This window comes from Oncorhynchus clarkii, chromosome 27 (genome assembly GCF_045791955.1).
Source record: "Oncorhynchus clarkii lewisi isolate Uvic-CL-2024 chromosome 27, UVic_Ocla_1.0, whole genome shotgun sequence".
Classification (NCBI taxonomy): Eukaryota; Metazoa; Chordata; class Actinopteri; order Salmoniformes; family Salmonidae; genus Oncorhynchus; species Oncorhynchus clarkii.
In genome coordinates this window covers 15539698-15611786 of record NC_092173.1, presented here as the reverse complement: position 1 = coordinate 15611786, position 72089 = coordinate 15539698, and the positions used below count along the sequence as shown (strand labels likewise).

Genomic DNA, 72089 nt, shown 5'->3' with positions numbered 1-72089 from the left:
GTATTTCTTTCATCACATTTCCAGTGGGTCAGAAGTTGACATACACTCAATTAGAATTTGGTTGCATTGCCTTCATTTTTTAAACTTGGATCAAACGTTTCAGATAGCTTTCCACAAGCATCCCACAATAAATTGGGTGAATTTTAGCCCATTCCTCCTTACAGAGCTGGTGTAACTGAGTCAGGATTGTAGGCCTCCTTGCTTGCACAAGCTTTTTCAGTTCTGCCCACAAATGATATATAGGATTGAGGTCAGGGCTTTGTGATGGCCACTCCAATACCTTCTCTTTGTTGTCCTTAAGCCATTTTGCCACAACTTTGGAAGTATGCTTGGGGTCATTGTCCATTTGGAAGACCCATTTTCGACCAAGCTTTAACTTCCTGACTGATGTCTTGAGATGTCCAAACATAACGATGGTCATTATGGCCAAACAGTTCTATTTTTGTTTCATATAGCCACTTGCCCTGTTAACTGTAAGAAACCCTACTCTGGTGAGCCAGACTGGGAGTCCCCTAATTTCCATCACCTGCCCACCTTTTTTTTTGTGATTCTGCTGTGGGGAGACCAGTCTAAGTCTCTCTGGGTGCTCATTGACTCTGGGGCTGATGAAAGTTTTATGGATGCTTCCATGGTTTCCGAATGAGGTATTCCCTCTCAACTACTCTGGCCCCATGGATGCTAGGGCACTGGACGGCCACCCTGTTAGAAGAGTCACCCATAGCACAGTGCCCCTTCAAATACGGGCATCAGGAAACCACAGTGAGACCATACAGTTCCTCCTTATCGATTCCCCCCATGTTCCTGTGGTTTTGGGATTTTCTTGGCTCCAGAACCACAATCCTATTATTGACTGGACCACAAGCTCCATCCTGGGTTGGAGCCCGTTTTGTCATTCTCGTTGCCTTAAAGCGGCACAGCCGTCGTTGAGACGTCCCCCTCAGGACGTAAAAAAAGCCTTGGATGTCTCTGTCGTTCCCACTGAGTACCATGACATCCTGGAGGTGTTCAGTAAGGCATGTGCAACTTCTCTTCTCCTGCACCATCCTTATGATTGTGCCATTGATCTCCTCCCAGGCACCACACCATCTCATGGTCGGCTATATTCTCTATCTGGCCCGGAGACCAAGGCCATGGAGGAGTACATAGAGGAATCTCTGGCTACTGGAGGCATCCGTCCATCTGCATCTCCTGCTGCCGCAGGGTTTTTCTTTGTTGAGAAGAAGAACAAGACCCTGCGTCCGTGCATTGACTACAGGGATCTGAATGATATTACGATCAAGAACTTCTCCAGTGGGCTATCATCTTTTACAGCTGGACCTTCGCAATGCCTACCGTCTGGTTGGAATACGCGAAGGAGATGAGTGGAAGTGTCACTAACGTCATCTTGGAAATGACCGGACCAAGGTGCAGCGTAGTAAGCGTACATTTTTTATGTTGCCAACAAAACAAGAAACAACAAAAATTAATGTGAAGCTTACTAGGGCTATACAGGCCACTAACAAAGACAAGATCCCACAAACACCAAAGGGAAATGGCTACCTAAATATGATCCCCAAAAAGAGACAACAATAAACAGCTGCCTCTGATTGGGAACCATATCAGACCACCATAGACATACAAAAAACCTAGACCTACAAAAACCATAGACATACAAAAAACCCTAGACAATACAAAAACTAGCGTACCCACCCTAGTCACGCCCTGACCTAACCCAAATATAAAGAAAACAGACCCCGGACTGGGGACCGTCGTTGGAGGTTCCGGACTGTTGAAGTTTCCGGACTGTGGACTGTGACCCGTCGTTGGAGGTTCTGGACTGTGGCCCGTCGTTGGAGGTTCCGGACTGGGAATTGTCGCCGGAAGCTCTGGACTGTGGAGGCGCACTGGAGACCTGATGCGTGGTGACGGCACTGGTGGTACCGGGCTGAAGACACACATCTCAGGGCGAGTGCGGAGAGGAGGCACAGGACTTACTGGACTATGGAGACACACTGGAGGTCTGATGCGTGTTGCCAGCACTGGTGGTACTGGGCTGGTGACACACACCTCAGGGCGAGTGCGGGAAGCAGGCACAGGACGTACTGGACTGTGGAGGCGCACTGGAGACACAGTACACAGAGCCGGCGCAGGATATCCTGGTCCAAGGAGGTGTACTGGAGACCAGGAGCGCTGAGCCGGCACCATCCATCCTGGCTGGATGCCCATTCTAGCCCGGCAAATGCGAGGAGCTGGAATAGAGCGCACCGGGCTATGAATGCGAACTGGAGACACCGAGCGCATCACTGCGTAACACAGTGTCTGACCAGTCACACGCTCAACACGGTAAGCATGGGGAGTTGGCTCATGTCTAACCCCTGACTCTGCCAATCTACCCGTGTGCTCCCACCCCCAATTTTTTTTTACGCTGCCTCTCGGGCTTCCGTGCTAGCCGTGTCCCCTCGCATTGTCGCCGTTCCTCCTGCACTATCTCCACCTGCTTCCATGGAAGGGTTTTGTCCCCTGCCATTACCTCCTCCCAGGTCCAGGATGTCCTCCACTCAATTTTCTCCCGGGCCCAGGATGTCCGCTCCTCTTGAACACGCTGCTTGTTCTTTTTGTGGTGGGATCTTCTGTCACGTTTGTCGTATGAAGGAGACCAAGGCGCAGCGTTGTATACGTACATTCTTATTTATTTAAAGAATGAACACTGAACAAACTAACAAAATAACAAAACAAAACGTGAAGCTATACAAACGCTTGCTGACAGGCAACTACACATAGACAAGATCCCACAAACACCAAAGGGAAATGGCTACCTAAATATGATCCCCAATCAGAGCCAACGATAAACAGCTGCCTCTGATTGGGAACCATATCAGGCCACCATAGACATACAAATCCCCTAGACCTACAAAAACCCTAGACATACAAAAAACCCTAGACAATACAAAAACTAGCGTACCCGCCCTAGTCACGCCCTGACCTAACCAAAATATAAACAAAACAGAGATATCTAAGGTCAGGGTGTGACATGTAGACATCATTCAACACAGCCAGTTGACATTATGAGTACCAGGTCATACCATTTGGACTCGCCAACTGTCTTCCAGGCTCTGGTAAACGATGTGCTCCGGGACATGCTATACCGTGGTAGGCCTGATCACCGACAACGATGAGACAGGCTATAGGGAGCAGGTCAGAGAGCTGGCCTTATGGGGCCAGGACAACAACCTCTCCCTCAACGTGGTCAAGACAAAGGAGATGATTGTGAACTACAGGAAAAGGAGGACCGAGCACACCCCCATTCTCATTGACAGGGCTGTAGTGGAGCAGGTTGAGAGCTTCAAGTTCCTTGGTGTCCACATCACCAACAAACAAACATGGTCCAAGCATACCAAGACAGTCGTGAAGAGGGCACGACAAAACCTATTCCCCCTTCGGAGACTGAAAAGATTTGGCATGGGTCCTCAGATCCTCAAAAGGTTCTACAGCTGCACCATTGAAAGAATTGGGAGTCCCATAGTGTGGCGTTGAATTGGCACAGCGTTGTCTGGGTTTGGCCGTTGTAGGCTGTCATTGAAAATAATATTTTTTTCTTAAGGACAACAACGTTAAGGTATTGGAGTGGACATCACAAAGCCCTGACCTCAATCCTAAATTTGTGGGCAGAACTGAAAAAGCGTGTGCGAGCAAGGAGGCCTACAAACCTGACTCAGCTACACCATCTCCGTCAGGAGGAATGGGCCAAAATTCACCCAACTTATTGTGGGAAGCTTGTGGAAGGCTACCCCAAAACGTTTGACCCAAGTTAAACAATTTAAAGGTAATGCTACCAAATACTAATCGATTGTATATAAACTGCTGACCTACTTGGAATGTGATGAAGGAAATAAAAGATGCAATAAATCATTTTCTCTACTTTTATTCTGACATTTCACATTCTTAAAATCAAGTGGTGATCCTAACTGACCTAAAACAGGGAATTTTAAGTCGGATTAAATGTCAGTAATTGTAAAAAACTGAGTATAAATTTAGTTGGCTAAGGTGTATGTAAACTTCCGACTTCAACTATATGTGGGGACCCTCTAGTCTGGTAATTTACACTGTAGAAGAAGTATGTGACATCACCAATGTGCTGGGCTGACAAAGCTATCAGATCTATCATTAACTCTTTAGCAGGAGTTTGTGTGCTATGTATTGTGCACCATGTACAAGAAAGAAATGGTTTGGTCAAACCAATCCAAAGCCTCTGACAAAGGACGGTTTCCCGGACCATATAACCTAACCAGGGAAAACAGAGTAACTCTGGACCCAAAGTCATAACTATACTTTAAAATTTAGGCCCAGAGCTATTCCTGCTGAGGTAAAAGTGAGGACCCTTATTGTCACTCTTGGATATCCTAGGCCTTCAGTACACTTTCAATGATAGAATGTGTGTTACAAATGGCACTCTATTCCCTATACTGTATAATGCACCACTTTTGACCAGAGGGCTCTGGCCAACATAGGGAATAGGGTACCATTTGGTATGCAATCAAGACCAGCCGTGCCTCTCCTTCAGCCCCTCAGGTCTCTACAGGTTAATAGCTGCATTAATTGGGTCCCAGGGAACGAGGTGATTTAGTGGACTAATGACCTGGTACCTACTGACTCAATAAACATGTTTTTATGCTCTTGTTATTGGCTTATTTTTTCCACATTGTAAGGTATGCATGGAGTAAAAAATATACTGGTGTTTCGCACAATTTTCATTTGACAGAACTACAAAACTTTTGACAGCTTTTTACAGGATGGATGGAGTACATGACCAATGTGTGTTATACATACAACACATCATCATTAACCTTACTGTATTATTTTAGTTGGAGAGTCAAAACATATCTCACAGTGACCCTGGAAAAACAAGATTGGTGTGTGGGTGTCCCATCTAGCTATTTTAAGATGAATACACTGGCACAGCGTTGTCTGGGTTTGGCCGTTGTAGGCTGTCATTGAAAATAAGTCGCTCTGGATACAAGTGTCTGCTAAATGACTAAAATGTAAATGTATATCTGGTCCTCTGATTTCACAATAAAACTAAATAAAGAATATGCAGTATATTTGTTATTATCAAGGAATTATCTGGGATTTGTTAGGATATTTGACCTTTCCGTATTTGACAACAGGTTTCTCTTGTGTCCCAGGTAGTTGCCTTTCTGGTATGACTCTACATTTCTGAGGAATACCAAAACTAGTCATCTGTCAGATAGCTGGCACACAGATATCATGTTACATACAGTAGATCAACTGGTCCTCAGAACATTTCAGACAGAATATACACTGCTCAAAAAATAAAGGGAACACTAAAATAACACATCCTAGATCTGAATGAATGAAATATTCTTATTAAATACCTTTTTCTTTACATAGTTGAATGTGCTGACAACAAAATCACACAAAAATGATCAATGGAAACCAAATTTATCAACCCATGGAGGTCTGGATTTGTCACACTCAAAATTAAAGTGGAAAACCACACTACACTACATGATGTCCCAGATGTGCTCAATTGGATTCAGGTCTGGGGAACGGGCGGGCCAGTCCATAGCATCAATGCCTTCCTCTTGCAGGAACTGCTGACACACTCCAGCCACATGAGGTCTAGCATTATCTTGCATTAGGAGGAACCCAGGGCCAACCGCACCAGCATATGGTCTCACAAGGGGTCTGAGGATCTCATCTCGGTACCTAATGGCAGTCAGGCTACCTCTGGCGAGCTCATGGAGGGCTGTGTGGCCCCCCAAAGAAATGCCACCCCACACCATGACTGACCCACCGCCAAACCGGTCATGCTGGAGGATGTTGCAGACAGCAGAACGTTCTCCACGGCGTCTCCAGACTCTGTCACGTCTGTCACATGTGCTCAGTGTGAACCTGCTTTCATCTGTGAGGAGCACAGGGCGCCAGTGGCAAATTTGCCAATCTTGGTGTTCTCTGGCAAATGCCAAACGTCCTGCACGGTGTTGGGCTGTAAGCACAACCCCCACCTGTGGACGTCGGGCCCTCATACCACCCTCATGGAGTCTGTTTCTGACCGTTTGAGCAGACACATACACATTTGTGGCCTGCTGGAGGTCATTTTGCAGGGCTCTGGCAGTGTTCCTCCTGCTCCTCCTTGCACAAAGGCGGAGGTAGCGGTCCTGCTGCTGGGTTGTTGCCCTCCTACGGCCTCCTCCACGTCTCCTGATGTACTGGCCTGTCTCCTGGTAGCACCTCCATACTCTGGACACTACGCTGACAGACACAGCAAACTCCGTCTCATGCTACCACTAGAGTGAAATCACCGCCAGCATTCAAAAGTGACTAAAACATCAGCCAGGAAGCATAGGAACTGAGAAGTGGTCTGTGGGCACCACCTGCAGAACCACTCCTTTATTGGGGGTGTCTTGCTAATTGCCTATAATTTCCACCTGTTGTCTATTCCATTTGCACAACAGCATGTGAAATGTATTGTCAATCAGTGTTGCTTCCTAAGTGGACAGTTTGATTTCACAGAAGTGTGATTGACTTGGAGTCACATTGTGTTGTTTAAGTGTTCCCTTTATTTTTTTGAGAAGTGTAGTTTGTTTTCATGCTACATTATTTCCCTAGATGTCTCTCTCAAAATGTGAAACAATCGCTAAGCATGTACTGTATATACCATACAGGGCCTATTTTTCATTAGGGATAGACAGAATGGTGCCAGGTGGGCTATAAAGTGGGCTTACCTTTTACACATTTACATCCAGTGTATTGATCCAGACAGTTTGGCATTTCTAGATTTGTTACTTACTTAGATTGTAATGCCCTGATCTGTTTCACCTATCCTTGTGCTTGTTTTCACCACGCTCCAGGTGTTGCTTACTATACCCGGTGTATTTATGCCTGCGTTTGCTGTCTCTCTGTGCCAGTTTGTCTTGTTTTGCCAAGTCGACCAGTGTTTTTTCCTTGGTCTTTTTTCCCAGTCTGTTTTTTCCTACCCCTCCTAGTTTTTACCCTTGCCTGTCCTGACACCGAACCTGCCTGCCTAACCTCCACCTGTTCTGTCCCCGAGCCTGCCTATCGCATGGTACTGTTTGGACTCTGACCTGATTACTGAACTCCTGCCTGTCCTGACCTCGAGCCTGCCTATCGCCTGGTACTGTTTGGACTCTGACCTGGTTTATGAACTCACAACTGTCCCCGACCTGCCTTTTGCCTACTCCTTTTGTTATAATAAATATCGGGGGCTCAACCGTCTGCCTCTTGTGTCTGCCCTTAAAGTACAAACTGGCCATGACAGACCCAGCAGACTTGGACCAGCTTCGTCACGTTGTCTCCCTGCAGGGAGCCACCATTGGGAGGTATGAGGAGCAACTTTGGGACATCTTGGAAGGGCTTTGTTCCCTTACGGAACGCCATGACCACGGGTTCAAGGCTATATCGGAGCAAATCTGTGAATTATCTCATAGGCAGCATGCCACATTTGAGACCTCCCAACCACCCAGTAACCTTTCCAATACTAGTGGATTTGTTCAACCTACCCCGGATCCCCCAAAACTCAGCTTACCTCCTCTGGAGCGTTATGTATGCAATCCTGGTACCTGCCGGGGATTCCTTTCCCAGAGTTCCCTCATTTTCGAACTCCAACCCTCTTCGTTCCCGTCGGACCGATCGAAGATAGCGGAGAGCCGAAAACACCCGAGGTTTCCCGGGAATCATCGGCGATGGGTGAGTTGGATACTCCTGAGCCCATGTAACTGGAAAGAGCTAGGTTATCGGTTGGGGAACGCTCACGTAGGCTGGATTTTAACTGTTGTCTGTACTGTGGAGGGGTGGGACAATATATAGCCACTTGCCCTCTTTAGAAACCCTACTCTCGTGAGCCAAACTGGGAGTCCCCTAATTTCCATCGCATGCCCACCTTTTTTTGTGATTCTGCTGTGGGGAGACCAGTCTAAGTCTCTCCAGGTTCTCATTGACTCTGGGCCTGATGAAACTTTTATGGGCGCTACCATGATTTCTGAATTATGTATTCCTACTCAACTCCTCTCTGGCCCCATGGATGCTAGGGCACTGGACGGCCACCCTGTTAGAAGAGTCACCCATAGCACAGTGCCCGTTCATATACGGGTATCAGGAAACCACAGTGAGAACATACAGTTCCTCCTCATCGATTTCCCCCTATGTTCCTGTGGTTTTGGGATTTCCTTGGCTTCAGAAACACAATCCTGTTATTGACTGGACCACAAGCTCCATCCTGGGTTGGAGCCCGTTTTGTCATTCTCATTGCCTTAATTCTTGATGCTCCCATCCCGTTAGCGGGATCATTTTCGTCAACCACTGCTGAATTGCAGAGTGCCAAATTCAAATTAATTACTAAAAATATATAATTTTCATGAAATCACAAGTGCAATATAGAAAAACACATCTTAGCTTGTTGTTAATCCACCTGGCATTTCAGATTTCAATAAAACTTTTCGGCGAAAGCATACCAAGCGTTTATGTAAGGACATCTCCTCAGTAGACAAAATATTACAAACAGCTAGCAGCCAAGTAGTTTGGTCACGAAAGTCAGAAAAGCAATAAATTAAACCGCTTACCTTTGATGATCTTCGGATGTTTGCACTCACGAGACTCCCAGTTACACCATAAATGTTCCTTTTGTTCCATAAATATTATTTTTATATCCAAAATACCTCCATTTGGTTGGCGCGTTATGTTCAGAAATCCACAGGCTTGAGCGGTCACGACATTGCATACCAAAATTCCAAATAGTATCCGTAATGTTCGTAGAAACATTTCAAACGTTTTTTATAATCAATCCTCAGGTTGTTTTTACAATATATAATCGATAATATCAACCGGTAATGTAGCTTCGTCAAGAGAAGAGAGAGATAAAATGGCTGCTCCAAGCTGTTTGGCATACAAAACGCTGCTGGCACCCAGTCATACAATGACGCAATGTGATCTTTCTCGCTCATTTTTCAAAATAAATCCTGAAACTATGTCTAAAGACTGTTTACACCATGGGGAAGCCATAGGAAAATGAATCTGGTTGATATCCCTTTAAATGGAGCGAAGGCAGGCTATGGAACATGGAGCTTTCAAAAATAGAGGCAACTTCCTGGTTGGATTTTCCTCAGGTTTTCGCCTGCAATATCAGTTATGTTATACCCACAGACAATATTGTGACAGTTTTGGAAACTTTAGAGTGTTTTCTATCCTAATCTGACAATTATATGCATATTCTAGATTCTGGGCCTGAGAAATAGGCAGTTTCATTTGGGTACGTTTTTCATCCAAACATCAAAATACTGCCCCCTACACTCAAGAGGTTTTAAAGCAACACAGCCGACTTTGAGATGTCCCCCTCAGGACGTAAGCAAAGCCTCGGATGTCTCTGCCGTTCCCAATGAGTACAATGACCTGGAGGTCTTCAGTAAGGCACGTGCTACTTCTCTTCTCCCGCACCATCCTTATGATTGTGCCATTGATCTCATAGAGTGCCATTGAGTACATAGAGGAGTCTCTGGCTACTGGAGGCATCCGTCCATCTGCATCTCCTGCCGGTGCAGGGTTTTTCTTTGTTGAGAAGAAGGACAAAACCCTGCGTCTGTGCATTGATTACCAGGGTCTGAATGATATAATGATCAAAAATGACCTCCTACCACTCATCTCCTCTGCTTTCAGCCTCTCCAGTGGGCCACCATTTTTTCCAAGCTAAACCTTTGGAATGCCTACCACCTGGTTTGGATACGCGAAGGAGATGAGTGGAAGACAGCCAGTGGACATTATGAGTACCAGGTCATGCCATTTGGACTCGCCAACTGTCTTCCAGGCTCTGCTAAACGATGTGCTCCGGGGCATGCTAAACCGTTTTGCGTTCGTCTACCTTAACGACATCCTGTTTTTTCCCGGTCTGCCCAAGAACACGTTCTTCATGTCAGTCAAGGCCTTCAGCGCCTCCTGGACAATTCACAATTGTTTGTGAAAGCAAAGAAGTGTGAGTTCCACCTCTCTAACCAGTGGAGGCACTGGCTGGAAGAAGCAGAGCAGACATTCTTGGTTTGGACCGACCATAAAAATTGGAATATCCCCGTACAGCCAAGCGCCTTAACTCCACGCAGGCCCAGAAGGCTTTATTGTTTACAAGATTCAACTTCACCATTTCCTACTGCCCAGGGTCCAAAAATGTGAAGCCTGTCACCCTCTCCTGCCTATACAATTTCTGGAGGCCCGGCTAAATGGCTATTTTTCCCTAACTCAGTCCGGTCCCGTGTCCTGGAATGGGCTTATTCCTCCAGGCTGACCTGTCATTCAGGTTCCCGTCATACCCTAGCCTTCCTCCAACAATGTTCCTGGTGGCCCACAATGGTTCCTGACATCTCTGCCTTCGTCGCCACGTGCACTGTGTGTGCTCAGAACAAGACTCCACGGCAAGCTCTTTCTGGCCTCCTTCAGCCACTACCTGTCCCTCCTCGCCTCTGGTCCCATATCTCTCTGGACTTTGTCACTGGCCTCCCTCCATCTGATGGCAACACATCGGTTCTCCAAGGCCGCCCATTTCATCCCTCCCCCCAAACTGCCCTCTGTCAAGGAGACGGCCCAGTTTATGGTGCAGCACATCTTCCGGATCCATGTACTCCCGGTGTACAGGGTCTCCGACCGAGGTAACTGGTCTGGGTGGAGTATGCCCGGAACACACTTCCCTGTTCAGCCATGGGACTCTCCCCTTTTGAGTGTTCAAGGGGGTATCATCCTCTTCTCTTCCCAGAAGAAGAGCAGGAGGTTAACGTACCCTCTGCCTAGACGATTGTCCGCCGCTGTCGACGTACCTGGAGAATAGCTCGGGCGTCAACCATCTGCCTCCTGTGTCTGCATTTGTGTCTTGACTTGTGCCCTTACAGCACGATAAAGCAGTCTTTGGCAAAACTGTAAATGTAAGGAATTCAAAGTAATGAACTTCTGTTATTTCTTATATATTATAATAATAATTTATTATTATTTGTAAAGTGCTTTTCACTATAAAATAATAATCTCAAAGTGCATAAAAAAAGATAAACAAATCATGAACGCAACAATGAAAGTCTAGAAATAAGGTTAGGCTCATAGAGATGAGTCTTAAGGCCTGCTTTAAAGGTAGTCAATGGAGATCAGCAAGTGAATAAAAGGTAAATAACAATATTATGCAAATAAGCAAAGGGTTTACAAGTCTTATTTTTAACATCCTCACCCCCATTCATTATTGCACCTACTGTATAAGCAACAAAACACACAAGTCAACATCACAAAAATCTAACAATCAGGACAAAAAAGGTCACACTAATGTCTAGCTTATGTTTTAGGATACAGACCACTGGTAGTATGTTTTTATAAGCCTGTCTGATTTTAGCCATCCTAAATCCATACACAATAGGATTTAAAAGTGGCTGGCACATCAGATCAGATTCAAAAACTCAAGTCGCCCAAGTCATAGACTGTTTTCTCTGCTACCGCACAGCAAGCGGTACCGGAGTGCCAAGTTTAGGTGCAAAAGGCTCCTTAACACCTGCACCCCCAATCCATAAGACCCCCACCCCCTTTGATTTTACACTGCTGCTACACTGCTGATTTTACACTGCTGCTACTGCTGTCACTTTACCCCTACCTACATGTACAAATGACACCGAGTAACCTGTACCCCCGCACATTGACTCGGTACCGGTACCCCCGTATATAGCCTCGTTATTGTTATTTTATAGTGTTACTTTTTATTTTCACTTCAGATTATTTAGTAAATATTTTATTAACTTTATTTCTTGAACCGCATCGTTAGTTAAGGGCTTGTAAGTAAGCAATACACGGTAGTGTCTACACCATGTGACAAATACAATTTGATTTGACTTGATATGCGATTGTACACCGATGAAATAGTGTGTACCTTTGGAACATTGTTCATAGGCCTATCAAGTCTACTGTGGAGCAGAGGTAAGAAACAGACGAAAGAGAAGTTGAGGAGAACAGGTGCTGAAAGCTTTCTGTCTGGTCTCAATGGAAGATTTCCCAACTGTTTTTTTTCTCTTGTCAGGACCAGAAAGAAAGAAACTGCTCTCAGATGTTTTTTTTATGCATGCTACATTACGTCAGGTTGACACAAATTTGAGAACACCTCACTCTGACCGTTTTAGACACCATAGCAGAGTTGGTTAGACTAGTTTTCAAGTTATACACAAGACACACTCACATCAGAGAACGTCTCCAATACACACGTATCTTTGGCTGTTAACTAACATGTTATTTGACATTCACAATAAACTTATTTTCCTAAAGCCGCACTGCCCCCTCAAGACAAACTTACACTTTCAAACTTGGTGAACTTGATAGCCATGCATGGCAGGTGAGCATTTTACATGAAGCATGAAGTCTTTATTGGAGGATCTATCCATTCAAAGCTAAATCCCCCAGGGGTAACTGAATACAGGTGAATAACTACAAAATAACTAACTTTAACAAGAAGCTCAATTCAGACAACTGACAAATGTGATACTCTTGTTACAAAACAAATCATGTTGCAAAAAAAACAACCTACCCTGGCACTGAAATAAAATAGCTGAAACTAGTTTAGGTGCCTGTCAACGAATGTTGGACTTCCCTTGCCCGCAATACTGCAAAATTGTCACGCCCTGACCATAGAGAGCCTTTGTTTTTCTATGGTATAGTAGGCCAGGGCGTGACTGGGGGGTTTACTAGTTATTATTTTCTATGTGGGGTTCTAGTTTAGTTTTTCTATGTTGGTGTTTGGTGTGATTCCCAATTAGAGGCAGCTGGCTATCGTTGTCTCTAATTGGGGATCATATTTAAGTAGCATTTTGTCCACCTGTCTTTTATGGGATATCAAAATCAAATCAAATCAAATTTATTTATATAGCCCTTCGTACATCAGCTGATATCTCAAAGTGCTGTACAGAAACCCAGCCAAAAACCCCAAACAGCAAGCAATGCAGGTGTAGAAGCACGGTGGCTAGGAAAAACTCCCTAGAAAGGCCAAAACCTAGGAAGAAACCTAGAGAGGAACCAGGCTATGTGGGGTGGCCAGTCCTCTTCTGGCTGTGCCGGGTGGAGATTATAACAGAACATGGCCAAGATGTTCAAATGTTCATAAATGACCAGCATGGTTGAATAATAATAAGGCAGAACAGTTGAAACTGGAGCAGCAGCACGGTCAGGTGGACTGGGGACAGCAAGGAGTCATCATGTCAGGTATTCCTGGGGCATGGTCCTAGGGCTCAGGTCCTCCGAGAGAGAGAGAAAGAAAGAGAGAATTAGAGAGAGCATATGTGGGATGGCCAGTCCTCTTCTGGCTGTGCCGGGTGGAGATTATAACAGAACATGGCCAAGATGTTCAAATGTTCATAAATGACCAGCATGGTTGAATAATAATAAGGCAGAACAGTTGAAACTGGAGCAGCAGCACGGCCAGGTGGACTGGGGACAGCAAGGAGTCATCATGTCAGGTAGTCCTGGGGCATGGTCCTAGGGCTCAGGTCCTCCAAGAGAGAGAAAGAAAGAGAGAAGGAGAGAATTAGAGAACGCACACTTAGATTCACACAGGACACCGAATAGGTCAGGAGAAGTACTCCAGATATAACAAACTGACCCTAGCCCCCCGACACATAAACTAATGCAGCATAAATACTGGAGGCTGAGACAGGAGGGGTCAGGAGACACTGTGGCCCCATCCGAGGACACCCCCGGACAGGGCCAAACAGGAAGGATATAACCCCACCCACTTTGCCAAAGCACAGCCCCCACACCACTAGAGGGATATCTTCAACCACCAACTTACCATCCTGAGACAAGGCTGAGTATAGCCCACAAAGACCTCCGCCACGGCACAACCCAAAGGGGGGGGGGGGGGGGGGCAACCCAGACAGGATGACCACATCAGTGAATCAACCCACTCAGGTGACGCACCCCCTCCAGGGACGGCATGAGAGAGCCCCAGTAAGCCAGTGACTCAGCCCCTGTAATAGGGTTAGAGGCAGAGAATCCCAGTGGAAAGAGGGGAACTGGCCAGGCAGAGACAGCAAGGGCGGTTCGTTGCTCCAGAGCCTTTCCGTTCACCCTCCCACTCCTGGGCCAGACTACATTCAATCATATGACCCACTGAAGAGATGAGTCTTCAGTAAAGACTTAAAGGTTGAGACCGAGTTTGCGTCTCTGACATGGGTAGGCAGACCGTTCCATAAAAATGGAGCTCTATAGGAGAAAGCCCTGCCTCCAGCTGTTTGCTTAGAAATTCTAGGGACAATTAGGAGGCCTGCGTCTTGTGACCGTAGCGTACGTGTAGGTATGTACGGCAGGACCAAATCAGAGAGATAGGTAGGAGCAAGCCCATGTAATGCTTTGTAGGTTAGCCGTAAAACCTTGAAATGAGCCCTTGCTTTGACAGGAAGCCAGTGTAGAGAGGCTAGCACTGGAGTAATATGATCAAATATTTTGGTTCTAGTCAGGATTCTAGCAGCCGTATTTAGCACTAACTGAAGTTTATTTAGTGCTTTAACCGGGTAGCCGGAAAGTAGAGCATTGCAGTAGTCTAACCTAGAAGTGACAAAAGCATGGATTAATTTTTCTGCATCATTTTTGGACAGAAAGTTTCTGATTTTTGCAATGTTACGTAGATGGAAAAAAGCTGTCCTTGAAATGGTCTTGATATGTTCTTCAAAAGAGAGATCAGGGTCCAGAGTAATGGCGAGGTCCTTCACAGTTTTATTTGAGACGACTGTACAACCATTAAGATTAATTGTTAGATTCAACAGAAGATCTCTTTGTTTCTTGGGACCTAGAACAAGCATCTGTTTTGTCCGAGTTTAAAAGTAGAAAGTTTGCAGCCATCCACTTCCTTATGTCTGAAACACATGCTTCTAGCAAGGGCAATTTTGGGGCTTCACCATGTTTCATTGAAATGTACAGCTGTGTGTCATCCGCATAGCAGTGAAAGTTAACATTATGTTTTCGAATAACATCCCCAAGAGGTAAAATATATAGTGAAAACAATAGTGGTCCTAAAACGGAACCTTGAGGAACACCGAAATTTACAGTTGATTTGTCAGAGGACAAACCATTCACAGAGACAAACTGATATCTTTCCGACAGATAAGATCTAAACCAGGCCAGAACTTGTCCGTGTAGACCAATTTGGGTTTCCAATCCCTCCAAAAGAATGTGGTGATCGATGGTATCAAAAGCAGCACTAAGGTCTAGGAGCACGAGGACAGATGCAGAGCCTCGGTCCGATGCCATTAAAATGTCATTTACCACCTTCACAAGTGCCGTCTCAGTGCTACGATGGGGTCTAAAACCAGACTGAAGCATTTCGTATACATTGTTTGTCTTCAGGAAGGCAGTGAGTTGCTGCGCAACAGCCTTTTCTAAGATTTTTGAGAGGAATGGAAGATTCGATATAGGCCGATAGTTTTTTATATTTTCTGGGTCAAGGTTTGGCTTTTTCAAGAGAGGCTTTATTACTGCCACTTTTAGTGAGTTTGGTACACATCCGGTGGATTGAGAGCCGTTTATTATGTTCAACATAGGAGGGCCAAGCACAGGAAGCAGCTCTTTCAGTAGTTTAGTTGGAATAGGGTCCAGTATGCAGCTTGAAGGTTTAGAGGCCATGATTATTTTCATCATTGTGTCAAGAGATACAGTATAGTACTAAAACACTTGAGCGTCTCTCTTGATCCTAGGTCCTGGCAGAGTTGTGCAGACTCAGGACAACTGAGTTTTGAAGGAATACGCAGATTTAAAGAGGAGTCCGTAATTTGCTTTCTAATAATCATAATCTTTTCCTCAAAGAAGTTCATGAATGTATCACTGCTAAAGTGAAAGTCATCCTCAATTGGGGAATGCTGCTTTTTAGTTAGCTTTGCAACAGTATCAAAAAGGAATTTCGGATTGTTCTTATTTTCCTCAATTAATTCAGAAAAATAGGATGATCGAGCAGCAGTAAGGGCTGTTCGGTACTGCACAGTACTGTCTTTCCAAGCTAGTCGGAAGACTTCCAGTTTGGTGCGGCGCCATCTCCGTTCCAATTTTCTGGAAGCTTGCTTCAGAGCTCGGGTATTTTCTGTGTACCAGGGAGCTAGTTTCTTATGAGAAATGTTTTTAGTTTTTAGGGGTGCAACTGCATCTAGGGTATTGCGCAAGGTTAAATTGAGTTCCTCAGTTAGGTGGTTAACTGATTTTTGTCCTCTGGCGTCCTTGGGTAGACAGAGGGAATCTGGAAGGACATCAAGAAATCTTTGTGTTGTCTGTGAATTAATAGCACGACTTTTGATGTTCCTTGGTTGGGGTCTGAGCAGATTATTTGTTGCAATTGCAAACGTAATAAAATGGTGGTCCGATAGTCCAGGATTATGAGGAAAAACATTAAGATCCACAACATTTATTCCATGGGACAAAACTAGGTCCAGCGTATGACTGTGAGAGTGAGTGGGTCCAGAGACATGTTGGACAAAACCCACTGAGTCGATGATGGCTCCGAAAGCCTTTTGGAGTGGGTCTGTGGACTTTTCCATGTGAATATTAAAGTCACCAAAGATTAGAATATTATCTGCTATGACTACAAGGTCCGATAGGAATTCAGGGAACTCAGTGAGGAGCGCTGTATAATGCCCAGGATCCCTGTAAACAGTAGCTATAAAAAGTGATTGAGTAGGCTGCATAGATTTCATGACTAGAAGCTCATAAGACGAAAACGTCATTTTTTTTTTGTAAATTGAAATTTGCTATCGTAAATGTTAGCAACACTTCCGCCTTTGCGGGATGCACGGGGGATATGGTCACTAGTGTAGCCAGGAGGTGAGGCCTCATTTAACACAGTAAATTCATCAGGCTTAAGCCATGTTTCAGTCAGGCCAATCACATCAAGATTATGATCAGTGATTAGTTCATTGACTCTAAGTGCCTTTGAAGTAAGGGATCTAACATTAAGTAGCCCTATTTTGAGATGTGAGGTATCATGATCTCTTTCAATAATGACAGGAATGGAGGAGGTCTTTATCCTAGTGAGATTTCTAAGGCGAACACCGCCATGTTTAGTTTTGCCCAACCTAGGTCGAGGCACAGACACGGTCTCAATGGTGATAGCTGAGCTGACTACACTGACTGTGCTAGTGGCAGACTCCACTATGCTGGCAGGCTGGCTAACAGCCTGCTGCCTGGCCTGCACCCTATTTCATTGTGGAGCTAGAGGAGTTAGAGCCCTGTCTATGTTAGTAGATAAGATGAGAGCACCCCTCCAGCTAGGATGGAGTCCGTCACTCCTCAGCAGGTCAGGCTTGGTCCTGTTGTATGTTACACCTCTTAGTTACGGTTCGTTGTTTGTTTAGTTCTTGCTTTTGTGCGTTTCACTAAATAAAGATGTGGAACCCAGATCACCAAGTATGCTAAAAAAGTAGTGACAGAATATCCCATCAAACCAGGACCAAGCAGCGTGCCCAAAGTGGAAAGGATTTCTGGACATGGGAAGAAGTGATGGAGAGATGCGAAACCCTTCCTTGGCGACAGACGGAAGGAGATTATGGAGGACAGCGACGACGAAAGGGTTCGCGGCTACAGAAAGCCCAAGGACAGCCCCATGATTTTTTTGGGGGGTAGGCACATGGAGCTGGTGGCTGAGCAGAGGGATGAGCCAGAGACTGTCAGGGAGGCAATGGCGAAGTTGGGAGAGAGTGAGATGAGTGGAGATGTTGTGCAAGTGTGTTCTGTTCAACATCTGACCATCTGACCAGAGGATCCAGTTAGAAGTCTGGTGCAACCTGTGCCGGTTCCACGCTTCTGGCCTCAAGTGCGCCTCTCCAGTCCGGTGCGTCATGTGTCTCCTCCTCGCACTCTCCCTGAAGTGCATGTCCCCAGTCCGGTGCATCCTGTGCCTGCTCCTCACACTCTCCCTCCAGTGCGCCTTCCCATTCCGGTGCGTCCTGTGCCTACTCCTCGCACTCTCCCTCAAGTGCGCCTTCCCAGTCAGGTACGTCCTGTGCCTGCTCCTCGCACTCTCCCTGAAATGCGTGTTCCCAGTCAGGTACGTCCTGTGTCTGCTCCTCGCACTCTCCCTGAAGTGCGTGTCCCCAGTCAGGTACGTCCTGTGCCTGCTCCCCGCACTCGCCCTGAAGTGTGTGTCACCAGTCTGGCGCCACCTGTACCGGCCCCACACATCAGGCCTCCAGTGCGCCTCCCCAGGCCAGAGTTTCAGGCGACGGTCCCCAGTCCAGAGCTTCCGGCGACGGTCCCCAGTCCAGAGCTTCCGGCGACGGTCCCCAGTCCAGAGTTTCCGGCGACGGTCCCCAGTCCAGAGCTTCCGGCGATGGTTCACAGTCCAGAGCTTCCTGCGACGGTTCACAGTCCAGAGCTTCCGGCGGCGTTTCACAGTCCGGAACCTCCAACGACGGTCCACAGTCCGGAACCTCCAACGACGGTCCACAGTCTGGAACCTCCAACGATGGTCCACAGTCGGGAACCTCCTGAAACGGTCAACGGTCCGGAACGTCCTGTGACGGTCAACGGTCCAGAACCTCCAGCTCCATGGCCGGAGACTTCCCCGGCGCCGATGCCCAGTCTAAGCACGGCGTCCAGTCTAGCTCCAAGGCCAGAGTCTTCTTTTGCATTGCTGCCCAGTCCAGGCACAGCGTCCAGTCCCGCTCCATGGCGGGAGCCTTCCCCTGCGCCGATGCCCAGTCCAGGCATGGCGCCCGGTCCAGCTCCATGGCTGGAGCCTTCTCCTGCGCCGGTGCTCAGTCCAGATATGGCGTCCAGTCCTGCTCCATGGCAGGAGCCTTCCTCTGCACTAATGTCCAGTCCAGATCTGGTGTCCAGTCCCGCTCCATGGCAGGAGCCATCCTTGATACCGAGGTCCAGTCCAGTCACAGTGTTCAGCCTGGGTCCATGGCTGGATCCGCAGGATGAGCGGGTTCTTTGGCCCGCATCAGAGCCACCACCAAAGATGGTGGATCCACGATCTGAGTGGGGGCTACAACCTGCACCAGATCTGCCACCGACACTAATCACCCTCACTACCCTCCCCATTTGTTTCAGGTTTTGCGGCCGGAGTCGGCACCTTTGGAGGGGGGTACTGTCACACCCTGACCATAGAGAGCCTTTGTTTTTCTATGGTATTGTAGGTCAGGGCGTGGGGTTCTAGTTGAGTTTTTCTATGTTGGTGTTTGGTAGCGGGCTATCGTTGTCTCTAATTGCGGATCATATTTAAGTAGCATTTTTTTCCACCTGTGTTTTATGGGATATTGTATGTTACACCTCTTAGTTACGGTTCGTTGTTTGTTTCGTTCTTGCTTTATTGTTTTGTGTGTTTCACTAAATAAAGATGTGGAGCCCAGACCACGCTGCACGTTGGTCCGAGTATGCTTCAAACGAACGTGACAAAAATGTAGCGCTGTATAGAGGCTAGTTTTCATCCTCTTAGCCTAATTGAAAGAATGATAACACTACCATTACTTTATCACAGAGGGAAGGGCCAACAGTTTATCTTACTGTTACTGCTTGAAGCTAAACATAGCCTATAAGACATTCAAAATACATCCTTTCTAATTGTCAGAATATTAATATAGACAATTTTGGCAGAAAATGTACATAGAATATATATTCAAATTGGAGAAAAATGTGTGTAGTATTTCAATTAAATTGAAATTCAGAATGGGATATTTCTGTTCATTGTTCTTTTGTCTTGTTTAATAAATTTATATCACTCCAAATGTGTAGCCTACATTCAACCATACGTTCTAGTTACATGCATATAGCTGTTATTGCAAAAATGAAATAATGAATTTCATTCAAAGTGGTCTGTCACGATCGTTGTAAGGAGGAGACCAAGGTGCAGGTGGTATGCTTACATTCTTCTTTAATCAAGAACAAAACACTGAACCAACTGACAAAATAACGTTTGTTCACGTCTTTACAGTGCAGGATAGAAAAAGTATGTGAAACCTTGGAATAAATAACTGGTTGACCTCAAGATCAGACCGGTGCAACAATCATGGTGCCACGCCCTGACCGTAGTTATCTTTGTTTTCTTTATTGTTTTGGTTAGGTCAGGGTGTGACGAGGGTGGTATGTGTGTTTTTGTCTTGTCTAGGTTTTTTTTGTATTCTATGGTGTTTTGGTATGTGTAGGTCTATGGTGGCCTGAGTTGGTTCCCAATCAGAGACAGCTGTTTATCGTTGTCTCTGATTGGGGATCCTGTTTAGATTGCCATTTTGGTTTGGTGGGTTATTGTCTATGTGTAGTTGCATGTCAGCACTCGTGTTTATAGCTTCACGTTTGTTTTGTTATTTTGTTTAGTGTTCTTTGTTTAAATAAAGAAGAATGTGTTCATCTCACGCTGCGCCTTGGTCTCCTCGTTACGACGAAAGTGACACATGAGGAATGATAGCAAGCTGTCCAGGCCCTGAGGCAGCAAAGCAGCCCCAAACCATGATGCTCCCTCCACCATACTTTACAGTTGGGAATCAGGTTTTTATGTTGCTGTTTTGTGATTTTTTTTCTCCACACTCCTTCCAAACAACACAACTAAGTTTCATCTGTCCACAGAATATGTTGCCAGTAGTGTTGTGGAACATCCAGGGGCTCTTTTGCGAACTTCAGACGTGCAGCCATGTTTTTTTTGGACAGCAGTGGCTTCTTCCGTGGTGGTGTCCCATGAACCCCATTCTTTTTTAGTGTTTTACTTATCGTAGACTCGTCAACGGCGATGTTAGCATGTTCCAGTGATTTCTGTAAGTCTTTACCTGACACTCTAGGATTCTTCTTAACCTCACTGAGCATTCTGCACTGTGCTCTTGTAGTCATCTTTGCAGGGCAGCCACTCCTAAGGAGAGTAGCAACAGTGCTGAACTTTCTCCATTTATAGACAATTTGTCTTACCGTCTGATGAACATCAATGCTTTTAGAGATACTTTTGTAACCCTTTCCAGGTTTATGCAAGTCAACAATTCTTAGTGATAGGCGTCCCGCTAGCGGGAAATTGCAGGGCGCGCAATTCAAATAAATAATCGTAATATTAAACATTCATGAACATGCAAGATCTTATATAATAATAAAATACTTGTTTATATCCCAAAAAGTCAGTTTAGTTGGCGCCCCCTATATCAGTAATCCACTTGTTCAACATGCAGACAAAGGAGCCCAAAAAGCTACTGCTAAACTTTGTCCAAACATGTCAAACGATGTTTCTATTTAATCCTCAGGTACTCTAATATGTAAATATACAACAATATTTCATACGGAAAGTAGTATGTTCAATAGGAAAGGATAATTAGTTGTAATGCAGCGTGGTAAGTGTTCATGACTTTTATTTAAACTGAACACTAGGACAAAATAACAAAGTGGAAACCGAAACAGTCCTGTCAGGTGCAGAAAACAACTACCCACAAAACATAGGTGGGAAAAAGCTACCTAAGTATGGTTCCCAATCAGAGACAACGATAGTCAGCGGTCCCTGATTGAGAACCATACCCGGCCAAAATAAAGAAATACAAAACATAGAAAAAAGAACATAGAATGCCCACCCCAAATCACACCCTGACCAAACCAAAATGGAGACATACAAAGCTCTCTAAGGTCAGGGTGTGACATTAGTAAGCCCTCTCCCTCGCGCGCCGAAATACTATTCTTCCGGTGCTCTTCTCACGAAAACGCCAAATATTTTTCGTTTTTCAAAAAACAAGCCTGAAACCTTGAATAAAGACCGATGACCTCTAGTGGAAGCCATAGAAATTGCAACCTGGGAGACAGATTTACATAGAAACAATAGGTTCCCATAATAAGAGCCTGGGACCTTTAAAAAAATGTCTAGTTGGATTTTCATCGGATTTTCGCCTGCCATGTCAATTCTGTTATAGTCTCAGACATTATTTTAACCATTTTAAAAACATCAAAGTGTTTTCTATTCAATGCTACAAATTATATGCATAGGCTTGAGTAACAGGCAGTTTACTTTGGGCACGTCAGTCAGGTGGAAATACAGGAAACTGGACCTTATACCTATTTAATCTTAGGTCTTCTGAAATCTCTTTAGTTCGAGCATGGTTCACATCAGACAATGCTTCTTATGAATAGAAAACTCTCAAATGTTGTGAGTGTTTTTTACAGGGCAGGGCAGCTCTAACCAACATCTCTAATCTCTTCTCATTGATTGGACTCCAGGTTAGCTAACTCCTGAGTCCAATTCGTTTTTGGAGAAGTCATTAGCCTAGGGGTTCACATACTTTTTCCAACCTACACTGTGAATGTTTAAATATGTATTCAATATAGACAAGAAAAATACAATAATTGTGCATTGTTAGTTGACGCCCACTGTGTTTGTCTATTGTTTTGACTTAGATGAAGATCAGATAAAATTGTAAGAAGGCCCTTTCAACCTACATGATGAGCAACAGATGCATAGAATGGTCACAAGGTTAAGATTTGTATGAAAGATATCTATAATACATAGCAGACAGCATCTGCTGTGTCAACAGTTTTCATTGCATAGACCAGTGTCTAGCCCTCCTACTCCAAACTGGAACCATCTCTCTCTGGTACGGTATAGAACAGAAACATTAACTCATGTTCTCTGGAATGCTCTTTAGGTTTTATCACCCAGAGACATCGTAAATCTCCTCTGTCAGTGTTATCTCATAGAGGCCGATCCTCAGTAGAACACACAGAATACTCTATTCTGTCGGGAAAAAAACATCAATTATAATGCAATACAAACATTATAACATAATCTTGCAATTTCCTTGACAATATGCTGGGAATAGGGTGCCATTTGGGATGCCTTCAAGTGTTTTCCTGCTCTGGAAGTCTGCTACAATTACTCTATTCTTATAATATTTGTATATCACAGAAGATGGCTAAAGGCAGGGGCGCAACTTTCACTGGGAATGGGGGGGACGTGACCCCCCACATTCTGGGTGCCTTATGGAATATTACATGACAAAAGTGGTCTATATTGAAAACATTCAATACATTTTTGTCAAATTGTCACAAATACATATATATTTTTCATGGTACATGTGTCACGTTCGTCATAACGAGGAAACCAAGGCGCAGCTTGATTGGAATACATTCTTCTTCTTCTTCAGGGCGAGTGTGAGGAGGAGGAACAGGACGTACTGGACTGTGGAGGTGCACTGGAGGTCTGGAGTGTAGACCTGACACAACCTAACACAACCTTTTCACCTTGCAAATGCAGGGCACTGGCACAGGACGCACTGGGCTGTGCAGACTCACCGGAGACACAGAACGCAGAGCCGGCGCAGGATATCTTGGTCCAAGTAGGTATACTGGAGACCATGAGCGCTGAGCCGGCACCCTCCTTCCTGGCTGGAAGCTCTATTCCAGTGCACTCTATTCCAGCTCCTTGCATTGGCCAGGCTAGAATGGGCATCCAGCCAGGAAGGAGGGTGCCGGCTCAGCTCTCCTGGAGACACGGTGCCCATCTCTGCATAACACGGTGCCTGACCAGTAACACGCTCCCTACAGTAAGCACGAGGAGTAGGCTCAGGTCTCCGACCTGACTCATGCAATCTCCTCGTGGGCCTCCCCCCCCAAAAAAATTATTGGGGCTGCCTCTCGGGCTTCCGTGCTAGCCGTGCACCTTCATATCATGTCGCTGTTCCTCTATTCTCCGGTGTTTCTCCTCGTAGTATCGTCGTTCCGCTTTCGCTGCCTCTAACTCCTCCTTAGGATGGCGATACTCCCCCGGCTGTGTCCAGGGTCCTGCTCCATCTAATATCTCCTCCATCTCCATCTAATATCTCCTCCCAGGTCCATTTCCCCATTAAGCGCTGTTCCTCCTTTTCACGCTGCTTGGTCCTTGTTTGGTGGGTTATTCTGTCACGTTCGTCATAACGAGGAGACCAAGGCGCTGCATGATTGGAATACATTCTTCTTTTATTTAACGAAGAACACTTAAACTAACTAACAACCAATTCAGGCCACCATAGAGCTACAAATGATCTAGACTAACAAACACCCCTAGACATACAAAAACCCTAGACAGGACAATAACACATATACCCATCCTCGTCACACACCTGAAAACATAGATAACTAAGGTCAGGGCGTGACAACATGAGACACAGATTCGCACCTGTCTCAATGAGGAGGCCGCAGGGATGCCACGGTCCACGAATATGGGGATTGTGGCTCAGATGCACAGGGCTTGTCTCTCTACAGAATGCGCTCTCTCCCGCCATTTCGTGGGTATTCATTGTTTCATAACTTCATTGTGTGCATTGTTTGCTATGTCTATCAATTCCCCATTACATATTTCACTGGTAGTAGCCTACATGTACTGTCAATTCCCATAATTACTAATCTGGAATGTTTATTTGGTTACAGTAATTTCTGTCAATGCATTGAATATATTATTATTACAGTAATTTACCGTTCTCAATTTCAGAGTGGACATGTGTTTTGCAGAACTCACAACCTTCGATACACTTGTGAGAAACAAGTTTAGGTTTATTCCATTCCATTTACGAGTTTTGTAAATGTATTCATAGTTTTGTGTTTGAATCTCTCCTGTCAATGTTTAGTAAGGACGCGCACTTGTGTCTTTGCTGTCATTAATGTGTTTGACTGTTATTTTATAAAATCAATTAACTACGTTTAATTATTACGCAATAAAAATAACCATTTAACAATTAATGAAGTAGTAATCTGGGACACCACGGAAAAAGTTTATTTAAAGAGTTACCATTTTCCGAATGAACTCTTAAAGATCTCTTACATTAGTCACAGTCAATTCATTCATTCTTATTTAACTCCAGTCTCATTCTGAACGTCGTTGACTTCAAATATGCACGAACCCTAGCATAAATGATGAATCAACAATATACAAATTGGCTTAATTATTTATTTACTAACTAACTAACTAATCACACACACAAACAGGATAGCTTACACATTGATTACTAACCGATATGATGGCTTGTTACAAAAATGAAAAGGAAGGGGCATGTTAGAAAGAGCGGGGGAAGAGACAAAAGACTTCACTATAGCACATACAGCTGATAACTATGCTCATGCAAATGCAAATACTTTGCACATGAACGGCCGCTCATTCGAAAATAATTGCAATGTACATATTTACGTGTGTACATTCTACTATTGTAGAATGTAGATTAACCACAGACAATGATTTTAAGATACAAAGACTATTATAAATTAAATGAAAGTGTTCCACGATATTTGCCTTTGAAAATCATAACTCTCAAGCAGGTTGGTAGAAATTGTAACGATTCTCTTCTTGTGAAGTAGAGGCGGACCAAAGCGCAGCGTGGTGGTTGTTCATTGTATTTTATTTACGAAACTATACATGAACAAACTAACGAAAAAAAACAAGAAACGCGAGAACTCAAAACAGCCCTGTCTGGTGCAAACACAAAAACAGGAACAATCACCCACAAACACACAGTGAAACCCAGGCTACCTAAGTATGATTCTCAATCAGAGACAACTAATGACACCTGCCTCTGATTGAGAACCATACTAGGCCGAAAACATAGAACTGCCCCAAAACATAGAAAAACAAACATAGACTGCCCACCCAACTCACGCCCTGACCATACTAAATAAATACAAAAACAAAGGAAATAGAGGTCAGAACGTGACAGTACCCCCCCCCAAAGGTGCGGACTCCGGCCGCAAAACCTTGACCTATAGGGGAGGGTCTGGGTGGGCGTCTGTCCGGGGTGGCGGCTCTGGCGCGGGACGCGGACCCCACTTCGCCATTGTCTCAGTCCGCCTTATTGTCCGCCTCCGTGGCTTACTCACCATGCCCACCCCTCTCAATGACCCCACTGGACAGAGGGGCTGCTTGGGACAGAGGGGCCGCTCGGGACAGAGGTGAAGCAGCTGCTCGGGACAGAGGGGCGGCAGCTGCTCGGGACAGAGGGGCGGCAGCAGCTCGGGACAGAGGGGCAGCTGCTCAGGACGGAGGGGCGGCAGCAGCTCGGGACAGAGGGGCGGCAGCAGCTGGGGACAGAGGGGCGGCAGCAGCTGGGGACAAAGGGGCAGCTGCTCGGGACAGAGGGACAGCTGCTCGGGACAGAGGGACAGCTGCTCGGGACAGAGGGGCTCTAGCGGCCCCTGGCTGACTGGCGGCACTGGCGGCCCCTGGCTGACTGGCGGCACTGGCGGCCCCTGGTTGACTGGCGGCACTGGCGGCCCCTGGCTGACTGGCGGCACTGGCGGCCCCTGGCTGACGGGCGGCACTGGCGGCCCCTGGCTGACGGGCGGCACTGGCGGCCCCTGGCTGACTGGCGGCACTGGCGGCCCCTGGCTGACTGGCGGCACTGGCGGCCCCTGGCTGACTGGCGGCACTGGCGGCCCCTGGCTGACTGGCGGCACTGGCGGCCCCTGGCTGACGGGCGGCACTGGCGGCCCCTGGCTGACGGGCGGCACTGGCGGCCCCTGGCTGACGGGCGGCACTGGCGGCTCCTGGCTGACGGGCGGCATTGGCGGCGCTGGGCAGACGGGCGGCACTGGCGGCGCTGGGCAGACGGGCGGCACTGGCGGCGCTGGGCAGACGGGCGGCACTGGCGGCGCTGGGCAGACGGGCGGCACTGGCGGCGCTGGGCAGACGGGCGGCACTGGCGGCGCTGGGCAGACGGGCGGCACTGGCGGCGCTGGGTAGACGGGCGGCACTGGCGGCGCTGGGCAGACGGGCGGCTCAGATGGCGCTGGGCAGACGGGCGGCGCTGGCGGCGCTGGGCTGAGTAGCTCTCCTAGCGCCGAACAGGCGGGAGACTCCGGCAGCGCTGGAGAGGAGGAAGGCTCTGGTAGTGCTGGACAGGCGAGGCGCACTGTAGGCCTGATGCGTGGTGCTGGCACTGGTGGTACTGGGCCGAGGACACGCACAGGAAGCCTTGTGCGGGGAGCTGCTACCGGAGGGCTGGGGTGTGGAGGTGGTACTGGAAAGACCGGACCGTGCAGGCGCACTGGAGCTCTTGAGCACCGAGCCTGCCCAACCTTACCTGGTTGAATGCTCACGGTCGCCCTGCCAGTGCGGCGTGGTGGAATAGCCCGCACTGGGCTATGCAGGCGAACCGGAGACACCGAGCGCAAGGCTGGTGCCATGTAAGCCGGCCCAAGGAGACGCACTGGGGACCAGCTGCGTAGAGCCGGCTTCATGGCATTAGGCTCGACGCTCAATCTAGCCCGGCCGACACGCGGAGCTGGAATATACCGCACCGGGCTATGCACCCGCACTGGAGACACCGTGCGCACCACTGCATAACACGGTGCCTGTCCGGTCTCTCTAGCCCCCCGGTAAGCACAGGGAGTCTGCCCAGGTCTCCTACCTGGCGTAGCCATACTCCCTGTTAGCCCCCCCCCAAGAAATTTTTGGGGCTGCCTCTCGGGCTTCCTTCCGCGCCGCCGTGCCTGCTTCGCCAACTCCATTCTCTGATAGCCTTCAGCGCACTGCTCCATCGAATCCCAGGCGGGCTCCGGCACTCTCCCTGGGTCCGCCGCCCACCTGTCGATCTCCTCCCAAGTAGTATAACCCATGCCATTGCTGTCCATAACGTCCTCCCATGTCCATACCTCCTCGCGCTGCTCCTGCTGCTGCTTTCTCCGTTGCCCATTACCACACCGCTTGGTCCTGTTGTGGTGGGTGATTCTGTAACGATTCTCTTCTTGTGAAGTAGAGGCGGACCAAAGCGCAGCGTGGTGGTTGTTCATTGTATTTTATTTACGAAACTATACATGAACAAACTAACGAAAAAAAACAAGAAACGTGAGAACTCAAAACAGCCCTGTCTGGTGCAAACACAAAAACAGGAACAATCACCCACAAACACACAGTGAAACCCAGGCTACCTAAGTATGATTCTCAATCAGAGACAACTAATGACACCTGCCTCTGATTGAGAACCATACTAGGCCGAAAACATAGAACTGCCCCAAAACATAGAAAAACAAACATAGACTGCCCACCCAACTCACGCCCTGACCATACTAAATAAATACAAAAACAAAGGAAATAGAGGTCAGAACGTGACAGAAATGGTAAGATAAAAAGGCACATCAGATGTGTCTGTATATGGAAAAATACATGTTTTAAAATCTAGACAGATTGATTGGTCGAAAGAAAAGACTACGCTTGGTTGACCAAGATTTTTGTTGTTGTTGTGTACAGCACTAGTAGAAATGCAGGAAATTAGCATTAGATGCCCCAGAAAATTTAGGGAGGGCCCCCAGACCCCCTGCCAGGTTATGTCCCCCCCCCCCCCCTACACTTCTAAAACCAAAGTTGCGGAACTTGCGAAAGGTATCAAGAATCGGGCGCCATTTAACCATGCAACAGATTTTACCTTTATTTTTGTTGACTTCTGATATGACGAAGTCTCCCTGTTGTGTAAGATCATGTAACTAACGTTTCATATCAATGATTTTATGTGCATTACACTTTCTGAAAACTGCTCTTCGAATCTTCTGGAGGTTAAGTCCATATATGAGAGGGTTAAAGACAGGTGGTATAACAAGGAATTGTACAGCCATTGCATTACGCATATTTAGTGTAATATTTACATTATTCCACCCTTGCAACGTGTCAAACAGGGTCACTGTGATGAAAATAAATATTGTTAATAAATGTGGCACACAAGTCTGTGTGAACTTAATCCTTCCCTTAGTTGACTTTACACAAGTCCTTACAATCTGACAGTAAGACAATACAATGAAAAGTAACTGTAAAACATGAACCAAAATCATACATTTGTTCAAAATCTGGTTGATGGTTATGGGTAAACATGCATGTTTCAGTATAGATGGATTGTCACAGAAGATCTTATCAATGCGAGATCCACACAAAGGAAGTCTGACTGTTAAACTAAGTGCTATTAGTGATATAAATAAAGGATAACACCAAGAAAATAAGAGTAACTTTCTAACAGTTAAAGATGTCACAATTGTATGATATAGTAGTGGTCTGCATATTGCCACATACCTGTCGTAAGACATCACTGTCAGAGTAGACATTTCACACAGGACAGATGTGTATATGACATAGGTTTGAGTCAAACATCCACCATAAGATATCACCTGAACATCTGACTGAAGGTCCAGTAAGAACTTGGGGTAGAAACCAGCAGTTCCATACAATCCATTGACACATAGACTACACAGAAAGATATACATGGGCTCATGGAGACCTTTCTGCTGAATGATTGTTATGATCAGAGTCAGATTCACAGTGATGATGAGAAGGTATGTGACAAGAGACAAGAAAAAATAAATAGATTTGTTGTTAAATGTCTCTTGTAAGCCAAAGAGATAAAATAACTTGACTTGGGTTGAGTTCTCCATAGCTTTTGTTAATTTTCTTCCTCTGGTCAATGCAAAAATTCTTAGTCCTTCTTAGTCCTTCGGTGTGTATGGAGGTGAACAAATTCAAGTGTGAATCACTTAACAAAACTAATTCACATCCTTCCTCTAAATCTTAATTCTCAACAAAAAAGTTCCCAATACTAGCTGTACATTATCAGACTTCTGAGGTGTGAAAGAAATAAAAAAACTTGTATCCATGAAATGTCTTCTTGCTTGACAGAGGAGACTGCTCCAAAGACTTGTCCTGTTAGCCTTTAAATACACCATGGTGTATACTCACATGGGATTGGTTGCGTCACTGCTTGGTATGGCAACTGCTTGGCCTCTGACCGCAAAGCATTACAGGGTAGTGCCTTGAAGTCGGAAGTTATGTGTCGGACATTATCGATGAGGCATTCAATGACCAAAAGGAGATGTTGCATGATGGTCAAGGGGATGTCACATAATGGTCATTTTCAGGACGTTCTCAGGACTTGTCTAGTGTCCTCTAAGTTACTATGATGTTACTGAGGATCATATCAGGAATTTCTCAGGACTAAATTAGGACATTGTGTGATCAAATCAAATCAAATTGTATAAGTCACATGCGCCGAATACAACAGTGAAATGCTTACTTACAAGCCCATAACCAACAATGCAGTTCAAAAAATATGAATAAGAATAAGAAATAGAAGGAACAAGTAATTTAAGAACAGCAGTAAAAAAACAGCAATGAGACTATATACAGTGGGTACCGGTACAGAGTCAATGTGCGGGGCACTGGTTAGTCAAGGTAAGGGAGGTAAAATGTGCATGTAGGTAGAGTTATTAGTGACTATGACTATGCATAGATAACAGTGTAGCAGCAGTGTAAAGGGGGGGGGGGGGGGTGATGCAAATAGTCTGGGTAGCCATTTGATTAGATGTCTTTTGGCTTGGGGGTAGAAGCTGTTTAGAAGCCTCTTGGAGCTAGACGTGGTGCTCCGGTACCGCCTGCCATGTGGTAGCAGAGAGAACAGTCTATGACTAGGGTGGCTGGAGTCTTTGACACATTTTGGGCCTTGACAAATTTTGGGTACGTACGACCCTCTGTAGTGCCTTGTGGTCGGAGGCCTAACAGTTGCCATACCAGGCAGTGATGCAACCAGTGAGGATTCTCTCAATGGTGCAGCTGTAGAACCTTTTGAGGATCTGAGGACACATGCAAAATCATTTCAGTTTCCTGAGGGGGAATAGGTTTTGTCGTGCCCTCTTCACTACTGTTTTGGTGTTCTTGGACCATGTTAGTTTTGTTGGTGATGTGGACACCAAGGAACTTGAAGCTCTCAATCTGCTCCATTACAGCCCCGTCAATGAGAATGGGGGAGTGCTCTGTCCTCCTTTTCCTTTAGTCCACAATCATCTCCTTTGTATTGATCATGTTGAGGGAGAGATTGATGTCCTGAGACCACATGGCCACGTCTCTGACCTCCTCCCTATAGGCTGTCTCATTGTTGTCTGTGATCAGGCCTACCACTGTTGTGTCATCGGAAAACTTGATGGTGTTGGAGTCATTCCTGGCCGTGCAGTCATGAGTGAACAGGGAGTACAGGAGGGGATTGAGCACGCACCCCTGAGGGGCCCGTGTTGAGGATCAGTGTGGCAGATGTGTTATTTCCTACCTTTACCACCTGGGGCCGGCCCGTCAGGAAGTCCAGTTTCAGAGGGAGGTGTTTAGTCCCATGGTCCTTAGCTTTTTGATGAGTTTTGAGGGAACTATGGCTTTGAACTCTGGGCTGTAGTCAATGAATAGCATTCTTACATAGGTGTTGCTTTTTTCCAAGTGTGAAAGGGCAGTGTGGAGTACAATAGAGATTGCATCATCTGTCAATATGTTAGGGCAGTATGCAAATTGCTGTGGGTCTAGGATTTCTGGGATTATGGTGTTGTAAGCCATGACCAGCCGTTCAAAACACTGCTACAGGTCGGTAGTCATTTAGGCAGGTTACTAGTGTTCTCGGGCAAAGGGTCCCAAGGCAACGTCCCTGCAAGCAAAAAAGTTAGGACATCCCTGGAACGTCACAAAATGGTCATCTAAAGTTCTCAGGACGTTGTGTCATGGGCTGCTGGAGGTTGTCTAGCTCCCGGTTTGTCCGGGGACGTTTTTGGGGTGTTGTAAAATGGTACCCTGGAATTCTAGTTCCCGGATTGTCCCAGGGATGTCCCTGAGTATTTTTAAGACGTTCTTGGGAAGTTGTCATGGTCCCCTTGAGGTTTTTGCCACGAGATGGTCCCAGGTGTCCCAAACCATTATAAAATCAATGGTATGGGGGTTCAGGTAAGTGGTACGCTGGTCAGCTAAAAATAGTTTTCAAATATTTGACATGATTACTTAGAACTGACTTTTCATTATGACCCCACCTGGGATTTGAATGAACTATCTCTGAATTTGGGGTGTACTGATCTTTCTGCTGTGCCACAAAGTCTGTTGAATTTCAGAAGTCCCCCCTCTGCACATTCATTACCTATAATACATCCCTGTGCAGCAAAACAGCGCCAGCTCCAAAGTCATTTTAGTTATCTGCATAACGTATACCTGGAGATTCAGGAAGCGGGTACAGAATGTGAGTTTAATAATAATAAACATGAAGAAAATACTAAACAGGAGAAGTGTACTGAACGTAACAAAAACCCCAAATGCCTGATGAGGGCTATATGAAGGGAGAGTAATCAGGGTGGTGATGATGTCCAGATGTGCTTAACGATTGGGAGCAGGTGTGCGCAATGATTGTTGCCAGGACTGGTGGCTAGTAGACCGGCGATGTCGGGCTGACCGTGGCCCCTAAGGCGAGGAGCAGGCCAGTCTGGACAGCAGAGATGGAAATCCTGGATGATGTTGGGGTCCAGGATGTGGACCCAAGAGCGCTCCTCAGGAGGACCCCTCCTAGTCTACCAGGTACTGGAGCCAACCTCCATGACATCAGGAGTCTACGAGGGGCTTAACATAGGTCGGGTCCCCTCGATGTCCATGGGAGGGGGAGGGGTGTTGCAGGGGATGGCGTCATCCAGGGGACCAGGAATCAACAGCCTGAGGGAAACATGAAAGCAGGGTGAGACAGGCAGTTGGTGGAGAGTTCTAAATGATAGGTTACCTCATTGACCCTCCGGAGGACTTTGAAGGGGCCCAGAAACCGGGGGCTCAGCTTCCGGCAGGACAGGCAGAGAGGGAGGTTCCTGATGGAGAGCCAGATGCGATGGAACACGGGAGGCTCACCGCGGTGGCGGTCCACCAGATCCTTCTGAAGGTGGGCTGGAGCCTCATGTGAGCGGCGTTCCACACCTCTGCTCGCCGGAACCACTTGTCAACTGCAGAGGCTGCGGTCTGGCTCAGAGTCCTCGGAGCCAAAGCCAGCTGATATCCCAGAACGCACTGGAAGGGAGTCAACCCGGTGTAGGTGTGACGAAGTGAGTTCTGTCCGTAATCCACCCAGGGAAATAACTGGGCCCACTCACCCTACCGGTCCTGGCAGTGATTCCCCAGCAACCTCCCCAACTCTTGGTTGGTCTTTTCCACCTGCCTGTTAAACTGAGGCCGGTACCTGGATGTGAGGCTGACCATGGCCCCCAGCTTCTCCATGAAGGCTTTCCAGACCCGCAACGGGAATTGGGGACCACAGATGGAAATGATGTCCTCCGGAAGGTCATTGAATGCATAACGAACATGAGTTGACATAGTGGGCGACGTCCTGTGCCAAGGTGGGCCACCAGTATTTATTGGAGAGGGATTAGATGGTGCGGGGTGAAATCTTGGTGTCCAGCAGCGAGGAATGTGTGTACCAGGTCAACAACCGATCTCTCACCCCTGTGGGGACATAGATGCGCTCTGGAGGGTAGGTGGCAGGAGCGAGTACCTTCCAGAGCCTGACAGACGTCCACATCTGCGTCCCAAAACACGGGGCCAACGGTACTGGAGGACCGATTGATGGGCTGGAGGACACTCACAGGACCCTCCACTGACGTGGAACCACAGGGTGTGGTAAAGCAGGTCGTCTGCATCCTGGTCCCTACGCGGTGGTTCTCATCTTTGACCAGGAGATGGTAGGGTTATGAAGTTGGAGCCACGGGCTGAAGATGACTGTGTACGGGTGGTGATGAAGTGAAGGCTCTCCTGGTGCTTGTGTCCCACTGTGAGGGTGAGGGGGTGCTGTGACATGCGTAATTGTGCCGTATCTCAATGGTCACATATCCAGAGCTTGGACAGGAAAAGGAGAGGGGGTATGAAGTTAAGTTCAGGGAGGAGGCAAGTCCTCCAGAGTTGTAGACACAATGGGAACCAGCAAGGGTTTGTCCTGTCTCCCTGTAGCGCTTTCTTAGTCATCTCACAGTATGGACATTGCAATTTATTGCCCTGGCCACATCTGCAGTCGTCATGCCTCCTTGCAGCATGCCTAAGGCACGTTCACGCAGATCCTGGGCATCTTTCTTTTGGTGTTTTTCAGAGTCAGTAGAAAGGCCTTTATAGTGTCTTAAGTTTTTTCATAATTGTGACCTTAAATGCCTACCGTCTGTAAGCTCTTACTGTCTTAACGACCGTTTTACAGGTGCATGTTCATTAGTTGTTTATGGTTCATTGAACAAGCATGGGAAACAGTGTTGAAACCCTTTACAATGAAGATCTGTGAAGTTATTTGGATTTTTTTTGAGTTTATATACTATATACTGCTATATACAGCTATTTTCACTTAGTTCGCCAGCGTAAGCCAAACACCTGAATCTGTCATTAACAACAAATTAGAGGGTCAAAGTTTTTCCACATAATGTCCATGAAAAATTATTTTGACGAAGGCCATTGATGGCAAAACATCATGATTTTAATTAAATTAAATTAAATTTGATTGATTTATTGATTTAGATTTTAGATTTATTGATTTAGATTTTTAGATAAAGTACAAAGATTTTAATTGTGAGCGAGTTGCAACTTTTCCTTCCTAATGTCCTAATTACACATGAACATTGTTAATATATCTTTACGTAAAATAAAGTATATTGCACATTTTAGATGAACAAGAAAAATATGTTGATACACACAAGTGCATCACTACAATACATTTAGCGTAGGGCAGGAACTTTACGGTTGAACATCTATACAACTTTATTCCGAATCTGAGTGAGTTTCATTTCGTATATGATAAGGTTCACAAGAGGAGGCACAACTAGGAACTCCACTGCCATGATATTCCTCAGGGCCAGCAGGCTGGTGTTGCTGCCATAGCGAGCGTACATCCCATCCAAGGTGATGGATATGGTGAAGTTAGTCAGCGTGATTAGATGAGGTTTGCATGAACTTCCTCCTCTCTGCCCGGGAACGCATAGGAAATCAGGACGAGTAATGTTTGAGAGACGTGAGAAAACATGGCAATGAAGAAGCAGAGGTTGGTCAGAGTGGTGTCCACGCATGAGAGCTTCACGACCGCCCAGTTTGAGCAGTAGAGTTTATTGCCGTAGACGCCACAGAGTGGTAACCCATCCCAATGCTATTTTCTAGCCATGAAAAAAGCCACGTAAGAAAATGCAGTGTCCATACTTTGAGTGGTCATGATAGAGTGGTATTGTAACAGCTTGCAGATGGCAACATACCTGTCATATGTCATCACTGTCAAGCTGGTGAATTCACAGAAAGCATAGGAGTAGATGACATATCTGGGTCAGGCACCCCATGTACATGAGAGTCAAATAAAAGGTCATAAGCTGAAATGACATAGATACCATTAATACACAGATTACAGAGGAATAAATACAACATTTTCTACAGAAAAATGTTAACAATCAGTGTCAGATTGACAAAAATGGTGAAGAGGTATAGGATGAGAGTCAATCCGAAGTAAATATGCCACGTTCAGTCCATGCAGCACAAACACTATCTCCTGGGTGGAGTTTAATAAAAAAAATTGGGGCACTTACATTTTGAACATAACCTGTTGAGAGCATGGCCATATTTCTAATTGGAAATTTGGACCAAATGGGTTAATTTTTCTTTGTCTTTAAAGGCTTTCCTCAAAATGCTCAGATCTCAGCCAATTTTAGCTCATGTCTGTGCAATTGTTTTTTTTTTTACCACTGCTCAGCTCCATGAAGTGAATCAGAGGAGGGCTAGACTTTGGTAGTAGCTAGTTTTTGCACGAGTTATTGATTAAATAAAATGTTATGAAAAACATTTCAATTGCAAAATGCACTGTAAAATATTGTCAAAAAAAAATGGTCTTTGTACAAAATGCTATCTACCTCCAGCAGACTGTTCACAGGCCTCATGGTAGATTACCTCTTGATTGGCACAACACATCCAGCCAGGGGCATCATGCTCCCCAAAATGTTGAGGGGGCACTGATGAGCAAAATGTATATCTTTGAATGTACCCACAAGTGTCACGGAACTCGTCTGAAGTCAATAACTCTGGTGTGCCAATTTCTTTCTGTACCGTCCGAACCGTTTGAGCTTCAGCTGTTCCTCCTTTAAAAGTTTTGAGCTTGCACCGTGGGACTTAGAGGTACCCAGCGTCATGGCTTCATAGCTCCAGACCACCACAAGGGGGTGTTAGAGCACTCATTAAGCATTTAAGTCCCAAGGTTTTTATATGACCAATCATATCGAGTGGTTCCAATGACAAATTTTGACGTGAGCCACCCTTGCCTTGTGGCATTCTCCAACAAAGATGGCTGAAAAAACATTACGGTGGAACCAGATGTAAATTGTTATAACGTCATAGCGAGTCAAGCAAAACATTTACAATTGAGAGGAATATGTTAATGCAGAGACAAACGTATGTGCATATTGAGGTCATGAATTTATTTTATGAAAATCGCTATTTAGCAAGTTATCTGACTAGCTAACATTAGCCAGTTAGCAAGTGTTAGGAGAATTAATTTGTAATTTGTGTTGTTTAATGTTTTAGGGACTCCTGAGAAAACCAGCAAACCAGGCTGTCGTAATGTGAAACAGTGGCTGTAAAGAATCTAGCAAGCTAAAGCATTTACTGAAAATTGAATGTACAATTGTGTAAGCTTGCCTTGCAATGCAGCTGAAGTAACATAGCTAGTTAACTATTTACTTGCTTTTTGTATAGTGGAGGATAAAAATAACTGTGTGCCTATGGATGTGTGGCCAATCTGTGTATGGACCCTAAAACGTTAGGTTCTGAACTAATATTCATAACAATCGATGAACCTCAGCTATCATAGTTGTTGTATCAACTTCAAGCCTGAATTATATTAATGAAGCTTATGGATTGAGTAGAATATAATAACTTTATTGTGCCAAGGATGCAAGTCCTATATACACATGTACTGTAGTTATTACCATGCATGAGATTCCCACATTGTAGCCTGTACATTGAATATATTCACTGATCATTTACTCTTCCTTGGCAAATAAAGGTGCGGTTCAGGTATGAATCTCTGAGACATTATTTTTCAGTCATATCAAACTCCATTATTTGAATGATGCTGTGTCTGCATGTATGTATTACAATTATACACTTCAACAGTGTTTACCGCTCCTGCTCCTGGGACATCAATGGTTACACATTGTAACTATGCAATAGACTAGAAACATGATTGATTTGCAATTCATATATACAGAAAAAAAAACGATGCATATCTAACTCACTTCAATTGCATTAATCTGAGGACACAGGATAGTATTTCAATGAGATACTTAAGTTCAACCAGTGGAGAATGTGAAACGTTTTATTGAGAGAAGTTCATTATCCAGGTGTTATAAATACATAAATGCATTATAATTATGATAATTGTAATATTATAAATACAAGTTAAATCTGTAATTCAATGCCCATATGGTGTGCATTATTAAACGAGGAAGAAAGACAAGGTGGGGAGAGAGGTGTAGAAGACAGAAAGGGAAAGAGGTAAGAACAGCGGCAGACAGCATTTGATTCATGAATTACAGTGCTACCCTAATATTCTTTCAGTTCATCACAATTGCTGTGTCTCGTAACCAGCCTTGGGGCCCGAAGGTTATCTTAAGAGAGGGTGAGGTGGCGATGACGGGACTGGCTTCCTCTCTCACATCAAAACATACCTGCAGACGAGTGACAGATGGATAGAGAGAGAGCATGAGTAAGCCTTGTTTTTTTAATTGTAATTTATTCTTATTTCAATGTAAAACATCTCTTTAATAATACTTCCTGTTGACCTGACCAAGTGACATCTCACCTATGATCATGCTGTGCCCTCTGTGTCAGGCAGTTCAGATGTGGGAGGGGTTCACCAAAACAGCTGCTATAACCTAGAAGATTTAGGGAGAAGGGGGAGAGGGATGAAGTGAAGAAGAGAGACTGTTATTGTGTGTGTGTGGTCTCACCTGGTGTCCACACTAAGTGGCTATAGAGTACTTTATGCTGAAAAACAGACACATGAGAACAAACAATAGAAGATAATGTCAATAGAAGATACTGTAAATGACACAGACTCCTATCGGAGTGTACCTGAAACATTTAAATATAGAGGGCTATGTGTCTCACCACTTGGTTATTGCAAGGCTAACCCCCAGGGAACTCATGACTTGGCAGCAACAGATAGTCCAATGAAAATGGCTGTGTTTATGTGGTGTAAATCTGAAAATTAGCAGCTGACATCTGAAGTTTTTTTATTAATGCATGTGAGACAGGTTCCATGTACAACAAGACAGGCGGAGATGGAGAAAAATAACACAGAACAGTTTAATTACCTCTGGTTATGGACACTTTTGCCAGCAATAAAGCTTCCACGGCCTGTTCTTCGGACAGTGAACATCTGGCAATATCAACATTTTCGACCCCTTGGTCAGCTCGCTCTCTGAAAGTAAAGAAAACAGCTTATTTTTTTATTGATATGAAAACAATAACTGAGAAATGACCATTCAATCTAAAGCAGCAGATGTCATTTTCAGAATACGTCAATACAGCCTAGTGCTGCTTACCTGAGATGCCATCTTCAATACAGCCCAGTGCTGCTTACCTGAGATGCCATCTTCAATACAGCCCAGTGCTGCTTACCTGAGATGCCATCTTCAATACAGCCCAGTGCTGCTTATCTGAGATGCCATCTTCAATACAGCCCAGTGCTGCTTACCTGAGATGCCATCTTCAATACAGCCCAGTGCTGCTTACCTGAGATGCCATCTTCAATACAGCCCAGTGCTGCTTATCTGAGATGCCATCTTCAATACAGCCCAGTGCTGCTTACCTGAGATGCCATCTTCAATACAGCCCAGTGCTGCTTACCTGAGATGCCATCTTCAATACAGCCCAGTGCTGCTTATCTGAGATGCCATCTTCAATACAGCCCAGTGCTGCTTATCTGAGATGCCATCTTCAATACAGCCCAGTGCTGCTTACCTGAGATGCCATCTTCAATACAGCCCAGTGCTGCTTACCTGAGATGCCATCTTCAATACAGCCCAGTGCTGCTTATCTGAGATGCCATCTTCAATACAGCCCAGTGCTGCTTACCTGAGATGCCATCTTCAATACAGCCCAGTGCTGCTTACCTGAGATGCCATCTTCAATACAGCCCAGTGCTGCTTACCTGAGATGCCATCTTCAATACAGCCCAGTGCTGCTTACCTGAGTTGCCATCTTCAATACAGCCCAGTGCTGCTTACCTGAGATGCCATCTTCAATACAGCCCAGTGCTGCTTACCTGAGATGCCATCTTCAATACAGCCCAGTGCTGCTTACCTGAGATGCCATCTTCAATACAGCCCAGTGCTGCTTACCTGAGATGCCATCTTCAATACAGCCCAGTGCTGCTTACCTGAGATGCCATCTTCAATACAGCCCAGTGCTGCTTACCTGAGATGTCATCTTCAATACAGCCCAGTGCTGCTTACCTGAGATGCCATCTTCAATACAGCCCAGTGCTGCTTACCTGAGATGTCATCTTCAATACAGCCCAGTGCTGCTTACCTGAGATGTCATCTTCGTAGGTGTCCGCTTTGACTTCCTTTGTGTCTAAAAAAAGTTGCTTTCAGAACAATTATTTTTGATAGAAAAAAAAGAAGGTTTTGCTCTTGACAAAAAGACATAGCATATAACAATTTGCCTGTGAATAACCACATCTTCATGCAAACGTGCTACTGTATGAAGAATTCTTGACGCACAACCGAAGATGCTGCCATATCCTGCCAGCACACCCACATGCGAGCCACTCGGGAGCAGAATGATGACACGTGGAAGAGGGAAAGGAATGAGATGGGAACAGAAATTTGTTGCAAGTTGGGGAGGAGGGCTAATAGCTGAACAATAGACTATTCAACCTTTACTAAAGAATAGTCTAATAGCCGAGCTAGGTGTGAAACCCCCCCTCCTATCACAGACCAGATTATCCCTAACGACCAAGGGGTAGCTTGCTACTCAATGTAATAAAGTAATTACTTTTCAAACAATGTTATGTTGGCTGACAATTTGTTAGCTACACTGTCCTTATGAACCACATAGCATATCATTACAGCAGTATATACCGGCATGTTAGCTAGCTACCTAACGTTAGTAGTTATACATCAAACTTGCCAGTATATTAACTATAGGCTTTGACTTTATTATTCTCGTCATTCTTAGCTTAGCTAAATGGTATAGTTTTTGTGCTTTCTCAATGGACATTTGGGTGTTTTCGTAAATTCGCTCTGGCTCTCTATAGGCTGGACAGTAGAACGAGGCAAAATTTACCCAAGGCTGAAAAACGGCTTAAGAACGTTTGCTAAACTGGAACACTAGAGCGAGCCCATAGCAACTGAATGGAACCGAACGTTTGCAGAGCCTGTTTTGACTGGAGTGATGCTTAGAATTAAAAATGTATCCCTTTTTATTTTACCACTACAATCTGTTCGTCGTACGAAACTGGAAAAAAACGACTTGTGTAGAAAGTAAACATCCACCCCTCGATGGTGTCGACTGTGCTTGTCTGTGTTCTGAAAAAAATAAAAACTTTGGACTATTTCTGGTCTAGCGATCGATGACAAACGAGCTCGCTGCCCAGACTTACATAATGACAAAGAGGAGATTCCTGATTGAAATGGTGACCGTGTAACAGTTTTGCTTCCATCCCTCTCCTCGCTCCTACCTGGGCTGGAACCAGGGCCCCTCTACACACATAGACAACAGCCACCCTCGAAGCGTCATTAACCATCGCTCCACAAATGCCACGGCCCTTACAGAGCAAGGGGAACAACTACTTCAAGGTCTCAGAGTGAGTGATGTCACCGATTGAAACGCTATTAGCGCGCACTCTGCTAACTAGCTAGCCATTTCACACCGGTTACACCCAACTTGAAACAAATCAAAATATACACATTGCGAGATATTTGGTGAAATAGACAGACATGCCTATATTTACACCATAGGAAACAATGGGAAGACCGCAGAGTTCCAATATTATTTTTGTTGTTTACATTTTGTTGTTTACATTTGAACTATAAAACAATGTGAGCAGGTCTCATTGCCAACAATAGCGAAGCAGGCATTGTGACATTGAACAATAAGCTTGGAAGAGAATGTTCGGAAGGCGAGTTGGTGCCACAGTGCTCAGTAGATCTAATAGAAGCTGGCAGTGTGAAAAATAAACTAAAATAAGGCCTGTTTTTTCGTGATTACTTCAAAACGACAGCAAGCACCTGGGAAATATGGTCATATTATGAAACTGGGCTCCACGGCGGATGTAATGAACTCTTTTTTTTATCAGAAAAGAACGTTGTTAAAAATGTCATGTGTCCAGCCTACTATCTACACAGATTTCAGAGCACACTCGTCTGAGTGTACCAGAGCGCAGAATAATTCCTTTATGAGCCCTCAGCACCCGTTGAATATGGCCGGTGTCAGTAAATGGTCAGAGTGGTCTCATTTGTGTCTGGAAGTAGCTAGCCATTGTTAACTTGGGTGCTTGACTTCCGTTGTAAGGCCAGAACACTCAAATCAACCCAACTCCTCTGCTCGAATGTCCAGTATGCGCTCTGAGAGCACAACTGTCTGATTTTACAAACTGACAATATTTCTCTGAATGGAAACACCATAATATTAATCAAATTAATTAAGCCAAATTTCTTAAAATCAATCCCATCTACTATGTTATTACAAAAATGGTTTTAAATTATCTGGTAATGCCAATACGGAACACTATCAAATGCGTCTCAAAGATGCCCCCTGGTGGCAAACTAGCAATAACTTGCAGAAACAGAAGAAATGGCTGAGAATTAAATGACGTGCCACAGAATGCTGCAGCAGCAGGCAGGGTGTGCCGCAGTATGACGCAACTTTTAAAGGAGGAACCACTGTACATACTAATATGACCCCAATATGGAAAGGGGAGACTCTCATGAACTCGATGGCGTCTCTGTTTTGCTCAGTGTCACGGGACTCATCTGAAGGTAACCCATACAAAATAATGGAAGTGCGGAGGTAGTTTTGTGCCAACAAAAATAAGGGGTTAAACATGTGTCCAAAAAAAAAAAAATAGCTATTTTATATCTCCTAGATATATACCTGACACTTCAAAACCTTATTCGTTGTGATTTATTTTTGGATTGTCTTTTTGGACATTTATGAATGTGTTATTATAAAGGCCAAATTCTACATTTTATCAAATAATTTGTCAATATTTATTTTTCAAAGATCCTACACTTGTAGTACACAGGCCTGACTAAGGGCTGACTGAAACACATGCCTGCAACTTTTTTTTTATTTAACCAGGCAAGTCAGTTAAGAACAAATTCTTATTTACAATGACAGCCTGTGGGTTAACTGCCTGTTCAGGGGCAGAACGACAGATTTGTACCTTGTCAGCTCAGGGGTTTGAACTTGCAACGTTCCAGTTACTAGTCTAACGCTCTAACCACTAGGCTACCCTGCCGCCCCAACTTGACAGATGGCCACTTGTTTTAGTTTTGCTGGAAATTGCAATCATTTCAAAGACAACTCATTTGGGATTTCAGTGTTTTGAAATGCACTCTATTTATCTGGGAAGTTCTTCAAGGGAAGGTAAAACATTATATGTAATATTGTGTGTTTGAGATATAACATAGTGCATACCACATAGAAACGCAGAGACATTGGGATGTTAAGTAACGACTTGGAGGCCTGTTCATTATCCTCATGCCTTAGGGTATGTAGAAGCTGGTCCATTGAGCAGGAAAACATGTGTACTGTATTTGTTTGGCCATCAGTCTTCAGAAAACAGGTCATTAGTCCACTGTATCTCTCAATTCCCTTGACAACCTTACAGCAACACCTACCTGTGAGATCAGAGAGAATGAAACAACAATAAAGGTAGGCCTTGGTTACCGTCTCTTGTCTCTTGTTAGGCCAGTTGAAGGGTTAGTCCCAGGGAGGTTTACAGTGGCATTAGTCTTAATGGCCTCCCTTCAGACTGGTCTGATGTGAATGATGCAACAATATTGAACTGGGCCTAACAAGAAGTTGGCTGCAGCGGAAAGATACCACAAACACATATTGTTGATGTTCTATGTTGACCTGTGACCTGAGAGTGAAAATTATGATAAGGTCAAGAATATGTAAAGTGGTGTTAGCTTCTCAAGCTTGATCTATCTGCTAGGAGAATAAAAATAAAGACAATTTCAACCAATGTATTAAACTTTGGCTTGAACTGTGTGTCATCAAAAAGCTTTGTCACAAATACGCAATAGGGAAATTGGCATGTTCAGATATCTTGTACGTTAACTATAAACATTATTAGAATCTATTCTTACACAATAATCATTGCAGTTTTCCTAAATGTAACCAAATCTGGACAAACTGAAGCGATGACAACATGCTTCCCACATGTAGTAACTTTAAAAAATGTTATACTTGCTTGTTAATTTGAGCTGTTCCACAGCAGATTTGATATTGAATCATATATCACACCAAATTGGGGTGAAATGATCTGTATTTCTTTATTATTTCACCTGCTGTAAATTCAATCAACTATGAAGATAGAACACAAAAGATTGTCATTGCAGTACAGAACAAGATATTTGTATATTGTGGACGATACATTTTTTTATTTTACAAATTTTACAGTGGGAGAAAAACAATTAATTAAATATAGTATATATTTTGTTATTAAATGTAAAAAGTGTATTTTGATACATCTGTAGGTGATATAAAGTTCTACACTTAATCTTGAGAAAACTAAGGTGTATCAACAATTCAGGACAACTGAAAGCTATGTGACACTCTATTGTTGCAAAATAAACATTGTTGCAAAACAGAGGTAACTACCCCTGGCACTGAAATAAAATAGTTAAAACTAGTTTGAGGTGTCTGTTATTGAATTTTGCACTTCCGTTGAACCCGATACTGCAACAATGTAGCTCTGTATAGTAGGCTATTTTACATCCTGTTGTGCTAGAAGAAAAAAATCATAACACTACCACTACATCAGGGAGGGAAGGGCCAACAAAGCTACAATCAATGGTTGGCTAGTCAATATGTCAATCCAACTCAAGGTTTGTCCAATAACAAGTGTAAATCATTTGATTTACTGGCTGAAGCTATACATAGCCTACTCTGTGCCATTTCTAAAACAATCATTCATACCACCATAAAACTGTAAAAAAAAAAAAATACATCATTTCGACTTGTCAGAATATGAATATGTAATATACGTTAATCTTGGATTTCTAAAAATGTAGTGATGTGATATTTCTGTTCGGTATTTCTTATATCTTGTTCATGCACATTATATCTCTCTAAATGTGTAGCCTACATTCAACCATACTACCTACATGCATATTATTCTTATTGCATCAATGCAACAATGAATTTTCTTCCAAAGTGGTTGTGAATATTCACTTATTTTGAGAGACACACTGAGGAGGCCTGGTCATAAGCACATAGATGCTTAATAATACTTAATAACCTAAAAAAAAATGTGTATCTAATGGAACCAGCAGCCAAAGGATGGAAGACCAATATTCTGATGTTTTTTGACAGCGCAATGTGAGTTTTTATTAGAGTCATTATAGCAATGTAACGTTATTGATCTGTCAGTTTTCCTATATAATTCCCTATTTTTCACACTGACACTGTATAAACAGCTCTACCAGCTTCACTGTTATAGTGCACAGTCAGTACACAACACTATGCTCATCATGTCTTAGCAGGATCAGACAGCAAGGGAAGGCCAGTCTTTAGAGCGCAGGTGACTTTTGCAGTATATTAATACAATCAGTCAATAGATACAAAGATCCATCTTGAGTTTATGGGTAGGCTACAGTCTGAGATCTGGGAATAATGGTAATTTCAATTATTGAACCATTGATTCTATTCTTGGATAATATAATGTATAAATGTACACCAAGGCAATTCTTTGTCATGCCTCATCTGAGTTGGCTACATTCTGGCAGACTATGTTCTTTTGTCTCAGCATGTCTATAGATTCTCACTTTCCCTGTTTTTGTTTGCTTAGAAATGTTGATATTAAAATAAGAAACTATGTAACCATAGCATGTATAGCAACTAAGAAATGCATTGCCATTAATTGGAAGGTTGGTTATCCTCCCACAATGTCATAATGGATGGCAGAAATGTCAAATTATGTATCACTAGATTTGATTTATTACTAGATTAAGAGTATACTGTTAACCTTTGATAAGGTCTGGGTTACTTATGGAATGGAATGGAATACTGTATGACAAATGGGGTCTGTAATGAAAATATTTTTTTAAAGTCAGTCACAAAATATAGATTTTTTTACCACGAGACACCTATCTGATTTGCGCCTGTCTCTGTGGATTAATCCATTGAAGAGGCTGCGGGGAGGCCACCATTCAAGAATATGGGGATTGTGGCTCTCTTCCTCCATATTCATTGTTGCATAACTTCATTGTGTGCATTGTTTGCCACCTCTATCAATACCCCATGACAAATATCACCAGTAGGAGCCTACATTTACCGTTAATTCACAATATTTCTAATCTGCAATGTTTATTTTGGTTTCGGTAATTCGCCGTCTCAATGTCGGAGTGGATATTTGTATTGCAGAACTCACAACCTATGCTATATTGTGAGAAACAAGTTTTTGTTCATTTAATTCCATTTATGAGTTTTATCATTTTGTTCATAGTTTTTTGTTTGAAACTCTCCTATCAATGTTTTTATTAAGTAAGGACTCACACCTGATTACGCATATAGAAGTATGACTAATCTACCTGGCCTGCGTGCAAATGTAGGCCTATAAATGTGCCCATTATATATATCCAAAGTATTTCTGAATGTCTAATCTCACCACCACTGATGATGAGCTGTGGAGCTTCTCAAAGGAATTCTTCTCAACCTCAAACAGCAAGGAAACAAAGTCTGTTATTAGAATCTGTTAAGAAAGACAAGAGTTCCACAAAGTTTTTGAACAATATTTCCATCTCTTTTGATAACCACTCGGCATGAAAGGGAAAAGTGTAATGCTCTGATCCAGTGGAAACGTCATAAAATACCTGACCCAGTTGATAGTTGATACAGTGTTTCGAGATGATTGCAGACAGGCCATGGATAGCCAATGTGATTTATAGGATATTTAATTGTATCGGTATATTTTCTGCATGCAGGATGCATTGTTTTTATGTGTTGGCTTTATGTCGGCTATTTTTACATAGTTGACAGTGGCAATAAAAGTTACTTTTAGATATGTATCATTTTAATTTATATTTATATTGTAGAATGTAGATTAACAACAGACAATGCTTTTTAGATACAAAGACTATTATAAATTAAATGAAACTGTTCCACGAATATGTCCAGATGAAAATCTTAACTGTCTCGCAGGTTGGTAGAAATGGTAAGATAAATAGGCAACTAGGATGTGAGATGAGGATATGGAGAAATACATGTTTTAAAATTTAGACAAATCGATTGGTCGAAAGAAAAGACTACTCTTGACCAAGGCGCCATTTATCCTTGCTTCTGAGATCAGGAAATCTCCCTGTTGTGTAGGATCACGTAACTAATGTCTCATATCAATGATTTTATGTGCATTACACTTTCTAAAAACTGCTCTTCGAATCTGCTTGAGGTTAAGTCCATATATGAGAGGGTTAAAGACAGGTGGTATAACAAGGAATTGTACGGCCATTGCATTACGCATATTTAGTGTAATATTTACATTATTCCACCCTTGCAAATTGTCAAACAGGGTCACTGTGATGAACATAAATATTGTTATTAAATGTGGCACACATGTCTGTGTGAACTTAATCCTTCCCTTAGCTGACGTTACACAAGTCCTTACAATCTGACAGTAAGAAAATACAATGAAAAGTATCTGTAAAATATGAACCAATATCATACATCTGTTCAAAATCTGGTTGATGGTTATGGGTAAACATGCATGTTTCAGTATTGACGGATTGTCACAGAAGATCTTATCAATGCGAGATCCACACAAAGGAAGTCTGACTGTTAAACTAAGTGCTATTAGTGATATAAATAAAGGATAACACCAAGAAAATAAGAGTAACTTTCTAACAGTTAAAGATGTCACAATGGTATGATATAGTAGTGGTCTGCATATTGCCACATACCTGTCGTAAGACATCACTGTTAGAGTAGAAATTTCACACATGACAGATGTGTATATGACATAGGCTTGAGTGAAACATCCACCATAAGATATCACCTGAACATCTGACTGAAGGTCCAGTAACAACTTGGGGTAGAAACCAGCAGTTCCATACAATCCATTGACACATAAACTACACAGAAAGATATACATGGGCTCATGGAGAACTTTCACCTGAATAATTGTTATGATCAGAGTCAGATTCACAGTGATGATGAGAAGGTATGTGATAAGAGACAAGCTAAAATATATTGATTTGTTGTTAAATGTCTCTTGTAAGCCAAAAAGATAAAATAAATTGACTTGGGTTGAGTTCTCCATAGCTTTTGCTAATTTTCTTCCTCTGGTCAATGCAAAACTTCTTAGTCCTTACAAGGCTTCAGTGGGTATGGAGGTGAATGAATTCAAGAGTGAAGATGAGGATATGGAGAAATATTTAGGCTCAGAAAGCTGTCTCCAGGAAATGTCTTCTTGCTTGAGAGAGGGATTCTGCTCCAATAACTTGTCCTTCTGGCCTCTAAATATATCATAGTGTATGATCACATGGGATTCTAGTTTCAGTGTCAACATGTAACTACTCCATAGAGATGGAACTATATTGAGTTTATGACAAGCAACTCATTTGATTCTATTTAATCTATTTATGTATTAACCCAGCAAACAGGGGATGTCTTGAGGTCATTATGCAATGTTCCCATTAGGTCCATTTCAGGCAGAGTTTAGCAAACTCTGTACTGGGGACCCCAAGGGGTGCACAAGCATTATTTTGCCATAGCACTACATAGCTTATTCAGATAATAAAAGCTTGATGATTATTTGAATCAGCTGTGTAGTGCTAGGGCAAAAAACAAAACGTGCACCCCTTGGTGTCCCCATGTTAAAGTTTGGGAAATGCCGCTTTAAGGGTTTCAGCGAGACGTTATCCCACTGATGTTCTGAGAACATTGTAGGAACATTAAAACATGACATTAACATTGGGACCATAAGAGGGCGTCTGGTCGCAGTATAATGTTAGTATAACGTTAGGTAAGATGGCGCTGGAGCAGAAGGCAGATGTTTTACGTACCCCCAACCGATTGTGTTTTTTGTTGGTTTAGCTGCATTGTTTGTAACTTATTTTTTTACTCATCTTGTACATAATGTTGATAACTCACCACGGACTAGCAGAAACCTTTTTCATCTTTCACAACTCTGACGAGCCCGAGGCGGAGGATATATGGCTCGCTCGGGAACAGGCCCCGAGCCCCATGATCTGCGTGAAAAGGAGATGGAGAAAGAGAGGCACAGAGAGCGGGCTGCCTGCTGAGAAGTCGAAACCCCCACTTCCCTCAATTCTGCTAGCAAATGTGCAATCTTTGGTCAATAAAATTGACGAGTTACGTGGAATATTAAACTGCCAACGGGACATTAAAAACTGTAACATCTTATGCTTCACTGAGTCGTGGCTGAACAACGATAACATACAGCTGGCTGGTTATACGATGTACCGGCAGGATAGAACAGCGACGTCTGGACGTCGGGTAAGAAAAGGGGTGGTGGTCTATGTATTTTTGTAAACAACAGCTGGTGCATGATATCTAAGGAAGTCTCGAGCTGTTGCTTTCCTGAGGTATAGTTTCTCATGATAAGCTGCAGACCACACTACCTACCGAGAGAGTTTTCATCTGTATTCTTTGTAGCTGTTTACATACCACCACAGTCAGAGACTGGCACTAAGATAGCATTGAATGAGCTGTATTCCACCATAAGCAAACAAGAAAACATTCACCCAGAGAAGGCGCTCCTAGTAGCCGGGGACTTAAATGGAAACTTAAATCAGTTTTACCTATTTTCTATCAGCATGTTAAATGTGTATCCAGAGGGAAAATAACTCTGGACCACCTATACTCCATCCACAGAGATGCATACAAAGCTCTCCCTCGCCCTCCATTTGGCAAATCTGACCATAATTCCATCCTCCTGATTCCTGCTAGCACCAGTGACTAGATCAATAAAAAAGTGGGCAGATGAAGCAGATGCTAAGCTACAGGACTGTTTTCTTAGCACAGACTGGAATATATTCCGGGACTCCTCCAATGGCATTGAGGAGTACATCACATCTGTCATTGGCTTCATCAATAAGTGCATGGATGACATTAAAGGTGATATAAATAAATAATAAATAAAGGTGAAATATGTATTTATTTATTTTTAAACATTGTTCCCACCAGAAGCCTTGGATTACAGGCAGCATCCGCACTGAGCTAAAGACTAGAGCTGCCACTTTCAAGGAGAGGGACTCTAACCCGAAAGCTTATAAGAAATCCCGCTATGCCCTCCGACGAACCATCAAACAGGCAAAGCGTCAATGCAGGACTAAAATCGAGTCATACTACACCGGCTGACGCTCATCTTATGTGGCAGGTCTTGCAAATCATTACAGACTACAAAGGGAAGCACAACCGAGAGCAGCCCAGTGACACGAGTCTACCAGATGAGCTAAACTACTTCTGTGCTCGCTTTGAGGCAAATAACACTGAAATATGCATGAGAGCACCAGCTGTACCGGAAGACCGTGTGATCACACTCTCCGCAGCCGATGTGAGTAAGACCTTTAGACAGGTCAACATTTACAAGGCCGCAGGTCCCGACGGATTACCAGTATGTGTACTGCGAGCATGCACTGACCAACTAGCAGGTGTCATCACTGACATTTTCAATTGTCCGAGTCTGTAATACCAACATGTTTTAAGCAGACCATCATAGTGCCTGTGCCCAAGGACACTAAGGTAACCTGCTAAATAACTACTGACCTGTAGCACTCACATCTGTAGCCATGAAGTGCTTTGAAAGGCCGGTCATGGCTCACATAAACACCACCATCCCAGAAACCCTAGAACCACTCCAATTTGCATACCGCCCCAACAGATCCACAGATGATGCAATCTCCATTGCACTCCACACTGCCCTTTCCCACCTGGATAAAAGGAACACCTATGTGAGAATGCTATTCATTGACTACAGCTCAGCGTTCAACAGCAAGCTCATCAATAAGCTCAGGACCCTGGGACTAAACACCTCCCTCTGCAACTGGATCCTGGAATTCCTGACGGTAAGGGTAGGTAACAACACATCCACCACGCTGATCTTCAACACAGGGGCCCCTCAGGGGTGCGTGACCAGCCCCCTCCTGTACTCCCTGTTCACTCATGACTGTGGTTGTCCCATCTAGCTATTTTAAGATGAATACACTAACTGTAAGTCGCTCTCGATACGAGTGTCTGCTAAACTACTCAAATGTAAATTGTGTATCTGGTACTCCGATTTCTCAATAATAACAGAGTAAGATGTCCAAATCAGGCAACAGGTCCCTCTTGTTATTATCAAGGAATTATCTGGGATTTGTTAGGAGAGAATAAGCAATCCATATTAGACAACAAGTTTCTCTTGTGTCCCTGGTAGTTAGTTGCCTTTCTGGTATGACTCTTATTATTTCTTAGGAATACCAAAGCTGTTAATCTGTCAGATAGCTGGCACACAGATATCATGTTACATAGAACAGTTGTCCCTCAGAAAACATGACATGCATCCAGATCTCAGGCAGAATTTAGTTTGAGATCTGTATTTCCTTAGATTTCTCTCTCAAAATGTCAAACAATCCCCAGGCTTATATGTATCCTACAGGGCTTATTTTCCATAAGCAAACTATGTAAGGGTGCCAGTTGGGCTATAACGTAGGCTTACTTTTTACACATTTACATCTAGTGTATCGATCCAGACAGTTTAGCATTTCTAGATTTGTTACATACTTAGATACAGCAGCCTCTGGCAAAACTGTAAATTTAAGTAAGGAATTCAAACTTAGCAACTGCTGTTGTTTTTATTTAAATAATAATTTAGTACATTTGTAAAGTGCTTTTCATTATAACATTGTAATCTCAAAGTGCATGAAATAAAAAATGTACTAAAACAATAGTACAAAACATATATACTGTAACCAAATCATGAAAGCAACAATCAAAGTCTAGAAGGAAAGGAAGGTTTATAGAGATGAGTCTTAAGGCCTGCTTTAAAGGCTCAAACAGTCTGAGTAGCCCTGAGATTGTCAGGAAGGGAAGTCCAAAGGTGTGTTGCGTGGGAGCAAAATAAACGTTCCACCACTGTGTTAATACAGGTCCTTCTGGCATGGAGCAGCTTGGCGTGGCATAAATGTAGGGTACTTGGATGTTCATAGGGGAAGAGTAGGTCTTACAGGTTGGCGGGTCCGATTCCATTCAGGGATTTGTAGACAAGGAAGTGCATTTTAAAGTAAATTCTTTGAGGGACAGATAGTCAATGGAGATCAGAAAGTGAATAAAACGCCAATGACAATATTAAACAAATCAGAAAATGTTTTACACACAAGTCAACATCACAAAAATTGAACAATCAGGACAGGTCATATTAATGCTTAGCTTATGTTTTAGGGTACAGACCTACAGGTAGTATGTTATTACAAGCATGTATGATTTTAGCCATCCTAACTCCAAACACAATAGGATTTAAAAGTGGCTGGCACATGAGATAGTACACCAATAAAATAGTGTGTACAGTTGGAACATTTTTCATAGGGCTATCAAATCTACTCTGGAGCAGAGTTAAGAAACATCTGAAAGAGAAGTTGAGCAGCGAGGCCAGATGAGGAATTCAGGTGCTGAAAGCTTTCTGTCTGGTCTCGATGAACACATAGTAATTGTAACGGCGTTCGTCTGTAGGAGGAAGAGAAGCGGACCAAAGCGCAGCGTGGTGGTTATTCATGTTTTAATAAATCGCTACACATGAACAAACTAACAAAACAAGAAATGTGAAAACGCAAAACAGTCCTATCCTGTGACACCAAACACAGTGACAGGAACAATCACCCACAAACAAACAGTGAAACCCAGGCTACCTAAGTATGATTCTCAATCAGAGACAACTAATGACACCTGCCTCTGATTGAGAACCATACTAGGCCGAAAACATAGAACTGACCCAAAACATAGAAAAACAAACATAGACTGCCCACCCAACTCACGCCCTGACCATACTAAATAAATACAAAAACAAAGGAAATAGAGGTCAGAACGTGACAGTACCCCCCCCCCAAAGGTGCGGACTCCGGCCGCAAAACCTTGACCTATAGGGGAGGGTCTGGGTGGGCGTCTGTCCGCGGTGGCGGCTCTGGCGCGGGACGCGGACCCCACTTCACCATTGTCTCAGTCCGCCTTATTGTCCGCCTCCGTGGCTTACTCACCATGCCCACCCCTCTCAATGACCCCACTGGACAGAGGGGCTGCTTGGGACAGAGGGGCAGCTCGGGACAGAGGTGAAGCAGCTGCTCGGGACAGAGGGACAACTGCTCGGGACAGAGGGACAGCTGCTCGGGACAGAGGGACAGCTGCTCGAGACAGAGGGACAGCTGATCGGGACAGAGGGACAGCTGCTCGGGACAGAGGGACAGCTGCTCGGGACAGAGGGGCTCTAGCGGCCCCTGGCTGACTGGCGGCACTGGCGGCCCCTGGCTGACTGGCGGCCCCTGGTTGACTGGCGGCACTGGCGGCCCCTGGCTGACTGGCGGCCCCTGGCTGACTGGCGGCACTGGCGGCCCCTGGCTGACTGGCGGCACTGGCGGCCCCTGGCTGACTGGCGGCACTGGCGGCCCCTGGCTGACGGGCGGCACTGGCGGCCCCTGGCTGACGGGCGGCACTGGCGGCCCCTGGCTGACGGGCGGCATTGGCGGCTCCTGGCAGACGGGCGGCATTGGCGGCTCCTGGCAGACGGGCGGCACTGGCGGCGCTGGGCAGACGGGCGGCACTGGCGGCGCTGGGCAGACGGGCGGCGCTGGCGCTGGGCAGACGGGAGGCTCCGGCAGAGACGCCGGACAGGCGGGAGGCTCCGGCAGAGGCGCCGGACAGGCGGGAGGCTCCGGCAGAGGCGCCGGACAGGCGGGAGGCTCCGGCAGAGGCGCCGGACAGGCGGGAGGCTCCGGCAGAGGCGCCGGACAGGCGGGAGGCTCCGGCAGAGGCGCCGGACAGGCGGGAGGCTCCGGCAGAGGCGCCGGACAGGCGGGAGGCTCCGGCAGAGGCGCCGGACAGGCGGGAGGCTCCGGCAGAGCTGGAGAGGAAGGCTCTGGTAGCGCCGGAGAGGCGGGAGACTCCGGCAGCGCTGGAGAGGAGGAAGGCTCTGGACGGATGGGCCGGAGAGACAGCCTGGTACGGGGAGCTGCCACCGGAGGGCTGGGGTGTGGAGGTGGTGACGGATAGACCGGGCCGTGCAGGCGCACTGGAGCTCTTGAGCACCGAGCCTGCCCAACCTTACCCGGTTGAATGGTCCCGGTCGCCCTGCCAGTGCGGCGAGGTGGAATAGCCCGCACTGGGCTATGCAGGCGAACCGGGGACACCGTGCGCAAGGCTGGTGCCATGTAAGCCGGCCCAAGGAGACGCACTGGAGACCAGATGCGTAGAGCCGGCTTCATGGCACTTGGCTCGATGCCCACTCTAGCCCGGCCGATACGCGGAGCTGGAATGTACCGCACCGGGCTGTGCACCCGCACTGGGGACACCGTGCGCTCCACAGCATAACACGGTGCCTGCCCGGTCTCTCTAGCCCCCCGGTAACCACAGGAAGTTGGCTCAGGTCTCCTACCTGGCGTAGCCATACTCCCTGTTAGCCCCCCCCCAAGAAATTTTTGGGGCTGACTCCCGGGCTTCCATCCACGACGCCGCGCTGCCTCCTCATACCAGCGCCTCTCCGCTTTCGCCGCCTCCCGTTCTTCCTTGGGGCGGCGATATTCTCCTGGCTGAGCCCAAGGTCCTTTACCGTCTAATTCGTCCTCCCATGTCCAATCCTCCTCGCGCTGCTCCTGCTGCTGCTTTCTCCTTTGCCCATTACCACACCGCTTGGTCCTGTTGTGGTGGGTGATTCTGTAACGGCGTTCGTCTGTAGGAGGAAGAGAAGCGGACCAAAGCGCAGCGTGGTGGTTATTCATGTTTTAATAAATCGCTACACATGAACAAACTAACAAAACAAGAAATGTGAAAACGCAAAACAGTCCTATCCTGTGACACCAAACACAGTGACAGGAACAATCACCCACAAACAAACAGTGAAACCCAGGCTACCTAAGTATGATTCTCAATCAGAGACAACTAATGACACCTGCCTCTGATTGAGAACCATACTAGGCCGAAAACATAGAACTGACCCAAAACATAGAAAAACAAACATAGACTGCCCACCCAACTCACGCCCTGACCATACTAAATAAATACAAAAACAAAGGAAATAGAGGTCAGAACGTGACAGTAATTAAAGGGACAGCGACAGTCAAAACAATACCACAGAGTCCATAGATCTTATTAACTGTCGTGTCTGAAGTTGAACAGGCAAGTTTAACTACCAGGTAGTTGTCACAATACCCTTTTGTCTATGACGTTAACACACAATCCCAAATGAATGGTTAAAGACAGTGTTTTGATGCTTTTAGCAAAAGAGTACAACAATCTTACACAAATTAAAATACACACCCTGCTGGGTGTCATGATGTTGTTATACTGTAGTGGATAACATATAGCAAGGTACCTGTCATAGGACATCGCTGCTAAATTGCTGAATTCAATAGTTTCATATGTGTACAAGACAAATATCTGTATGTAACAGTACCCAGTGGAAACTGTATGGTCATCTGAAACCAAATGAATCATGAGAGCAGGAAACAAACCAGTGGTACCATACAAGTCATTTACAAACAAACTGCACAGAAACAGATACATGGATTCATGAAGGCTCCTCTCCATACATATAACCACAATAAGCACTGTGTTCGCAAAAACTATGGAGACGTATAGGACAGTTAATATAATGAAATACAAGTACTTTAGTTGTCCACTGTCACTATATCCAGCTAGTATAAATTATGCAAATTGTGTTGAGTTCTCCATTTTCCTAATAGTACCGATAAAAGTATATAAAAATATATACCGGATTTAAGTCTAGATCACCTGATATCTTTCTCCAGACTGCCGTTGTGTGGACATAGGTCTACTGTATGTTCTGTGTCAGTGGGCTATTCCGCACTAAAGTACTGTCACATCCCTGACCTTTTATACCTTTTAAAGGAAGAAAAAACCCAGTATACAGCAGTGTGTTTACTTAAACTCCAATGACACAAAGAATTCAATTGTCATGGAGTTCATCAGGAAGAATCTGTGGATAGATTCAGCATTCGAACAAAACTGAAGTGGGAACCATCGCATTTAACCATAGCAAGGTGACTGGGATTATGATTGAATACAAACAGTGTAGTTATTCTTTCCGTATATCAAGCAACAGGCAAATCGTCAGTACAGAGACAAAGTCGCAATTCAATGGCTCAATAGCTCAGATGTATGAGGCAGGGTCTACAGACAATCATGGATTGCAAAGGGACAACCAGCTACGTCGCGGACACCGACATCTTGCTCCCGGACAAGCTGAACACCTTCTTCACCCGCTTTGAGGATAACACAGTGCCACCGACGTGGCCCGCTCCCAAGGACTGTGGGCTCTCATTCTGCATGGCCGACATGAGTAAGACATTTAAGCGTGTTAATTCTCTCAAGGCTGCCCGGCCCAGGCGCACAGACCAGCTGACTGGAGTGTTTACGGACATATTCAATCTCTCCCTATCCCAGTCTACTGTCCCCACTTGCTTCAAGATGTCCACCATTGTTCCTGTACCAAAGGAAGGTGACTGAACTAAATGACTATCGCCCCGTAGCACCCACTTCTGTCATCATGAAGTGCTTTGAGAGGCTAGTTAAGGACCATATCACCTTTACCTTACCTGACACCCTATACACATTTCAATTTGCATACCTCCCCAATAGATCCAGAAATGATGCAATCGCCATCACACTGCACACTGCCATATCCCATCTGGACAAGAGGAATACCTATGTAAGAATTCTGTTCATTGACAATAGCTCAGCCTTCAACACCATAGTACCCTCCATGCTCAACATTAAGCTTGCAGCCCTGGGTCTGAACCCCACCCGGTGTAACTGGGTCCTGCATTTCCTGACGGGACGCCCCCAGGTGGTGAAGGTAGGAAACAACACCTCCACTTTGCTGATCCTCAACACAGGGGCCCCACAAGGGTGCGTGATCAGCCCCATCCTGTACTCCCTGTTCACCCATGAGACTGCCTATTGAGTGGAGGTGAGGGCCCTGGAAGAGTGGTGTCATGGAAATAACCTCTTCCTCAACATCAACAAAGCTAAGGAGCTCATTGTGGATTTCAGGAAACTGCAGAAGGAGCATGCCCCTATCCACATCGACTGCACCGCAGTGGAGAAGGTGAAAAAGTTCCTCGTCGTACACATCACTGACAATCTGAAATGGTCCACCCACACAGACAGTGTGGTGAAGAAATCGCATCAGGACTTTTGCTTGGCTCCTAAGACCTTCACACATTTTTACAGATCCACAATTGAGAGTATCCTGTCAGGCTGTATCACTGCCTGGTATGGCAATTGCATCACCTGCAACCGCAGGGCTCACCAGAGAATGGTGCTGTCTGCCCAACTCATTTATATATTTACAGTTGAAGTCAAAAGTTTACATACACTGAGGTTGGTCATTAAAACTTGTTTTTCAACCACTCCACAAATTTCTTCTAAACAAACTATAGTTTTGGCAAGTCGGTTAGAGTCAACTAAGTTGACTGTGCCTTTAAACAGCTTGGACATTTTCAGAAAATGATGTCATGGCTTTAGAAGCTTCTGATAGGCTAATTGACATCATTTGAGTCAATTGGAGGTATACCTGTGGATGTATTTCAAGGCCTACTTTCAAACTCAGTGCCTCTTTACTTGATATCATAGGAAAATCTAAAGAAATCAGCCAAGACCTCAGAAAAAAATGGTAGAGCTCCACAAGTCTGGTTCATCCTTGGGAGCAATTTCCAAACACCTGAAGGTACCACGTTCATCTGTACAAACAATAGTATGCAAGTATAAACACCATGGGACCATGGGACCACACAGCCGTCATACTGAGAGATGAACGTACTTTGGTGTGAAAAGTGCAAATCAATCCCAGAACAACAGCAAAGGACCTTGTGAAGATGCTGGAGGAAACATGTACAAAAACATCTATATCCACAGTAAAATGAGTCCTATATCGACATAACCTGAAAGGGCGCTCAGCAAGAAAGAAGCCACTGCTCCAAAACCGCCATAACCGCCATGTCCTCTGTTCTGATGAAACAAAAATAGAACTGTTTGGCCCTAATGACCATCGTTATGTTTGGAGGAAAAAGGGGGAGGCTTGCAAGCCGAAGAACACCATCTCAACCGTGAAGCACGGGGGTAGCAGGATCATGTTCTGGGGGTGCTTTGCTGCAGGAAGGACTGGTGCACTTCACAAAATAGATGGCGTCATGAGGATGGACAATTATGTGGATATATTGAAGCAACATCTCAAGACATCAGTCAGGAAGTTAAAGCTTGGTCGCAAATGGGTCATCCAAAAGGACAATGACCCCAAGCATAATTCCAAAGTTGTGGCAAAATGGCTTAAGGATAACAAAGTCAAGGTATTGGAGTGGTCATCACAAAGCCCTGACCTCAATCCTATGGAACATTTGTGGGAAAAACTGAAAAAGCGTGTGTGAGCAAGGAAGCATACAAACATGACTCAGTTACACCAGCTCTGTAAGGAGGAATGTGCCAAAATTCACCCAACTTATTGTGTGGATGCTTGTGGAAGGCTACCTGAAATGTCTGACCCAAGTTAAACAATTTAAAGGCATTGTCTGTAAATGTCTGACCCACTGGGAATGTGATGAAAGAAATAAAAGCTGAAATAAATCATTCTCTCTACTATTATTCTGACATTTCACATTCTTAAAATAAAATGGTGATCCTAACTGACCTAAGAATGGGAATTTTTACTAGGATTAAATGTCAGGAATTGTGAAAAACTGAGTTTAAATGTATTTGGCTAAGGTGTACGTACACTCCCGACTTCAACTGTATATACAGTTGCAAGAAAAAGTATGTGAACCATATGGACTTACCTGGATTTCTGCATAAGTTCGTCGTAAAATTTGATCTGATCTTCATCTAAGTCAAAACAATTGACAAACACATTGTGCTTAAACTAATAACGCAAGAATTATTGTATTTTTCTTGTCTATAGTGAATATGTCAGTTAAATGTTCACAGCGTAGGTTGGAAAAAAGTATGTGAACCCCTAGGCTAATGACTTCTCCAAAAGCTAATTGAACTCAGGAGTCAGCTAACCTGGAGTCCAATCAATGACACGAGATTAGAGATGTTGGTTAGAGCTGCCTTGCCCTATAAAAAAACTCACAAAATTGAGTTTTCTATTCACAATAAGCATTGTCTGATGTGAATCATGCCTCAAACTAAGAGATCTCAGAATACCTAAGATTAGGAATTGTTGACTTGCATAAAGCTGGAAAGGGTTCCCAAAGTATCTCTAAAAGCCTTAATATTCATCAGTCTACGGTAAGAGAAATTGTCTATAAATGGAGAAAGTTCAGCACTGTTGCTACTCTCCCTAGGAGTGGCTCCCCTGCAAAGATGACTGGAAGAGCACAGCACAGAATGCTCAATGAGGTTAAGAAGAATCATGGAGTGTCAGCTAACTACTTACAAAAATCTCTGAAACATGCTAACATTGCTGTTGATGAATCTACAAAATGTGAAACACAAAAAAATAATGGGTTCATGGGACTACACCACAGAAGAAGCCACTGCTGTCCCCCAAAAATATTGAATTACATCTGGAGTTCTCAAAAGAGTCCCTGGATGTTTCACAGCGCTACTGGCAAAATATTCTGTGGACAGATGAAACTTAGTTGTGTTGTTTGGAGGGAACACACAACACTATGTGTGTAGAAAAAAATCACAGCACATCAACATCAAAACCTGATCCCAACTGTAAAGTATGGTGGAGGTTGCTGCCTCAGGTTCTGGACAGCCTGTTATCATTGACTAAAAAAGTTTATCGAGACATTTTGCAGGAGAATGTTAGGCTATCTGTCCACCAATTGAAGCTCAACAAAAGTAGGGTGAATGCAACAGGACAACAACCCAAAACACAGAAGTAAATCAACAACAGAATGCCTTCAACAGAAGAAAGATACGCTTTCTGGAGTGGCCCAGTCAGAGTCCTGACCTCAACCCGATTGAGATGCTGTGGCATGACCTCAAGAGAGACATCCCAAGAATATTGCTAAATTGAAACTGTTTTGTAAAGAGGAATGCTCCTAATTCCTCCTGACCGTTGTGCCGGTCTGAACTGCAAATACAGAAAATGTTTGGTTGAGGTCAACCAGATTGAATGAGGTGCCCAAACAAAACTGCCTGTTACCCAGGCCCAGATGCTAGGATATGCATATAATTGCGTCCCACCTGGCCAATTACCAGGGAAAATGCAGAGCGCGAAATTCAAATAAAATGATATAAAATTCAAACTTTCATTAAATCACACATGTAAGATACCAAGTTAAAGCTACACTTGTTGTGAATCCAGCCAACATGTCAGATTTTAAAAAGGCTTTTCGGCGAAAGCATAAGAAGCTATTATCTGATGATAGCACAACAGTAAACAAAGAGGGTAGCATATTTCAACCCTGCAGGCGCGACACAAAATGCAGAAATAAAATATAAATCATGCCTTACCTTTGACAAGCTTCTTTTGTTGGCACTCCAATATGTCCCATAAACATCACAAATTGTCCTTTTGTTTGATTAATTCCGTCCATATATATCCAAAATGTCAATTTATTTGGCACATTTGATCCAGAAAAACACTAGTTCCAACTTGACCAACATCATTACAAAATATCTCAAAAGTTACCTGTAAACTTTGCCAAAACATTTCAAACTACTTTTGTAATACAACTTTAGGTATTTTTAAATGTAAATAATCAATAAAATTGAAGACGGTATGATCTGTGTTCAATACAGGAAGACAACAAACTCAAGCATGCTTTCTGGTCTTGCGCCTCTATCAAACAGTACACATGACGTGACACTTGTTCAAGATGGCCGTGCTTCTTCATTACACAAAGGAATAACCTCAACCAATTTCTAAAGACTGGTGACATCGAGTGGAAGTGGAAGGAACTGCAAACAAGTCCCTTAGAAATCTGGTTTTCCAATGAAACCTCATTGAATCGACAGTGACCTCAAAAACAAAAAATCTGAATGGTTTGTCCTCAGGGTTTTGCCTGCTACATAAGTTATGTTATACTCACAGATATGATTCAAACAGTTTTAGAAACTTCAGAGTGTTTTCTATCCAAATCTACTAATACTATGCATATCTTATATTCTGGGGATGAGTAGCAGGCAGTTGAATTTGGGCACGCTATTTATCCAAAAGTGAAAATGCTGCCCCATATCCCAAAGAAGTTTTAAAATAATGTCTGTGAGTATAACATAACTGATATGGCAGGCGAAAACCTGAGATGAATCCATCCAGATTATTTTTTGTTTTACGTGTCTGCCCATTCAAATGCTTGTTTATGTGAAAATCAAAGGAATACCTCCCAGATTGTAGTTCCTAGGGATTCCACTATATGTCAACAGTCTTTAGAAAGAGTTTCAGGCTTGTTTTTTGAAAAATGAGCTAGAATTTGTAGTTTTTCTAGGTGGCTCTCATTTTGACTGTAGTCTTGTGGCACGCGTGGATGAGGGCGCACACTTCGTTATTTATCTCTGGTAATGAACATACTATTCTCTGTTTTAAATTTGATCGTTTATTTACATATTAGGGTACATGAGGATTGATTAGAAACGTTGTTTGACTTGTTTGGACGAAGTTTATTGGCAACTTTTGGGATTCCTTTGTATGCATTTTGAACGAGGGGAACAGGTGGATTACTGAATCAAGCGCGACATCTAAACAGACTTTTTGGGATATAAAGAAGGACTTTATCAAACAAATCAACCATTTGTTATGTAGCTGGGACCCTTGGGATTGCAAACAGAGAGAGCTCTTCAAAGTTAAGTGATTTATTTTATCACTATTTCTGACTTTCGTGATGCGTCTGCTTGTTTGGAAAATGTTTTTAATGCTTTTGTACGTGGGGCGCTGTCCTCAGATAATTGCATGGTTATGCTTTCACCTTTTTTAAAGCCTTTTTTAAATCTGACAAAGCGTCTGGATTAACAAGAAATGAAGCTTTTAAACAATGTAAGACACTTGTATTTTCATGAATGTTTTATATTACTATTTTTGTATTTTGAATTTCGCACTCTGCAATTTCACCAGATGTTGTCGATATGGGTTGCTAGCACCCCACCTTTCCCAAATAGGTTCCAATGTTCACATACTTTTTATATCCTGCACCGTATAGACGTGAAAACATATATATTTTTTGTGTGTTATTAGTTTAAGCAGACTGTGTTTGTCTATTGTTGTGACTGAAAATCAGATCAAATTGTTTGACCAATTTATGCAGAATTCCAAAGGGTTCGCATACTTTTTCTTGCCACTGTGTTTCTTTATTCCAATCTTTTACTTGTAGATTTGTGCACATTGTTGTGAATTGTTAGATACTACTGCACTGTTGGAGCTAGGAACACAAGCATTTCAGTACACCCACAATAACGTCTGCTGTATACAGTATGTGTATGTGACCAATGCGATTTGATTTGAATATCAAATAGCATGTTTGTTAACAGCTAATGATATGGAGTCTTGGAGGCGTGCTTTGATGTGGGTGTTTATTTTGTGTGTCTTTGCAAGTGGGAAGTGTTTGTACATGCAAAACACTAACATAGTTACAGTCACAGGATGGCATTTATTTTCAGAGTCTTGTCCTGGAAGCAGCACTGAGCTATTTCCCCTTACATAGGCCAGTTGCAAAGTCAAAATTGGCTATATTGTGAAAATTCAGGAACAACTATTTGCTTTTTGGTATTAATTTAGGGTTAGTCATTAGGGTTAGCAGTGTGGTTAAGGTTAGGTTTAAAATCAGATTTGGACTTTGTGGCTGTGCCAGCTAGTGAACACTCTGCAGAGCTCTGGGTCGTCACCGATGGAACCGGGGATGCCTAGCCAGCTCCTCGGGCTTCCACGCCCTAGCTGGGTCGAGAGGTTTCCTTGCCCCGGTTGGCTCGGGTGATGCCCATCCCACGTCGGGCCTCAGCCGGATCGTCAGTTCTTGTTTGCCCAACCGGTCCAGGAGTTTTTTTGTTGTTGATTGTTTTGTTGGTGACGTCTGGGTGGATTCCGCCGCAGATGGAACCGGGGGTGCCTAAGCCAGCGCATCGTGCTTACACACCCTGGCTGGCTCGAGAGGTTTCGTTGCCTCGGTTGGCTTGGCAGGTTTCCATCCCACGTCATGCTCCGCTGGATCATCGGGCTCCCTTTCTACAGCGGGATCGACAGGCGTTTTGCCTCAGCCGGACCGTCAGGCTCTCATGCCTCAGCCGGCTCGCCAGGCTCTCACACTCCTGCCGGTTCGTCGGGCTTTCACGCCCCAACCAGCTTGCCCAGCACCCATGTCTTGGCCGGTTCGCCCATTTGGGGCGCCACCCGAGGGGCGGTACTGCCACGTCTGTTCCCGCTCCTCCCTTCCCCTGGCACTTGAGGGTGCCAGATTACCCTGCATCACGCACTCCTGCCATCCATCATGCACACCAGTCATAAATCACTTAACTTTAAATCACTTTACAAATGTAATCTATTATTAGATATATACAAAAAATAACACATGCTCATTACTTTGAATTCCTTTCTTAAATGTACAGTTTTGACAAAGGCTGCTTTATCAATGCTTTTAACAAATCTAGAAATGCAGAACTGTCTGGATCGTTACACTGGATGTAAATGTGTAAAAGGTAAGCCCACCTTATAGCCCACCTGGCACCATTATGTCCATCCCTAATGGAAAATAGGCCCTATATGGTATATACAGTACAAGCTTGGTGATTGTTTCACATTTTGAGAGAGAAATCTAGGGAAATACTGTAGCATGAAAATAATTAGTATTCTGTCTGAAATGCGGATGCATGTCATGTTTTCTGAGGGCAAACTGTTCTATGTAACATGATATCTGAGTGCAAGCTATCTGACAGATGACCAGCTTTGGTATTCCTCAGAAATGTTGAGTCATACCAGAAAGGCAACGACCTGGGACACAAGAGAGACTTGTCTAATATGGATAGCTTATTCTATCCTAACAAATCCCAGATAATTCCTTGATAATAACAAATATACTGCATATTCTTTATTTCGTTTTTATTGAGAAATCAGAGAACCAGATACCCATTTATACATTTACATTTTAGTCATTTAGCAGACACTTGTATCCAGAGCGACTTACAGTTAGTGTATTCATCTTAAAATAGCTAGATGGGACAACCACATACCAATCTTGTTTTTCCAGGGTCACTGTATGTTTGACTCTCCAAATAAAATAATACAGTAAGGTTAATGATGATGTATTGTATGTATAACACACATTGGTCATGTACTCCATCCACCCTGTAAAAAGATGTAGAAAGTTTTGTAGTTCTGTCAAAAGAAAATGATGTGAGAAACACCCGTATTGTTTTTACTCCATGCAAAAAAATAAGCCAATAACAAGAGCATGATAAACATGTTTATTGAGTCATTAGGTACCAGGTCATTAGTCCACTCTATCACCTCGTTCCCTGGGACCCAATTAATGCAGCTATTAACCTGTAGTGCTCTGAGGGGCTCAAGGAGAGGCACGGCTTGGCTTCGAATGCATACCAAATGGTACCCTATTCCCTATATTGACCAGAGCCCTCTGGTCAAAGGTGGTGCACTACATAGGGAATAGAGGATGTCCACCTTCTGTCATTGCCTCTGGGAGTGTAGACCCTGAAAGTGTACTGAAGTCCTAGGATATCCAAGAGTGACAATAAGGGTCCTCACTTTTACCTCAGCAGGAATAGCTCTGGGCCTACATTTTTAAGTATAGCTATGACTTAGGGTCCAGAGTTACTCTGTTTTCCCTGGTTAGGTTATATGGTCCGGGAAACCGTTCCTTTATCAGAGGCTTTGGATTAGTTTCACCGAACCATTTCTTTCTTGTACATGGTGCACAATACATAGCACACAAACTCCTGCTAAAGAGTTAATGATAGATCTGATAGCTTTGTCAGCCCAGCACATTGGTGATGTCACATACTTCTTCTACAGTGTAAATTACCGGGCTAAAGGGTCCCCACACATATATTATTTTAACAGGATCATTGGCCACTTACAGTCTGTTCAATAACATAACATTAAGGATGTCTATTCTTCTGATGTGCTGTACTATCCTACCAATACACTATTATTATTTAGGAATGTCACTCTGGCCATGTGTAACAGTGTTGCTTCCGTCCCTCACCTTGCCCCAACCTGGGCTTTAACCAGGGACTCTCTGAACACCTCGACAACTGAAATAGCCTGTCTACATTTTGTGTTTAGCGTACTTTACATGTATTATTTTGCATTTGAATGTAATAAGCAATATTTTAAGGAACTCAGTCGATCTTTCAACTTACTCTTGAAAGTTGTAATAGTAGAATGCACAAGGTGCAATTTCAAAATTGGGTAATGTCAGTCATTGCAGACCCTCAGAAATGTCCAGACCAACTAGCTCATGTCAGCAAACATTTTTGAACCAGGTTTTTTAGACCATTGATTTTGTTGTAATGTTTGAGTCATCAGATATCACATGGACACACATAAGACATGTTCCCCAATGACGAAGGGAGGCCCGAGTGAAAATGTTGGGATACCACCACTTTACTGTTTAACAATATTATGAAACCTAAAATAATTAGTGGCTTAATTCTGCTGTCCTGGTTCTATTATTTTTTTCATCAACGCCATCCCTATCTCATTGAGTTTGCAACTGCAATTTTGTGGTAATGTTATAGACAGTGTATTGTGACAACAACTCGGTAGTCAAGCTTTCCTGTTCAAATATTACACAAAAATATAATATGGGGTCTTGTTGTAACTGATTTCTTTGGCTTGTACTATATTTCCTAACATATATGTAAGAATTCTATAAATATTTTCAAAATCTTGAAAAGAGACTAAACAGAAAGCGTTTAAAGATCGGACCCTTTAACATACGTTTTCTTTTCCCCCCATAATTTTTGAAATGCAAGAGAAAGGCCATACATTAAGATAGGAGCATACGTGTAATTTAGATTTTGTCCAAAAGATGGCAGCAGTGTGTGTGCAAAGTTTCAGACTGATCCAGTGAAGAATTACCTCCCTACGCAATATTTTCCATCAAGTCTGCCAGGAGTTGCCCAAATGTGCCGAATTGGTCAATTTATACATTTTCAAGTACATAACTATAGAGAACATACAAAAATGCTATGGTAATACAAAATGTAAGTTTACACACTCCCAGAAATGTCATAGCATGGTATTTTTTTCTGTAATAGCTGCTGTAAATTGGACACAGCAGTTAGATTAACAACAATTTAAGCTATCTGCACATATAAGACATGTCTTTGTCCTGGAAAGATGTCTGTTGTATACAACGTTTTCTAGTCACATTATCGCATATTGATCAAGAACCGTCCCGGTTTAGGGACACCAATCTCATAGAGGTTAGGAGGTTTTAACACTTGCACACCACATATAGCCTCTTTGCTGAACTTCTTTTTTTGGCTGTATATTTGTGAGTATACAATACAGATATGATACTGCACATCTTCCACATTACCTTTTTATTAATTTACTTTCTAATAATGTCTACCACTTTTCAACCCTATTATGAAAAAGTCTGGGGTCACTTAGAAATGTCCTTGTTATTGAAAGAAAAGCACATTTTTTGTCCATTAAAATAACTTAAAATGTATCAAAAATACAGTGTAGACATTGTTAATGTTGTAAATGACTATTGTAGTTGGAAAAGGCAGATTTCTTTTATGGAATATCTACATAGGCGTACAGAGGCCCATTATCAGCAACCATCACTCCTGTGTTCCAATGGCATGTTATGTTAGCTAATCCGTTTATCATTTTAAAAGACTAATTAATCGTTAGAAAACCCTTTTGCAATTATGTTAGCACAGCTGAAAACTATTGTCCTGATTAAAGCAGCAATAAAACTGGCCTTCTTTAGACTAGTTGAGTATCTGGAGCATCAGCATTTGTGTGTTCGATTACAGGCTCAAAATGGCCAGAAACAAAGAACATTCTTCTAAATCTCATCAGTCTATTCTTGTTCTGAGAAGTGACGACTATTCCATGCGAGAAATTGCCAAGAAACTGAAGATCCCGTAATACGCTGTGTACTACTCCCTTCACAGAACAGCGCAAACTGTCTCTAACTACAATAGAAAGAGGAGGGGGATGCCCCGGTGCAGAACCGAGCAAGAGGACAAGGACATTAGAGTGTCTAATTTGAGAAACAGACGCCTCACTAGTCCTCAACTGGCAGCTTCATTAAATAGTACCCACCAAACACCAGTCTCAACGTCAACAGTGAAGAGGCAACTCCGGGATGCTGGCCTTCTAGTCAGAGTTCCTCTGTTCAGTGTCTGTGTTATTTTGCCCATCTTGATCTTTTCTTTTTATTGGCCAGTCTGAGATATGGCTTTTTCTTTGCAACTCTGCCTTGAAGGCCAGCATCCCAGAGTGTGCTTTTCTTTAAAAAACAAGGACATTTCTAAGTGACCCCAAACTTTTGAACGGTAGCGTAGGTCCAACCGACCTCACATCTGCAGACCACGTGTATGGCATCGTGTGGAAGAGTGGTTTGTTGATGTCAATATTGTGAACACGGTGGTGGTGGGGTTATGGTATGGGCAGGCATAAGCTATGGACAACGAACATTATTTTATTTTATTGATGGCAATTTCAATGCACAGAGATACTGTAACGAGATCCTGAGGTCCATTGTCGTGCCATTAATCTGCCGCCATCACCTCAAGTTTTAGCATAATAATGCACAGCCCCATCTTGCATGATCTGGACACCGTTTCTGGAAGCTGAAAATGTCCAAGTTCTCCCTTGGTCTGCATACTCACCAGGCAAGTTTGGGATAATGTGGATTGACGGGTACGACGGCATGTTCTACTTGCAGCCAATATCCAGCAACTTTGCACAGCCATTGAATAAGAGTGGGAAAATATTCCACATTCCACAATCAACAGCCTGATCAACTCTATGCGAAGGAGATGTGTCGGCCCTGGATGAGGCAAATAGAAGTCACACCAAATACTGACTGGTTTTCTGATCCACACCCCTACCTTTTTTAAGGTACTGTATCTGTGACCAACAGATGCATATCTGTATTCCCAGTCATTTGAAATCCATAGATTAGGGCCTAATTCATTTATTTAAATTGACTGATTTCCTTATATGAACTGTAACTAGGTAAAATATTTTAAACTGATGCATGTAACGTTTACATATTTGTTCAGTATATCTTGTATATACTGCTACCAAACCAGTATCTGTACTGAACACCCTCTTATGGTCCAGAGGTTAATGTCATGTTTTAATGTTCCTACAATGTTCTCAGAACATCAGTGGGATAACGTCTCGCTGAAACCCTTAAAGCAGCATTTCCCAAACGTTGACCTGGTGACCCCAAGGGGTGCATGTTTCGTTTTTGTTGCCCTAGCACTACACAGCTGATTCAAATAATCAACTAATCATCAAGCTTTTATTATTTGAATAAGCTATGTAGTGCTGGGCAAAAAAATGCTTGTGCACCCCTTGGGGTCCCCAGGACAGAGTTTTGTAAACGCTGCCTTAAATGGACCTAATGTCCTTGGGACATCCACTGTTTGCTGGGTTAATACATAAATAGAATAAATATAATCCAATTAGTTGCTTGTCATAAACTCAATGTAGATCCATCTCTATGGAGTGGTTACATGTTGACACTGAAACTACAATCCCATGTGATCATACACTACAATATATTTAGAGGCTACCAGGACAAGTTATTGAAGCAGTTTCCCTCTCTCAAGCAAGAAGACATTTCATGGACACACGTTTCTGAGCTTACACAGAATCAAATGATTCACACTTGAATTCATTCACCTCCATACCCACTGAAGCCTTGTAAGAACTAAGAAGTTTTGCATTGACCAGAGGAAGAAAATTAACAAAAGCTATGGAGAACTCAACCCAAGTCAAGTTATTTTATCTCTTTGGCTTACAAGAGACATTTAACAACAAATCGGTCTATTTTATCTTGTCTCTTATCACATACCTTCTCATCATCACTGTGAATCTGACTCTGATCATAACAGTCATTCAGGAGAAAGGTCTCCATGAGCCCATGTATATCTTTCTGTGTAGTTTATGTGTCAATGGATTGTATGGAACTGCTGGTTTCTACCCCAAGTTCTTACTGGACCTTCAGTCAGATGTTCAGGTGATATCTTATGGTGGATGTTTCACTCAAGCCTATGTAATATACACATTTGTCATGTGTGAAATTTCTACTTTAACAGTGATGTCTTACGACAGGTATGTGGCAATATGCAGACCACTACTATATCATACCATTGTGACATCTTTAACTGTTAGAAAGTTACTTTTATTATCTTGGTGTTATCCTTTATTTATAACACTCATAGTAGTTAGTTTAACAGTCAGACTTCCTTTGTGTGGATCTCGCATTGATAAGATCTTCTGTGACATTCCGTCTGTACTGAAACATGCATGTTTACCCATAACAATCAATCAGAATTTGAACAAATTTGTAATAGTGGTACATGTTCTACAGATACTTTTCATTGTATTTTCTTACTGTCAGATTGTCAGGACTTGTGTAAAGTCAGCTAAGGGAAGGATTAAGTTCACACAGACTTGTGTGCCACATTTAATAACAATATTTATTTTCATCACAGTGACCCTGTTTGACAATTTGCAAGGGTGGAATAATGTAAATAGTACACTAAATATGCGTAATGCAATGGCTGTACAATTCCTTGTTATACCACCTGTCTTTAACCCTGTCATATATGGACTTAACCTCCAGCAGATTCAAAGGGCAGTTTTTAGAAAGTGTAATGCACATAAAATCATTGATATGAAACGTTAGTTACATGATCCTACAAAACAGGGAGACTTCCTCATATCCAAAGTCAACAAAAATCAAGGTAAAATCTGACAATACTGTTGCAATGTTAATTGGCGCCCTATTTCTTGATACCTTTCGCAGGCGGCGCAACTTTGGTTTTAGAAATGTAGGGGGGGCCCTCCCTAAATATATTCTGAGGCATCTAATGCTAATTTCCTGCATTTCTACTAGTGCTGTACACAACAAAAATCTTGGTCAACCTAGGTGTTTTCTTTCGATCAATCTGTCAAGATTTATTTTGATGTATTTTTCCATATATAGACACATCTAGCGTGCCTATTTATCTTACCATGTCTACCAACCTGCGAGACGGTTGTGATACTACACCTGCATTGCTTGCTGTTTGGGGTTTTAGGCTGGGTTTCTGTACAGCACTTTGAGATATCAGTTGATGTACGAAGGGCTTTATAAATACATTTGATTTGATTTTCCGAGGCACATATCGTGGAACACTTTAATTTAATTTATAGTCTTTGTATATCAAAATCATTGTCTGTGGTTAATCTACATTCTAAAATATTAATCTAAATGTAAATGATTTAAATCTAAAAGTAACTTTCATTGCCTCTGCCAACACAAAACATTGCACCCTGCATGCAGAAAATATATAAATATGTTTTAGCATAATGTACAGCCCCATATATATAAATATATATACCTTATAAATCAAATTGGCTACGCATGACCTGTCTTCAACAAACTCTCAAACTGTCATTGTATCAACTATCAACTGGGTCAGGTATTTTATGACGTTTCCACTGGATCAGAGCATTACATTTTTACCTCTCATGCCGAGTGTTTATCGAAAGAGATGGAAATATTGTTCAAATACTTTGAGGAACTATTCTCATTCTCACTTTAATCTAAAAACAGATTGTTTCCTTGCTGTTTGGTGAAGAAAAATTACTTTGAGAAGCTCCACAGTTCATTAGTGGTGGTGAGTTAAGACAATCAGAAATACTATCAGACATCCCCAAATGGGTACGTTTATAGGCCTACATTTACACACAGGCCAGGTAGACTAGTCATACTTCTATATGTGTAATCAGGTGTCATGACTTGCCCTTTTGGGTAAGGATCATAGGCGCTAAGTTCCGCCCCTCTCTCACTCCATAGTTTATGGTCGGAAATACCTACAGGAAAACTCTCTCTCCCACTCGTTCAGAAATGGAAGATAAATCCCTTTGTTACAACAGAGAGACGTTGCAGTACGGTAACATCAAAAGGTTGAATAATGAAACATTACAGTAATCCAAGCAGTTGTAAGGGTCTGTGGGTACTTCAAGAACAATGTCAGATCAGTTGTTTTGGGATCTCATTAAGGATGGTATAGCAACAACCATCTCTGGATGTATATATTTCTGAGTTGTCAGATTTACATCCAAATGTTGTGGAATTAATAGGATTAAAACTCTGAGAAGATTAAATGGTATCTTGGCCTTCATGTAAAGTTTATCCAGTTAGTAACCATGCCCACGTGATTACAGACATTATGCCAAACAGTGACACTTTTGCCCCAAGTGTTTAAAAGGAGTCGCTGAAGAATTCCCATCTTAGACCAAAACAAGCCGGGTTGCTGCCAGTGTGTGAAGTGGTTCCAGCTGAATACGTTACAAATGGTTAAAACTACAAGACCAGATAATGGTAAGACACTCAAACTCTTGAGTGAAGATTAATACACAGGAACATTCAGTTTGCAGCTGTTTAAAGCAGGCCTTAAGACTCATCTCTATAAACCTCCCCTTCCTCCTAGACTTTGTTTCATGACTTGGATATACACTAATTTTATGCACTTTGAGATTGTGTAATAATCACTTTACAAATTTAATAAATGATCATGCAAAGAAAAAACTCAAAGTTAATTACTTTGAATTCCTTACTTAAATTCAGTTGCCAGAAGCTACTATCACATTTAGGTAAGACCCAGATGCAGACAGAGTAGAAACAAGAGTTTATTGCAACCACGGGGGCAGGCAAACAGGTCAAGGCAGGCAGGGGTCAGTAATCCAGGAAGAGTGTACAAGGCATATTCTGACAAAGTATATTCTGTCTGAAGTGCAGATTCATGTCATGTTTTCCTGAAGGCCAACTGACAGATGACTAGCTTTGGTAATTTTGAGATGTATCAGAAGACCAACTACCAGGGATACAAGAGAAACCTGTTGCCTTATTTAGGTATTGTATTCTGTCCTAAAAATGTCCAGATCATGCCTTGATAATAACAAATACTATTTTGATCATTTTTCCAGGGTCACTGATATAGTACTAATCAAAAGTTGACACACCTACTCATTCAAGGGTTTCTTTATTTTTACTATTTTCTACATTGTAGAATAGTGAATACATCACAACTATGAAATAACAATTATGGAATCATGTAGTGAACAAAAAAAGTGTTAAAATCAAAATATATTTATTTAGATTCTTCAAAGTAACCACCTGGTCACAACACAACTGATTGGCTCAAATGCATTGAGGAAAGAAATGCCACATTTTACAAGGTACACAAATTCTTATTTACAATGATGGTCTATCAAAAGGCCACCTGATGGGATTGGGGCTGGGATTAAACATGTAAATAGGACAACACACACATCACGACAAGAGAACACAACATAGTGACCTAAGGCAACATAGCAGGCAGAAACACATAACACATCATTGTAGCAGCACAAAACATGGTACAAACATTACTGGGCACAGACAACAGCACAAAGGGCAAGGAGGGAGAGGCAACAAAACATCACACAAAGCAGCCACAACTGTCAGTAAGAGTGTCTTTGAATGAGTGGATCTTTGCTATAAAGGATCCCAGTTGCCATTATGTTGACCACTCTCTACTTTTCATTAGAGATACTGAACTGTTGAAAGTCAAAATGCTATTGCAAAAGCTTAAATATTATTAAAGGTGAAGATTAAGCATAACTCTGACTGGTGTGTGATTTGCTCTCTCATCATTTGGTAATTAAGGAAATTTCCACGACATTTGGCGACAGGGACGGGATGTGAATCTTCGCTCGGTGACCGCCCCTGACGACCTAGGTAATCGTGTGTGGGTTACCTTTTTATGT

General features: G+C 43.7%; 4 protein-coding genes and 1 pseudogene across 4 annotated transcripts in view; 1 reads left to right on the top strand and 4 right to left on the bottom strand.

Annotated features, from left to right (window-relative positions):
- Positions 1-1650, bottom strand: part of LOC139385435 (olfactory receptor 1D2-like) — a 4865-nt gene extending 3215 nt beyond the window's left edge. The window contains exon 1 of the mRNA XM_071130485.1: positions 1636-1650. Within this exon, the coding sequence (XP_070986586.1) occupies positions 1636-1650 (15 nt within the window). The remainder of the gene's footprint in view (positions 1-1635) is intronic.
- A 26745-nt stretch (positions 1651-28395) lies between these two features.
- On the bottom strand, positions 28396-29331 carry LOC139385434 (olfactory receptor 6N1-like). Its single transcript, XM_071130484.1, has one exon. The coding sequence runs from the start codon at positions 29329-29331 to the stop codon at positions 28396-28398; it is 936 nt and encodes a 311-aa protein (XP_070986585.1).
- A 5088-nt stretch (positions 29332-34419) lies between these two features.
- Positions 34420-35868, bottom strand: LOC139385433 (olfactory receptor 8I2-like; annotated as a pseudogene).
- A 10427-nt stretch (positions 35869-46295) lies between these two features.
- Positions 46296-55365, bottom strand: LOC139385432 (olfactory receptor 1500-like). Its single transcript, XM_071130483.1, has 4 exons — positions 55349-55365; positions 54697-54803; positions 46790-47077; positions 46296-46489 (listed from the first exon to the last, which is right to left on the bottom strand). Exons 1-4 carry the CDS (start codon positions 55363-55365, stop codon positions 46296-46298), a joined length of 606 nt encoding a protein of 201 aa, XP_070986584.1.
- A 12678-nt stretch (positions 55366-68043) lies between these two features.
- LOC139385431 (olfactory receptor 6N1-like) lies at positions 68044-68979 on the top strand. The gene has a single exon (XM_071130482.1). It carries the CDS (start codon positions 68044-68046, stop codon positions 68977-68979), a length of 936 nt encoding a protein of 311 aa, XP_070986583.1.
- Positions 68980-72089: the final 3110 nt, after the last annotated feature.

Bases quoted from the DNA above. Each gene is read 5' to 3' on its own strand.
- LOC139385434 (XM_071130484.1), bottom strand. From the start codon at position 29,331: ATGGAGAACTCAACCCAAGTCAAGTTATTTTATCTCTTTGGCTTACAA.
- LOC139385432 (XM_071130483.1), bottom strand. The intron at 47,078-54,696 runs GCCTTCATGAAT...TTCAGGTGAAAG, and splicing joins GGTTATATGTATGGAGAGGA to TTCTCCATGAGCCCATGTAT. The intron at 46,490-46,789 runs GTTATCCTTTAT...TGTTCATCACAG, and splicing joins GTTACTCTTATTTTCTTGGT to TGACCCTGTTTGACAATTTG.
- LOC139385431 (XM_071130482.1), top strand. From the start codon at position 68,044: ATGGAGAACTCAACCCAAGTCAAGTTATTTTATCTCTTTGGCTTACAA.